Consider the following 61,482-nt stretch of genomic DNA (forward strand, 5'->3'; position numbering starts at 1 on the left):
CAAGAAACAGGGTAACTATGTGCGAATGCTGTTTGTTGATTACAGTTCAGCGTTTAACACAATAGTGCCCTGCAGACTGTTCACAAAGCTCAGGGATCTGGGACTTAACAGCCGTCTGTGTGCATGGGTGTTGGACTTCCTCACTGGCAGAACTCAGGTAGTGAGGGTGGGCAGGTGCTTCTCCAACAGCATCACCATCAACACAGGAGCACCTCAGGGATGTGTCCTCTCGCCACTGCTCTACTCCCTCTACACTTCAGACTGTGTGGCCACCCATGGCTCCAACACCATTGTGAAGTTTGCTGACGACACAGTGGTGTTGGGTGCCATCTCCAACAACAATGAGGCGGCCTACATGGATGAAGTGAAGAATCTGGCATCATGGTGCCAGGACAACCACCTCCAGCTGAACGTCGGCAAGACCAAGGAGCTGGTGGTGGACTTCAGAAGGGGTCAGCACAGAGACTACAAGCCCATTATCATCAATGGAGCTCCAGTGGAGAGGGTGCAGTCCTTCAAGTATCTTGGTGTTCACATCTCCTCAGACCTGACATGGGCTGCCCACATTCAGGTCCAGACCAAAAAGGCTAGGCAGCGCCTGTATCACCTACGACAACTGAGGAAGTTCAGGGTCTCTCCAAAGATCCTCAGGATTTTCTATACAGGCGCTGTGGAGAGCATCCTCACACAGAACATGACATCGTGGTTTGGGAACAGCTGTGTGAAGGACCAAAAAGCTCTCCAGAGAGTGATCCGTACAGCAGAACGCTGCTGCAGGATTGCTCTCCCCCCGCTTCAGGACACCTACACCAGGAGATGCCGGACTAGAGCAGCGCAGATACTGAAGGACCCGTCCCATCCTGGCAACAAACTGTTCCAACTTCTGCAATCTGCTAGAAGGTTCCGCATCTTCCGGGCAAGGACAGAGAGACTCAAGAGGAGCTTCTATCCCCAAGCCATCCGTGCCCTAAACACACACACCCGCCCGCTCACATCATCTCACATCATCTATAATTGACTGAGACAGGACTCTCTTCCAGACACTAAACCAAGGAACAATGTACATTTCAAATTCCTTTAATTTTAAACATGTTTATAATGTCTATCCTGTAAAATAGTCAGATGTCTATTCATATTAATGTACAGAATTCACCTGCTTGCTGCTACTGCTACTATTGCACATTCACCCAATGTATATACTATATGTGTATATATATATAGATATGTATAATGTTCTTCCTCTACAGCCCCCCCCCCCCCAATTTTTGCACATGTCGAGGAGTGTGTCAGGCTACATTTCACTGTGTGTTATACTTGTATAACTATGCATGTGACAAATAAAGAACCTTGAACCTTGAACTCTCAGTCAACATGGTATTGCAAGGTTTGTAGTTGGTTAAGTGCTGAACTCCCTGCCATACCTGTCGTGAGTTGTTGGTGGTGAAGTGGTCTTCGATCCTTCTCTTGTACGCTGCCTTGGCCTCTCTGATGCCTCTTTTCAACTCAGATCTGGCTGCACTGTAATGCATACCATCACCGGATCTAAAAGCGGCGTCACGTTGCTTCAGCAGGACCTGGACCTCTTTAGTCATCCAGGGTTTGTGGTTGGAATACACCCGGAGACGTTTGTCCACAGTGACACTGTTGACACAGAAGTTAATATATGAGAGCACTGATGTTGTGTGCTCTTCAAGGTCCTGATGTTCGAACATGCTCCAGTCCGTGTTTTCAAAACAGTCCTGCAGCTGATGTGATGCACCTTCTGGCCAGGTTTTCTCAGTTTTTGTGAGTGGGGGGGCTCTTCTCCTAATGGGAGTGTATGCAGGGATCAACAGCATGGACATGTGGTCTGACAAACCTAGATGTGGTAGAGGGGTTGCTCTGTAGCCTTTTTGGATGTTGCTGTAGGCTTTATCCAATGTGTTTTCCCCCTCGTTGCACATTTAATATGCTGTTCAAATCTGGGGAATACTGACCTTAAATCAGCGTGGTTGAAGGCCCCAGCTATAATGTGCACTGCATTTGGATGAGAGTTCTGCTGGTTGCTTATTGTCTTGTGCAGCTCCTCCATGGCCAAGTTCGCATTAGCATCGGGTAGTACATACACGGCCATTACCATGACAACAGTAAACTCGCGAGGTATGTAGACAGGTCTGCACTTCACAGTCAAATATTCCAAATCCGGGGAACAATGGCTGTCTACAGTCTTTGTGTTTTTGCACCAGCTGTCATTGGTCTAGATGCATAAACCCCCTCCTTTGATCTTACCGGAGTGGCCGTTCCTGTCGTGACGGTGGACCGTGCGGCCTGCTAGCTCAATAGCCGAGTCCGGAATTGATGGCTGCAGCCAAGTCTCTGTGAGTAATATTATGCTGCTGTCCCGTACACACTTGTTGACTGCGATTTGTAATCTCAGTTCGTCGATTTTGTTGGTTATGGACCTGACTTTGGAGAGGAAAATACTCGGAAGCGGTGGCTTAAATGGCTGTTTCTTTAGCCGAGCTAGTGGGCCCGCCCTGCAGCCATGCTTTTGCCTCCTTTGTTTACGTTTCCTCTTTGTCTTGCCGCTGGGAAGAACCAAACACGGAGACCCTGGAGCTCTTATTATGTCCTCTGGAATGCCGTGAAAGTGGTGGTAGTCCGATGTAATGCTCCTTGCACAGCGTAATCCCAAACTCAGAAGGTCCTGACGACTGTAGGTGGACTCGATGTATAATAATAAAAAACACACACATCCACACAGATACACGTAGAAAAAGTAAAAAACAAAACACCGAATGTGAGGAGCAGTGAGCCACTGCGTCTGTGCGCGCCGCCATCTTGTGACTATAAGTCTGGATTATAGGCGAGCTGACAAAAAACTACTGTGTGCGCTCCAAGCTCTTATTCCTCCCTACAGGGAGATTGGGTCCAAACCAAGATTAGTGTTGTTGGGTTGATGGTTGGAAAGATTGTTCTGTCATAAGAGGACAGAAGGATGGACCAACAGTCTGAGCCCTGGAACGGTTTAACATATTTATTTACAAGTTTGTGAGTTTAAAACCCATTAGCACAGTTGGTGATATTTCCAGGCAAACTGTCAAGGTAACACTCCTTGATGTGCTGCACAGCATACACCATGTTTTTTAGTTTGTGTCTGTGAGTTTTGGGAAAGTGTAGCTGAGTGCACTGGTATGTCATGCTTGGAGAAAATTCTCCGGAGTTTCTTTGACAAACATGAGACATAATGAATAACAATGTTCTGTTTGTCCTTCTGTTTCTCTCTAGTTGGTGTTTGACCTTCTTTCCTGTGCATCTTTGCTGATTTGATGAAGGCCCGGATGGATAACCACAGGTTTTAAGTTTTCTTTAAATGTTTGTATTCCTTTCCTCCCTCTGCTTTAGAGGAAACAGTAGGTTCTAGTCTGCGTGTGTGAGTTTCCAGTAAACCTAAATCTTGAGGTTTCAACCTTTCCACCTTTTGTTTTTAGACCTAAAGAAGCCTCTAAGATTTAAGATTTAAAGAACTCAAGGCGTCTTTTTTTTTTAAGCTCTTAAGAGTACCTGCATCAATTTGCTCAGCATCAAACTGAAGACCAGTTGCACCCTCATCCAAAATCTCTGGCTCTTCTATCTATAACCTATAGTTCTTCTAAAGGAGATCCTCCAAATTTTCCTTCCACCACCTGACTATTTCTGCATTCCAGTTACCTTGGAACTCAGATGTCAGAGCACAAAATTGACATCGCCCCCAAGTTAGTGTGTTCTAATAGTAAAGTTGGAAAAGCACTGAAAAAGGATTTGTTTCGCTTCTTAGCAAGGTAGAGACATTCGTGAATGACTAGCTATACGGAAAGTTGAGAAAAATTTCAGATCTAGTCTAATGCCTGATACCAGACATTATTCACCCATTGTTGCTTGAAGTTGTGAAATGTGATTCACTTTTTACTGTTTGTGGTTGCTGCATCACTTTCAGTGTGACTGGAGCTGGAGAGTCCGCGCCCAGTGACACAAGCTGTTACCTGTCAGACAGGAATATAGTGATCCAGGTCCAGATGGGAACAGACACTCAGCTGGGAGAGCTTGTTTTGAAGCATTGCTGGAATGCTGGTAATGAAAGTAGAACTAAAGTCGATAAAAAGTAACTTGGCATAACTTCCTTAGGAGTCTAGGTACTGGAGGATCGAGGATGAAACGTAGTACTATGTCAACTGGATCACTGACCACGGCATCATCTCATTGGAGATTTCAGAGGGTCCAGGAGATGTCAGCAATGGATTAGAGATGGGACAGTGCAAAGTGCTCATATGATAGGTCAGGAAAAATAGTTGCTGTGACCTTTGAACAGAGAGGGTTGCGTACGACACCGACTGTCTGCCGCCTACAATACAGTTTTGAGATTCCTTCCCAGGCGCCTCAACCCCCACTCACATCTTGTGTTAGTTGACCTCAGTAGGTTACGTGATTGCATGAGGCAATGTCTCATAATGGTTTCACCAAAAACCTCTGGTGATAATGACCTAAACCTTGTTTCACACTTCCTGTGATGAGGCACATGATCAACATTGGGTCAGTGAAACTCTTAAAGGATAACCCCACTGGCGTTTAAATACCTGGGACTCTTTACGATTTGGTTTTAGACTCGAAGAAGCTCTCAAATAAGGGGTGAAACGTCTTCACAAAACCTACACAAGTCAAGTCACTTTATTTCAAGCTCATTACAATAGAACGAGGGGGAAAATTCAGGCTTAGGACTTCTTTAAATGCAGAGTTTTAGACAGCTTCATCTACACTTGGCTCTGTTATATAGAATCACAGGTGACCGAGCTCAAGAGTTTCACCAACCTGCTATTTAAATCTTCTGCTGATTAGGGTCAACCAATCAGAAGAATGTTGGCTTAAGACAGTGGTTCTTAAAATTTTTCTGCCATGGCTCACTTTAGAAGCTACAGAAAATAAAAATGTCCGGCAAACCCCATAATAAAATAATCTTCATTTTAATAAAACAAACAAGGCACAATAGCATGAGCTATAACCCGATTTCAAGAAAAGTTGGGTCGTTCTTTCAAATTACACAAGTCAATATTTTATTCACAACAGAACATAAATAACATAACATGTTTAAACTGAGAAATTGTACACCTTATCCACTAAATGAGCTAATTTAAAATTTCAAGCCTGCTACAGGTCCCAAAAAAAGTTGGCATGGGGACAAAAAAGGGCTGAAAGGGCAAGAAAGTTCAAAAATACTTACCTGGGATAACATCTAACAAGTAATTCATTTAACTGATCTCAGTATTCGGTCTGTAACATGATTAACAATATAAGGGATGTATTAGAAGGTCTCCTCTGTTCCTCAATGTCACATTGCAAAGGCTTTGCAACTCTCATTATCTACAGTGCATATCATCATCAAAAAATTCAGAGAAACTGGAGCTATCTCTGTGCATAAGGCACAAGGCCAAGGATTATTATTGGATGCCCATGGTCTTCGGGCCCTCAGACAACACTGCATCTCTCATCAACATGATTGTGTCACTGACATTACTAAATGGGCTCAGGAATACTTCCAGAAACCACTGTTGTTTAACACAGCGGTCCCCAACCCCTGGGCCTCGGACCGGTACCGGTCCGTGAGTCGTTTGTTACCGGGCCGCGAGAGTTGAGGCTCAGGTGTGAAATGTATGGTTTTCAGGGGTTTTATCGGTTTTCAGCGTTATTTTGTTATCATTTTTATTGTTAACTCAGTTTTCCTGGGTCTTTTCATGTGTGTTATGAATAAATCTTCTTTTTTTCATTACCGGTACTAGTTTTATTTTGTTGTATTTATCCGCGACACCTTAAAGGCCGGTCCGTGAAAATATTGTCGGGCATAAACCGGTCTGTGGCGCAAAAAAGGTTGGAGAACGCTGGTTTAACACATTCCACTATGTCTTGTTGAGATCTAGCAAGAGTAGATAGTTGCTTGGACAAAATTCACAAGATCACACAAGATTTCAAAGTGCAGGAAAATCTCTGGGGTTATAAGAGGAGTAAAGCATACACACACAACGTGTATGCTATTGCTATTTATTGTGGTTTAACATGTCAAGGACAAACATATAATATTGTCTGTCTCTCTGTGTTAGCCCTGTGATAGACCGGTGACCCGTCCAGGGTGTACCCTGTTCCTCGACTCCAACCTTTTTTTTAAGCTTCAGTTATACGAAACATACTAAATAACTGACAAATAACTAACCACATCTGCTTAATCATCTCCAACACCCTGAAGGACAGCGGGGAGGACAGCATAATTTGCAGTCCACAAATATAATTAAAGAGGACATGAGCGATTTTGGATTTTGCAAAGCATGGCGTTCCCTTCAACTCAACCGTAAGGAATATACTTTTTTTCCCTCACATGTCCATCACTCATACTCTTGTCTGGATTATTTCCTAGTCAACAGCACACTGACACTGAAATACACCCTATAGTTGTCAGCAATCATGCTTCTGTATCTTTAATTTTAATACATAAGAAGATCATTCCGCCAAGTAAAAACTGGAGATTTGATACATCATTGCTTACAGATGAAGATTTTATTAAATATTTTAAAAAACAGTGGGCTTTATATTTAGATTACAATGATCTCTCTGCAACATCCACATCTGTTCTATCTTTTTGTCCCACCTTCGTTATTATACTTGATGTGGGGGGTGGGTAAAGGCGTAGAGTGTCTGGGGATTGCCTAGCGACAAGTTTTTTGGGTGGGTTCAACCCGGGGGCTGTGGTCATGACCTGGATGGGGCTCTGGTCGCTCTTGGGTGGTATTTTTCTGGCGGCTGGGGGAGGGTCTGTGTCGGCGGACGTAGGTTACCGGCCGTGGGTCTGGGACGGGTTTGGTGACTTGGGGTTCTGGGGATGCTCCGCCTCCGGGCTGGGGTTCTGGCTGGGCCTTGGTGGCTTGGGTCCTGGTTGGTGTGTCGCCAGGGTTGTGGGTAGGTGCATGCCTGGGGGCCCACCCCTAGCGCATGGGGGCCTCTGGTGCGTCATGGTTGGAAAACTGTAATTCATTATTATCAGGATGTCCTATTACTCCCTGAAAAGCCTTCAGTTGATCTAAAATACTGCAACCAGAGTAATGACCAGGACTAGAAAGAGAGCGCACATCTCACCCCGTATTCGCTGCCCTTCATTGGCTCCCTATTAAATCCAAAATCGATTTTAAAATCCTGCTCCTCATATATGAGGTCTTGAATAATAAGGCCCCTGCTTTTAAGGTCCAACCCTACTTCCCTACTTTTAAGATCAGGCTTAAATGTTTGTTTTTGACAAAGCATATACTTAGGGTTGGATCAGGTGACCTTTAATCCTCCCTTATGCTGCACTGACTGTTTCTTCTTCAGTCACCTTTTTCACTCACAATGTGTTTATACCTCTCTGCATTTAATCATTAGTTGTTATTAATCTCTGGCTCTCATCCACATCACGTGTTTGTCCTTTCTTCCTCCCCTCACCCCAAACCAGTCATGGGAGATGGGTGCCCCTCCCTGAACCTGGTTCTGCTGGAGGTTTCTTTCTGTTAAAAGGGAGTTTTTCCTTTGCATGGTACCAAAGCACTTGCTCATAGGGTTGTTTATATGATTGCTGTGGTCTTTCCTGTTCTCTTTGTATTATTGTAAAGCACCTGGAGGCAACCACTGTTGCACGATATATTAAAAAAAAAAAAAAGAAAAAAAAGAATTTGAACTAAGTAGAAAATTAAATTAATCACCAACACAGTGTCCTCTGGGTTAAAGAGGGAGACCTTCCAGCATGTTACCAGCATTCAGTTCAAAAGGTAGATTCTCTGATGATATTGGGGTACATAAGTGCATACAGTATGGGCAGCTTGCATTTTTTGGAAGGAACTATGAATGCTGAAAAGTATATAAAGGTTTCCCTATAGAGAAAATATGGCACATCATTAAACGAAAAATACGTTAAAGACAACCACAAACTCTTCAGCAGCTGGAAACCTATATCAGGCAAGAATGGGAATTCCAACACCAAATCTCCAGACTTATAACCTCTATGCCCAGACGTCTTCAAGAAGTTTTGAATAGAAGAGGAGATGCTACACCATGGTAAACATGCCCCTGCCCCAATTTTGAGACCAGTAGCAAGCATCAAATTTGAAATGAGGTAATTCTGTGCATAAGATTGTAAAACTTCTCAGTTTAAACATTTGTTATAGAATTTATGTTCTGTTGTGGATAAAATATTGGCTTGTGTCATTTTAAACTCTTTTACGTGTCATTTTGTTCAAATTCAAAGTTTAGACCCCCCCCCCCAAAAAAAAAAAAAAAAACACCCCTAAAACCCAATTCTGACCAATTTTAATAACACAAAACTAACCTTTTTTTAAAAAATTTTTTTTATTTGTAGTGAACAATGACTGGCAGACAACCAATTTTCGACCCCACTGACGTGCCAAAACTGTATCCAACACTCACAATGTACTGAAAGGTATGATGAAGCATTCAAGGTATTTGATAACTGAACACCTGCATTTAAAACCATGAATATTAAAATCAATCAACTATAATCATTTTCAATCTGTTGGTTTACTCCAGATTAGTGAAGTCCAACACTGAGGAAGTGACGTGATAAGCAGACATTCATAGATCCAGCTCATCTCAAAAGGTGCTTGAGGGTCAAACACAGACAGATTCCACATGCTTGAAGTCTGTCTGTAAACATTTGTCCATTGGGTGTTTGTTTTAAAGCAGTAGTAGTATTTGTTGAAGTTCTCATGATGTCAGTGGCCTCACTTTGTACTTTAACTTTGAGTGGATTAACTCAAAAACACAAAACATACAATGTTTTCACAAAACAACAAACACAAAGAAGTTTCTGTCAGTGCCTAATGGCACATTAAATATCTGTAATGTAAATCAATTCTTTGTTTCATCCATCACTCATCGACTTTGCGAGCTCGGCGGCAGAATGTCCAGTGATGTTCCACTGTGTTCTCATTAGCCCGTTCGCTCATGTGATGAACACGTGTGTTGCGTATCGTAAACCCCTGAAACATGAAGATGGACACAAAGTCATAGCACCACATTAAATCCAATTATATTATTGACTATATTTGGTTTTTAAGATAATTTATTTCTACACACAATGCTAGCGGTGAGCTAAAATAAAATGGACTCACAGATTTGGAGATGAAGTCGAGGAGGTGGACACGCAGGCTGACCTCCTGTTGGTGGTCACATGGCCCGAAGGTGAAGGACACCTGGTAATCTCTGGTGTCCATCATGTGTTTGTTCCATTTTGTGAAACTGCAGGAGATTGACTCCAGCATTGCATGGATCTGGAGAAAGAGAGAACTGTGTGAGTGGTTAAACTTTAACACCATCTCCACCAATTATGAGATTTTCTGGAGCAAATATGAAGATATTGACTCATCAATAGCGATAAAGCTTTCACCAAGGTAGGAGAAGGTGTTGAGGTTGTTACATATGTACAAAAGTACAGCTGTGCATCGTCAGCATAGCAATAGGAGAAGCCCTTGAAGCAGTTTAGTAGATGATCCAGGGTAATATGTATAAAGAAAACAGAACTGGATCAAGAATTGAGCCCTGAGGTACCCCTCACATGGGGGGCACAGATGAGGACAATGTAGTTATTAATAAGAATTCTGATGGATCTTTTAACTGAGTATGATCAGAGCGATCATAGTGGGGATCAGTGGGGACCCAGAATGCGGGCTCGACATGTTGTTCATATAGACTTCAAAGTAAAAATGTATACATAATATAATTATACAAAGTGGTAACAGAAAACCTTACAGTGCCTGCCTTCGTGACATACGTAGTTATTATTCATCTCCAATTCTCTTCTACAATTTGTCTTTTGTCCTTCTTTCTTTGTTAGGTAGATAAAATAGAAGAATAGGATTTAAAATTCAAAATAATTATCACGATAATTCAAAATACTGTTTGGGCTTCTTTTGTAGGTATACAGTGGAAGTAACACAAATTATGTCGCTTTTATCGGCACCTAGTAATTAAAACCTTAAAGAACACACCTAAAGGCTGTCAGCCTCTGTAACCATTTGCTTCCAAGTGACTAAATTTATACCCACATTCCAGAAGTGTGTGATTTACCATCAGGTACTGTATTTAAGTTTGTGTATCACAGTCAAAGCTGCTGTTGTTAATTTTTCAACATTGTATGCTAACCAACCCCAGTCGCAACTTAGTATTTTTTGTTATTACTAATGGAATATAGATTTTTAAATTATTATAATTTTTGTTTATCTGTCAGATTTTCTTCATTGTGTTGTCAGTAATTCCACAATAACTCAGACTGAAAATAATCTTAATGACAAATGAATTTAAGACTTTCAAAAGAAAGGATGCGATTGTCATGTGACTCTCGGTACTGTTAGCTGACATCAGAATGATTCGGTGGACCAGCATGAGGTTTGTTTAGAAAACACATTTCTCACTTAACAGTTTAAACATGAAATATTCACACACACACACAAAAAAAAACCACAAGTTACAAAAATTCACAAATATGCTCTTTGAATCTTAATCACAAAAACAGCTAGCCATTTACCTTATTGTTGTGCACTTATCATTTTATTACAGCAGTGGATAAATATGTTTAAACGGGCCACAAAGCTACAGGTCATAATGTTATATTTCATTCAACCAGCAAAAGTTGCTTTTCTAATTTCATAACATTAGGATAAAATTATACATTTTTTTTGTTCCTGGTTAATATTATGTGTTTGATGCCTTATTGTCAACTGGTCATATGTCCAAAATCTACAAATTAATTCATCTTCAAATTCATGTTTTTATAGAGTGATCATCTGTGGGAGCAGCCGATCACATAACCACGGTATGAATTTCCTTCGGGATTAATAACACTCTATGAAAAAAAAATCAACTAACAGCTGACTTACTCCACAGCTGAAAGTGATTGCTGCATGGTAATACCTTACTGTCTAGTTTTTTAACTTCTTACTTTCTTAAAAGTGCATCCCCAGCTAGTGTATGTTGCTAACTTTCAGGAACAATTGCGAGACACTATGATACACCATTGCCCTTAAAAAGATTTTTTTTAAAAAAATTGGTCCATTTTTATGAACGGAGAAGATGCGACTCTCTATTCAACATCTCTGAGTATAAACCCATTTGAGAGCAGTTCCAGAGATACCAAACCCGCTGTTAATCTGTCTAGATCTGTCAGTGGTGTCTAAAACTGAAGATAAGTCCTAGAGGACTAAAATGGAATATTCACACTTATCTGGGTTCAAAAGAATATCATTAGCAATTTTTTAATAATACTGTTTCAGTGCTGTGGTTTCATTAGTAACCAGACTTGAATTTATCAAAGATATTGTTTCCCTGACAGGTCTATCAAGAATTTTTTAATTGAATGCAAGTTTAGAAATGGTTCTGTAATTGGGATCTAGAGAGTGTTTTTAAGCTGAGGGAAGACAATGTTTTGCAGTAATATAGAATGCAGCCAGATGAAAGGAAATGATTTATTTTAGACGAGGAAAGATGACTGGCAGAACATCATTAATAAATTTAGGAGGGACGTCAGCTTGGAAGGAAGAAGTACCTATGTGGGAGACTATATTTTAAGGAGATCTTGGAAATCAGATAAAACTTGGAAAATAAAACTTGATGAGACAGTTGATCAGATGAAAAGGATCAAGACTTTTCCATTGTCTTCTACGGCAATGAATCTAATCTGTTGGGCTTTTATCAGAACTATGCTATTGAGAAATGATGAACATACACTAACAAACCAATGAACTAAATCACTAAATTAAAAAAATAAAATAAAATTAGGTGTTGATATGGGCAGATTGGAAAGAAGAGCTGAAAACCTAGCTGCCGAATTCTCATTAATGATACAAGACTGAGGAGTTTGCTTCTGGGAAGACTGGGAAGAACACTGGCTCTGAAAAAAAAATTATGCAGTCATGTGAAATACAATAAAATTATGGAGTCAAATGAAATATTCTTAACTGTGATAGGATTAAGAATATATATATATATATAAAAAGCTTTAGACTTCAAACTACAATCTCCTGCTCTGAAGTCCATTTCTCATCTTAAACACGGAACAACATAACAGGTTTTTAATGATCAGATTTATGAGCAGAGAAGCAATGCAACAAATACGAAAGGATTAACATGAAGCTAGACATAGCTTCAATGTCTGATCATAGCCATTTAATATTCAAATAACTTGTCAATCAAATATCATATTGAAACAAAAAGAAAAGAAAGGCATGCATTTAATTTCTCCACTTCATTAATCCAACAGATAGTTTTCTCTTTGAGGAGCCAGTCTGACTGAAGCTTTGTGCAGCCATCTGTCCTACTACAGAGCACTTTCTGCTGTCACACCACACCCACTGGGGAGATAATGTCGATGTTTCACCCATGTTTGCTGAGAGAGTGAAGATTTATTGCTGTGGAAGCCTTGAAGGAAAAATGTAATCCTCAAAATAACAATGATGCTTTTTTGAGGAGTTGAGCAACAAAACTTGTCACACAAGTACATTTTAGTCCCCTGAAGGTTCTAATCTATATCAGATATTATGTCATCGTATTGCCTAGCAACAATCTAGCAATGGATTAAAATGACCTGTGTTTACCTTTTATACATCTATAATGCCTTATAAAGAAAGTTTATCTTATGACAATAACACCCTCCATCCATCTAAATCTACAGCTTCACTTGTCCTCAGCTGTCCCCTCCTGGTGACACTCCTGAAACATCAATCTGTCTGTAAAGCTCCAGTTTCCCTCTCCCCTCTTGAACAAGACCCTTAGATATTTAAACTCCTTTGCTTGGGGGAGCAGCTCATCCCTGACCTGGAGTGGACACCTATCCATTTCCTGCTGAGGAAACCTAATTTTTAATTAACAAAAGCTGAATTATGCATGGTATATTATGATGCAATCACATTGCCTGGTAATCACCCAGCAACTGCCTTCTTATTGCCTTTATGCATCTACAACAGCTCACAAAAACATTTTGTTTTTTCCTTTTTTTTGTATAATTTCAACAACATCTCATTTATATCTACAAAATTTGAATTATAGACTTTTAGCAGGCTATAATGTACATGTTTGATAAAACAGCTTGGACACTCGAGTTAAAACTCCCTCTCTTGACATTGATTAATCTCTTAAAACTAATTTCTGTTCATCAGAATTACATATTTAGAGTTTTTGTCCTCATTTACACAAGTAACTCAACACTTCTGGCTCTTTTAGTATTCATGAATCTATGAATATAACATCAGCCACCGACTCCTTTGCGTCCTTCCCCACCTCCAGAGCTTTCCTCTGCTTCTGTGAGCCCCTCTCACAAGTTTCAAGCCACATGAAGGGAGACCCAGTGCCAGTCTACACTGCTGAAGTGTGCCTTTCATTATGCAGGCAAGGAAAAACCTGAAGCAAGGTGTGAAAATCAGGAGGTCACAAATAGAAGAAAGAGTGCTGTTCTAGGAGTCAGGGTAAAGAAGTTTAACACTTCTTGGAAAGCTTTTACTGCACACTTAAGGTATCGTCAGTTCACCCATCTGTAAGGTGCTTTCACATGGGCTGTGATTTGAAACATGTTATTTTCAGTGGTTTCCACCTTGCAACGATGGTCTGGTGCTGTGCTGAGTAAAGTGCAACTGCAGCACAGCTTGGGAGATCCTGTGGATTTGAAGTTTGCCATCAGTATCATGGCATACAAAAAGGCACCTAGCCAAGCTAATTTTATAAGTCTGAATTACCAAAATTACACAACACATGTTGAGTTTGTATTGAGACCACAGGAGGAAAACCCTTCCTTGAAAGGGTTTGCATTAAAATAAAATATACACAACAAATGTGCTAACAGTCCTTGAGAAATGTACATAAACAAAGCGTAGATGTGTTATGAACACTGTGTGGATCCCAATATAGAGGTTTCAAACCTTTGCAGTTCAGGTTTCAGCACTCTCTCACCTCTTATTCACTTTGAACATGATGGTGCAATTTGTTGCCAAACTGAATTGTGGATTGTGGAGTTGGGAAATGATTAACTTTTCTAACAGGATCCAATCAAATGAAGTTATGAAAATCCCTCACAGAATAGAGAAGATGTTGCTTGTGCAGCCTGTTAGCCGTCCAGCTTCTGGGCTACAACCCGCTACAGATCACAGAAAATTAGGATTAATGTATAAATTTAAAACATGTATTTAAAATTTTGTAGGAAAAAGCAAAAAATACTGGTAGCTGCTTCTCCTCAGTCTCCTAGTAGATGTACCTCAGCTTTATATTTGAAAGTCCTAGGTCAGCGGTCCCCAACCCCCGGGCCTCGGACCGGTACCGGTCCGTGAGTCGTTTGGTACCGGGCTGCGAGAGTTGAGGCTCAGGTGTGAAATGTATGGTTTTCAGGGTTTTTATCGGTTTTCAGCGTTATTTTGTTATCATTTTTATCGTGAACTTGGTTTTCCTGGGTCTTTTCACGTGTGTTATGAATAAATTTTCTTTTTTTCGGTACCGGTACTAGTTTTATTTTGTTGTATTTATCCGCGACACCTTAAAGGCCGGTCCGTGAAAATATTGTCGGGCATAAACCGGTCCGTGGCGCAAAAAAGGTTGGGGACCGCTGTCCTAGGTCATTTGCAGAAAAGTTGACCTCTGACTTTGAACTTACCGTAATTGTCGGGCTATAAGCCGCTACTTTTTGCACAAGCTTTGAACCCTGCGGCTTTTAGTCAGGTGCGGCTTTTCTATGGATTGTCCATGATTTTTGTCATATCGTAAGACGATTTGTTTTGTTTGTTCCGCTGCTGTACGGCACTACGTTGCCTGGCGGAAGGGAATGTGATCAGACACACAGTATCGGGGTTCAAGGGTGGTATGTTGGTCACATGTCCATCCGCCAGGCAACATAGTGCCATACAAGAAGCGCGAAAAACAAACTTCAAAGTAGCGCTACGCGTTCAGCGGGAGGCGTGGATGATGTGCGGCGATAAACTTGCGAAAAGCAAGTTATGCCCAACTCCACCGGTGGAATCTGACAGCGTGGAAAAGTGTGAAAATATCCATGATCACCAACGGATTTCGAAGGGCTGGACTGCTGCATGATGGAGAGGAGGACACCGCCACGGCCCTTCAGAGGGTGTTCGACTCTGACACTGACAACGAAGTAAAGAAGCTGAGAGTGGATGACGAAGCCACCCTGAGCCTGTTCGTTTCCGACACTGGAGAAGAGGACTTTGGTGGTTTTAGTGCGCAGGAAGATGGTGGTGAATGACTGACTTTTCTTCTTGTTAAAGCCGTGTCACAGCACCTGAGCCTAAAAGGTAGTCCAATCTATTTTTCTGGTGTGCTGTAGGTTATTGTTATGTACTACATTTGTTACTCATTTATGAAGCGCAGTTAATGTGCAAATATGTACCCATAACTTGTTTTTCAAAAATATTAATAAAAGGGATGTGTCTCCAAACAGCCATCTCTTTCCTGACATTTCGCTTTGTGCATATTCTCTTACATATGATAAGTCAACATTGAAACACCTGCGGCTTTTAGTCAGGTGCGGCTAATGTATGTACAAAACAGGATTTTCCCCTGAATTTAGCTTGTGCGGCTAATATTCAGGTGTGCTTTGTAGTCCGGGAAATACGGTAAGTAAAAGTAAGTAAAATTTATTTATATAGCACATTTCACAGATAAAAATCACAAAGTGCTTTACAATAAGATCAGACATACAAGTTAAAATTAATTAAAAGCCCGTTTGTATAAAAATGTCTTCACCTGCTTTTTAAAGGAGTCAGTAGAGTCTAGACAGCGTAAAGACAACGGCAGAGAGTTCCACAGCCTAGGTGCCAGCGCCTGAAAAGCCCGATCCCCACGTGTTTTAAACCTAGTACGTGGGACCACCAGTAGCCTCTGACTTGAAGACCTAAGTGCTCGGGATGAAGCATGAGGTTTCAGCAGGTCAGAGATATACTGGGGAGCTTCACCGTGCAGAGCTCTAAAAGTTACAACTAAAATTTTAAAATGAACCCTAAAATTTACAGGCAACCAATGAAGAGAAGCCAAAACTGGAGTAATGTGTGACCTCTTGTTTGTACCAGTTAAAAGTCTTGCCGCTGCATTCTGTACAGACTGAAGGCGATCCAGAGCTGATTTGTTGAGACACGTAAAAAGACCGTTACAATAATCCAAACGAGAAGAGATAAATGCATGAATAATCATCTCAAGTTCTGCCTTTGACACCAGTAGCCTGAGTTTAGAAATGTTTCTTAGATGATAAAAACAGTTCCGGACAAGTTGTTTAGAGTGTTTAGATTGTTTAGAACTTGAGGTCAAGGTCATTGAGATTCAAACTCATCCAAGGTTTTTAGTAGTTGTGTCTATGGTATGAATTTCAAAATCCTATGTCATCTCACTCTCAAGTTATTGCATTCACAACCTTGGGTGTCCACGCTGTCTACCTGCCCAGTTGGGTCATGAAAATACGCCATCAATTCACTTATGATTATGGGTCAGGCTTCTTCATCAGATGTGGCCTCCAGCTTGCACTGGAACAGTTTGCAGCTGAGTGTGAAGCAGCAGGAATGAGAATCAGCACTGAAGTCTGAAGCCATGATCCTCAGCTGGAAAAGGTTGGAGTACCCATGCCAGGCCAGGAACGAATTACTACCCCAAGTGGTCGACTACTGGTGATGGCCAGAGGGGCTGATGGCGCGATATGGCAGCCTCGCTTCTGTCAGTCTGCCCCAGGGTAGCTGTGGCTACAACTGTAGCTTGCCTCCACCAGTGTGAATGTGAGAGTGAATGAATAGTGGAATTGTAAAGCGCTTTGAGGGTCCCAAAAAGCGCTATATAAATGCAATCCATTATTGTTATTATTATAAGTGAAAGAGTTTAAGTATCTCAGACTCCTGTGAGGGGAGAGGGCATGTCCCACCGAGAGGAGGCCCCGGGTAGACCCAGGACAGGCTGGAAAGATTATATCTCTTGGCTGGCCTGGGAACACCTTGGTGTTTCCCCAGATAAGCTGGAGGAGGTGGCTGGGAAAAGGGAGGCCTGGGTTTCCCTGTTTAGGCTGCGCGTCCACATTGAAATGGCCGAAAACACTTACGTTCCAGTACTGCGCGTGCGTGAAACGCAAGAAGATTTGACCTGCCTCATTTCTGTCTGCTGCTTATTTACTTTCCGGCTCTTTGAAACGTCGTGGCAAAATGTTGAGGAAAAGCACCGAGTTTTTTAAATGGACTAACTATGAGGTGGAGTTTTTGCTGCCAGTAACACAAAAGAACAAAGTTGCAAAAGATAGTTAAAGAATTTGAAGAAAAGCTATCTGGAGCATGTACAGACTGATATTAATCTTTAATAAGGCTGTTAAAATTGAGAGCAAACAAAACAACTGCTGTCTTACTTTAATTGGTCACATGACTGCATCATATGACTAACATGCGTCATCATTTTAGAAAGTTTGCATTTTCGCTGTCCACACTGCGACGCAAGAGCAGTTTTGCACGTTTTCAAATGTATGCGTTTTCGAGAGTGAAAACGCCATCTCGGTGTGGACGGGAGGCCAAAATGAAGAGAAAACAACGCACCCAAAGCTACTGTTTTTATTGTTTCTTCACCACTTCCAGGTGTGAGGACAGTGAAGAGAGAAAAAAACAAATACTGCAGAGTCATCACACTCTTCAGAGTCTGTTTTAAACTTCAGTGAACGTAGAAAGATATTCAACAATTTAAGATTCCGGAATTAATAATATATAAGGGGAACAATTGCAATACTGTAAATGTTAACTTCACACAGTGTACTTTTTCCAAAAAGCACGTCACATCACTTATTTTGTAGTGGTTAAACTAGTTAAAAGAAATAACCTATTATAGGAGTCCCAAATTAGTTATGGTAAAACTGTAATAATTAATATTATTTTTTAAAAAGTAATATTTCCAGTCAGCATGTATAGACACTCAATGGAAAATGCAAAAGCAGTAGCAGAACTTAAAATTTATGAATCAGGCATTAAGCATAAAAAAACGAATCAATTTTATTTAAAATTGTTTGTTTTTTTCTAGAAGCAGACTCAGAAGCAGTCTAAAGGAAAAATAAATAAATAGATATACTGTAAAATCTGCTGTGATAGATCAATACAGCCTGACCAGGCCTTTTCCCACTGACCTTGGTGGTGATGGTGAGCTGGGTGATGATGACTGCAACAGGATTGGAGTACTTGGAGAGCTTTCTGGTGCTGGACAACTCAACCACCTCTTCGTAGCTGTCTGTGGGGTAGGGCAGATGCGGCTTGGGGTCTCCCAGGCACTGGATAAGGGGCTCAATCTGATAGAAGTCAGCCTCCTTTCTTAGCAGCTCCGTCTCCTTGAAGTCACATGGCAATGTGAGCTCTGACGTCCGCAGGAAGTTGAGGATGTAGCTGAAATAGCAGAACCAGAGACAGGATTAGTCAAGACTGCTGAGCCAACAATTCTGAGCTGTCAGTTAAAGTTGGGGCAGGAGAGCTGCTAAATGATGTGCAAGTAAGCTAAATAATCATGTTTCATACATTTTTTTTCCTAATGTTCACTCTATATGACATTAAAGAGATGTTATATAGATTGGGGTGGCTGTGGCTCAGGTGGTAAAGCATATCAGCTACTGATTGGAAGGTAGGTGGTTCAATCCTTGGCTTCCCCATGCCAAGTATCCTTGGCCTAGTTGCTCTCCGATGCGCTCATCGGAATGTGAATGTTGGTTAGACTGAACTTGAGTTTAGAAGCGCTTGTATGAATGGGGTGAATGAAACATGTTGTATACAGTGCTTTGAGTACTCCAGGAGAGCAGAAAAGCGCTATATAAGAATCAGTCCATTAAAGAGAGCATATTCCTAATCATTGTCCAACAAAAGGTTTTCCCCACTGACTTTGATTTATTTATATACTACAGTGGAGTCTAATATGTGAAAAAGCACCATTTAGTAGATTTATATGTTATTTTAATAATCTGTCCATCCAGTGCATCCATCGTCTACCACTGGTCCAGGTCCTGGAGGATGCTATCTAAGCAGAGATGCCCAGATCTTCCTCTCCCAAGCTAACTTGTCTAGCTCTTCAGCGAGGCATTCCCAAGTCAGCCAAAAAAGCACAGAGGGAGATGTACTAAGCGGGACAAATTAGTCTAAGGTTGCAAATGAACCAATGGGAATGGAAAGTTTTCCAGGTGATCTGCCAACAATTTGCTTGTTTATATAGAAGGACATCCCCGAGTGGGACTCACCCAATTATTGGAGTTGATTCTAATTTGGTTGTATTCTAGTTTGTGTGAATGGGAGTATAAATGGTTGTCTGTTTCTCTGTGTATGTCCTAGAACACACTGGCAACCTGTCCCGGGTGTACCCCATTTCTTGTGCCATGGCAAGACAGGCTCCATTCCCCACAACCCTGAATTAGATAAGTGGGGGGAAAAAAACAGATGGATGGATAGCTATACCAAGACGCAGCCACTTTATTTCAGTAATGACTGGCATTCTGCCAAGAGCAGCACAAATTAGCAGGTCATAAACAAACAGAGCCAATGAGGAAACGAGTAAAATACTGATAAAAAAAATTACAGTGTAAATGCAGAGTTTATCAATTTGTTTCTTTCTTCAAAGAGCAAGGCAATTTAGATCAGTGAGAGGAAGCTAAAGGAAAAATCAATGGTTCTATCGTAAGGGCTAACTCATCTGTTAAAAAAAGAAATAGCTAGAGACTGTGTGTGGATAAAGGTGTGTAAATTCTGGATGAATCTGTATTCTTGTATCCCTCAGACACACCACATTAATTTCTGCTCTGTTTCACTGAAATTTTAGCATTACTGAGGACTAGACAGACAAACATTCAGGTTAAGGACGCAAAGCTTTAAGAGAGAGACAATGTTTTGCATTGTGCTGACAGCTTTGAGCCATCCACCTGTGCCAATTACACACTTATTCTGATAAACTCTCCCTCCATCATCACACATGAAAGAACACTCCTAGTGGCAACACATACATATCAGTCACAAACTACGATGCTTTTTCGGTATTAAATCGAGCACAGTCTAATGCCACATACCTATATCAGGTCTGTGTGATTTATTTAAATAATGTCCTCCTAAAATGTTGTGTTATGAAAGGAAAACTCATAAATTCTTATGAAAGAATTAACAGGCTGCAGAATTTCCCTTGGTCCCCCAGCAACCACCACATTCTTGTCAGATGCCCAAACCAGCTACTAGCAAATTATTCTTTTTATTTCAATGTGTTTCATTTTTGTTTTTGTTTTTGTTCTGGAGGTTTGCGAAGGCCTCAGCAACTCGAGTCCCCTGAGCCCAGCCTCTCTTTCATCATGAGATTTTTGGACTCATTTTTCATTCAGCCATGCTTCACAGAATCCCAGGAGGTTTTGAGAAGAACAGAATAACATAGTTCAGGGTCAGACTGAATAAAATGTTGATTCTTTTTTCCATTAGTTAACTGCAGGGGTCGGCAACCCTAGGCACGTGTGCCACAGTTGGTACGCGAAGGGTTAACTGATGGCACGGCCATAGCTGGACTGATCATCGGGCATACCGGGCATTTGCTCGGTGGCCCGATGATTTTTTTTTTATTATTATTTTTGTAACGGTATAAACAATGAAAGGTGTTGGATTGGCCAAATGCTGGCCGGTGTGTAAAAATAACTCAGCTGTTTGGTGGTGGCATTGCGGAGCTTCCACAGATTCAGTAACATTAACAAGTGGTGGAGGCCAGCATGTGGATGAGGGAGATCGGAGGCAGGACGAGGAGAGACCCGAGGCGGCCGCTGGTCCGAGCGTCAGGTGAACTGAACTTCAGGTAAGAAGTTATGACCTGCAGTCTATCTGGGTCAGATATAAACCAAGTTTAGGTGGAGTTTATTTTCGTTGTGCTGACTTTTTACAGTCAGTTACAATAACTCGTACTGCGTACTAGCTAGCATGACGGAGTTTCTATACAGCTGGGTGGGTGCTTTGATGTTACTGATGTTGAACTTTAATTCATAAGGTTAGTTAGTAGAGTTACCAACCGTCCCGTAAAAAGACGTAATCCTCCCGCATTCAGAGAAATTATTACGCGTTTTGTGTTGAGCTGAGAGGGGACGCAGTTTGTCCTGGGCTTCAGCTAGAATGAAAAAGGACACAAAGGTTGAGTTATTCTTTGTCTTTGCTGCACAGCTGCCTCTTCTTCTCTCATTCTCTCCCTTCCCTCTCCTGTTGTTACTTCAATCACGAAACTGATCAATGATCAGCTGATCGGCTTTTCTCTCGTTTGTTTATCGCCCACTTTGCGCCAGAAAGAAGAAACCGGCGGATGTCGCGCTAAACAACAGCAGCATGTTTAAGCTTGATCAGCTGTTGTTAGAATTTATTTAATATTAATTTCTAGTATCAGCTGAGGTTTGCTGGAGCCACAGCTGTAAAAGCTGCTGGTCATGATATCGGTTTGTATATCTGGTGAGAGGGAAACATGAAGATGAAACCAGGAGATGTCCTTACTGAATCATCACAGCTGAACAGGTGATGGAGAAACAGGTTTACCTTTTAGGTGACATGAATGAGTTGAAGGGAAGTTATGAACTGTTTCTGACAGACAAATAACACCAATATCATTTTCTAAGTAGCTGACAGCTGGTAACTGTCCTCTTCTTAATGACGGTATCTTAACTAACCACCCCAACTACCAGACTAAAAATAACTTAGCCTACTGGTAAGACGGACGTTGTTAGCTTTCCACATTCCGACACTTCAAAAGCTTCAGCAGCTTTCCGCTCAGCACAGCATCAGCACCACGGAAATACACGGATACATCTGTAGACTTGAGACACAATGCATTTTTGGGACTTTCAGGTGTATGGACCAATGTTTTATTTTCTGATCAAACCAGAAATCTTTAATGAGCTGCTAGATTTGTCTCGCATTAACTGGCTGAGTTAATGCCAGTTAATGCAACATCGAAGCAGCTGGAATCCACAGCTGTGCGTGTTCATGGAGCTGCATTTTCACCGGCTGGACATCACTACCTGACAAGTTTAACTGTCTTCAGAACATTGCAGAGGCCTTATTGACAGTATTTGGCTCTACATATCTGTGTGAGCAGATTTTCTCTCACATGAGTGTCCTCAGGTAGCCGTCTGAATGCTGGACACGCCGAGACCTGTGTCTCTGAGTGGGAGACCAGAGATCATATTAGCATGTGTGTCTCTGTATTAACAAACATGCCATATCGGCTTCGTTTATTTTTCTTATCATTGTTGTGAGGAGACCATAAATAGCATTTGTATTTTCCGTTGTACAGTTCATTTGCTGTTATGGAGTTCTTGTTATGGATAAAAAGTGTCTTTTTTTGTTTCAAAATAGCTGATAACTATTCGCTGATAGCTGCCAACATCTGCGAACAAATATTATTCTATAAAGTGGTTCTATATAGTGTGTAACTGTTAATATAGAGCGTTATTAAATTTATTGCTAATGCAGTCATGTGGCACACTGACCTCTGAGGAAATTTTAAATGGCACTCGCTATCAGAATGGTTGCCTACCCCTGGTTTACTGTATTTGCAGCTGTTGAAAAAAAAATTGATGATTACTGCCATTAGGTTCTGGATGTATTAAACAGACATACTATGTTTAATACAAAGGTTTCTTTAAAGTCCTTTAGTCAAAGGCTTTTGTTGGTTGGGCTAAACTGTGTATTAACGTTAACTGTTACATAGCAAAGAGAGCTTATGTTAACCAAAGAGTTTTCACAGGTATTCTTGTGGTTGGCCAGCAGGGGAGACTTTCGGCAGCGGATAATGAGCCTCTTTGTTTCAGCCATCTACAAAAAACATAGCAAAAAACCCCAAACAAACAAAAAACAAAACAAACAGGTACTAAGTTGAGTGTAGCCCAAATATAAATAGTAATTAGTTAAGATGTCTTATCATACTATTGTAATAATAAGTTTAAGCCAGAGTAAAATCTGTTTTACTAGATTTTAGTAATTTCCTAATTGCCTACTGGTGATGGCCAGAGGGGCCGATGGCGCGATATGGCAGCCTGCCATATTCTGTCAGTCTGCCCCAGGGCAGCTGTGGCTACAACTGTAGCTGCCTCCACCAGTGTATGAATGTGAGAGTGAATGAATAGTGGAATTGTAAAGCGCTTTGAGGGCCCCAAAAAGCGCAATCTATGACTTTGCTCAGCCAATCGGATGGCATGTAGGTCATAGTAAGCCTGTCCCAGCTTCCTCCCGTCAGATGTGTGGAGGCAAGCCAGGTGACAGAGCTGTTGCAGGTTTGTATTGGCAAACACTTGCTTTTCCCGTTTTTAATGCATTTTTTTAACACCAACTAACTTATGCGACTTAGATGCTGATTACTGTGAGCCAGAGCCGTAGTGTTGTTGTGCACTGAACGGAACGGAATTGGTGAGTTTGAACTTTTAATTGACTGTTTGTATTGCTACCAGCTGACGCTAATTGGCGGCTGCCGGTCCAAACATTTTGATTTTGATTTGACCGATATTTGTTGAATAACAAATGTTGTGAAGCTATATAATATTGTAGCGGGTCAGGGCTGTTCGAGGTTCTGTTTGTACAGTACCCACACGCCGAGCCGCCAACCGCGAGCAGTTATGCCTACCACGCCAGTTAAGGTATCGAAATACAATGGGCTAACCCCGCTAGAGCCCTACCTCTCACAAGTGCGGCTGGCCGCCAGACATAGTGGCTGGAGTGAAGAGGAGACTGCTACACACCTAGCGCTAGCATTAGAGGGAGATGCACTGCAGATACTCCTTGACCTAGCCCCGGCAGAGCAGCATGAGCTCCAGGCCCTCACCGCGGCACTCGAGAGGGGATTCGGGCAGCGGCACTCCACTGATCAGAGCAGAGAGCAGCTGACCAACCGGAGCCGTCGACCGGGGGAGAGCCTGGGCACCTTTGCAGCAGACGTGTTGCTGTATGCTCGTCGTGGCTACCCGGAGTTTCCAGCAGCAGCCTGTGAGGAGCTTAGCCTGCATGCTTTTCTGCAAGGACTTTTCCCAGAGCGACTACGTCAACACGTCCGCATGGCCATGCCTCAGACCCTCCGTGAGGCGCTCCTTGAGGCTGAAAGGGCCGAGCCGGTGCTCACCTCGCGACCTAACCAGCAGGTGCCCCCCCCAAACTACCCCCAAATCAGAGCCACAGACTGTGACGGGGAGGGGGAGGTCGCCGAGATGTCCCAGCTGCAACCCTCGGTGCCCCGGAGGCGTCCTTGTCGACCGACCGACCGCTGCTACCGGTGCGATGAGCCTGGCCACGTGGCGCGTGACTGCCCAGCACCAGCCCCGAAGACCAGAACTACGCAGCCTCAGGGAAACGAGGAGGGAGCGGTGTAGCGAGGGGACCACCGCTCCAGCTTCCTGCCCCCCTCCAAGGACGATGCACAGTGGTGGGCCGAGTTAGGTAGAGTCCCTTGAGGTGCCCGAGCTGCTGTGTTGAGGACCAGCCATGCCAGGCCCTGGTGGACACGGGGTCTACCATTTCCCTGATACGACCTGGCGTGCTCCCTGAAACATCCGGGCCACTGGTGAAGGGTTGGTTGCCCACAGACACCCAGCTAATGACCGTGATGGGGGAGAAAACTGTTATGCGGGGGAAGAAACCGTTGTGGATCCGAGTGAAGGATCTAGAGCTGGTGCACAACTTCTGGCTCGCCGACATTCAAGACCAGTGCATCATTGGCCTGGATCTGCTGAGCCGCTGGGGGGCCTGCGTCGACACCGTGAAGCTGGCTATCACTCTTGGCGCAGAGACTTTTGCCCTCCAGCGTGGCCAAAAGCAGGGAGCGGGGACCAGACGAGAGAGGCGTCGGGCAGCTGCCGCTCAGCAGATTTCGGATGCCGGTGGCTCCGGGTCATCTCCACTCGCCTCAGCCTCTCAGCCCGACAAACCTCCTTCAACTGAGACCATCGAGGCTGTTGATGACCTTTGGCAGCGCAGCAGCGTAGGCCTCAACGTCGACCAGCGCCAGCGGTTGAGGTGCCTCCTGGACGAGAATGTGGGCATCTTTGCCGCCAGTGACAAAGACTGTAGGCAGACGAGTCTGGTCCAGCACACCATCGACACCGGCTCTGCTCAACCCATCCGTCTGCGCCCACACCGGCTGCCGCTACTGCCGCTACTGCCTGCGACAGGAGGAGCGGGCCCAGGAGGTGCTGGGGGTGGCTACTGCTCAGGCCACAGCCAGCGGAGGGGGGTGGCTCCCATTGACAACGCAGCAGCTGAAGCGGGAACAGGAGGCCGACGCGACGTTGGTTCAGGTGGGGGCCTGGCTGGAGGCGGCGCAATGCCCCGCCTGGACGGTGGTGTCGGGACAGGAGCCCGAGGTGAAGGCCTACTACTCCCAGCACAACAATCTGGAGACCCACGACGGCCTCCTGTACCGGAGATGGCGGGCCCCCGGTCAGGGCAGAGATCTCCTGCAGCCGTTGGTGCCTCGGTCGCTGCGGTCGCAGGTGCTTGAGCTGGTCCATGGCTCGGTGGGGGCAGGGCACTATGGGGACGCCAAAACTCTCCGCCACCTCAGGGGACTGTTTTAATGGCCTGGCTGTCGACGGGATGTGGAACTGCCCCCCTTCAGCAGTACCTGGTGGGGGCCCCAATGGAAAGAGTGGGAGTGGACGTCCTAGGGCCTTTCCCCGTCACAGAGTCAGGGAACCGGTATGTGTTGGTGGCTATGGACTATTTCACGAAGTGGCCAGAGGCCTATGCGGTGCCAGACCAGAGCGCAACGACAACGGCCGAGAAGCTGGTGGAGGAGATGTTCCCCCATTTTGGGGTCCTGGCTGAGCTCCACAGTGACCAGGGGCGTAACTTCGAATCGAAGGTCTTCGGGGAGATCTGCCGGCGACTGGGGGTGGAGAAGACGAGAACCACACCGCTCCACCCACAAAGCGATGGCTTGGTTGAGCGCTTCAACCGCACGCTGGCCACCCAGCTCGCCATTCTCACCAGCCGCCACCAGCGGGATTGGGACCGACATCTGCCCCTGGTCCTTTGGTCGTATCGGATTGCGGTGCAGGAGTCCAGCCAGTGCACACCTGCTGCTCTGATGTTTGGACGGGAGCTCCGGACGCCTGTGGATCTGGTGTTCGGTCCCCCCCCCCCCGAGCCGGAGATTGATGGTGGGCCAGAGATGGACTACTACAGGAGGCTGAGGGAGCGGCTGCAGGTGGTTCATGACTACACCCGCCAGGCCCAGGCCAGCGCCGGAGTACGACAGAAAAGAGCCTACGACACCAAGTGCCGAGGGGGGGTTTTCACGCCTGGCGACAAGGTTTGGGTGTACTGCCCGGTTCGCAAGAGAGGAGTGTCCCCCAAACTCTGCAGTCACTGGCAAGGGCCGGCGGAGGTCGTGGAGCGGCTAACAGACGTGGTGTACCGTATCCGCATGCCGGGCCCGGGGCGCATGGTGGTGTTGCACCGGGACAGGCTCTCACCGTACCGACTGCTTGCTCTGGCAGATGCCGGGGCAGGGGATGATGGTGGCACCCCATGTTCTGACCCGAGGGACTTTTCCCCTGCCGGTCGTGACCGGCCGGTGCGCCAAAAGAAGGCACCTGGACATTTGCAGAACTTTGTGTGGGGTAATGGGGTCGTCGGGGACGACTGACCCCTTAGGTGGGGGCTATGTAGCGGGTCAGGGCTGTTCAGGGTTCTGTTTGTACAGTTATGTTTTGTTTATGTTGCCATAGTGACAGGTGACGCCCTCTCGCTGCGACGGTGTGTCCTTCCGGGGTCAGAGGGCGCCCTGTGTGTTGTTGTTGTTGTTGCTGTGCTGTTGCCGTGCTGAGCAGTTAGCTAGCGGCAGTGTTTTTCTGCAGATGTTAATAAATGGCTGTGCTCCCTGGCTAGCTCACGGGAAGCAAGACCAAACGATACCTCCGTCTCCTCCTTGTCTGAGCTCGCCACAATATGTATATAGCAGTTGGAATGTTTCAGTTAAATCCTGATTGGCTAAATATACTGTTTATTCATTTATAAATCGTGTACACAGGAACAAGAATAACTTAATGTATGTAGCTTATTTGGCTGACATTTTTGTATTATTCTTGTCATTTCTTATTGGCCTTGTTTATTTAGTGCAGGCCAGGTGAACCTTTTTGGGTATGAAAAAGGATGGCGAGCCAATGAACGGCTAGGAGCAGGAATCATTCTGCATTGAAGCTTCCACTGGACTGGTAGGAAGTTATCAAAGACGATGCTCTGTGCCCATTTTCTGAATACACTGATTTCCGCAATCATACACACCATTCCCCCGTTTATGGACAATAGCGCTTTGACATCTCTCATGGACATTCAGATAAAACTCATGGACTTCCTCCTCTTCAGTGTGGATCAGTGTTTTTGATGTTAACATGTGTTATTTATGGGGAACTTTTTTGAGAATCTATATTGCCTGGTATAAGAATAAGAATAAGAATTTGCTTGTCTTTGTGCACCCCCACTGGGTTTTTGATTAATTGAATAGCTGCAGCAGGAGTGATTATTTAAGTTTTCCTTTTCTTTTCTTGTTATTTTTCTTTGGTTTCGGTTAAATACATGGTACCTGCAAAAGCATTTTGTGTTGTGTGTATTTATTAATTACTGCCTATCAGCTCCAGTAGCATTCCTAAATCTTCTGATTAATAATAACCTGATATTTCACTCAATACCTAGCCTGTATTAATTCATTAGCGCTTCAGTGTCTTGAAATTTCCTGTACTTATAACAGGATAGCTTGGACATTCATTTGAATGGTGACTTTCCAGCAGACTACCACTTGCCATGTTATCCATTTAATCTCAGCTGACACAGCCTTAATGTCCCTTTTTCCACTCATATAGTGCTGCTGCCCAATCTAGAAGCAGTTTCCACCAAGGATACACTGGTGCCAGTGCCGAAAAGTATGACTTCACATAACTTCTGGGGCCAAAGTTCGAACCACAGATGCAAATAGCTATGGTAGAGAATACCACAGGAATTTAATGATTAACAGGCCACAGATTCTGTTAACAATGACTGCGTTCCCATGGAAATTACCTCAACTCCTGATAGTGATACTACTTGAGAATCAATAGACTATGTGCACGTTAGCATATGCTACTTCAGGTGCGGAAACTCCTGTGGGGAGCTTTGTTTCTGGTGTCCTATTCGTGCCTTGTTTACGGTCCAAAACAAGTTAAGCAAATGAATGAACCAAGCGGCGATTTACATTTCTATAGATGTCTTGGGCATTTACCCAATATATCTGTAAATGATGTTCATCGACTTGTCGATATTTTCCCCCCCGCGCCTCAGAGCAAAACAGAAAAGGGATTCAAATTTTATATTTCTCAGTATCTGTAAACAGCAGTCCCTCATTTATCACGGGTGTTATGTTCTAAAAGTAACCAGCGATAGGTGAAATCAAGTAGCCAATTTTATTTTTTTCATCAACATACAGTACTGCACTTCAGAGTCACACTGCTAGCGATCGATGCAGCGATTCTGTACTGTACAGGAGAGACGTCACGGAGGAGATCGTCTGCAGCGATCAGGATGCAGGACAATGTGATGTAAAAAAAACATGCAAACCTGCACTAAAAAATCTGCGAAACACCGAGGTGAAAGGTGAACCGCGTTATAGCGAGGGACCACTGTAATTTTGAAGGTAAGTCACAACATACCCTTCGTAAATACTAATGTATAGAAACCCTTACCAGCAATAATTCATTTTTTGTGTGGCTTTTTTTCACGGTTTGTTAACATGCTGTGTAGGTGTGTACTTGACTAGCTGATATCGACATAATGGGGAAACATCTGGTTTGACTATTGTTCACCTGTAGTTTGAATGCTGAACATTTGCCTGTTTAAATCATAAGACCAGTCACTATACAGATGTGCTTCTGAATGTGGACGATGTGTCTTCTGATTTTGTAATGCAGTTCTGCTTGTGTTGAGTGATGTAAACAACTGATCGATCTAAACTCTTTAAACGTCAAAATTGATCATTAGATTTTTTATGACACAACAGTGGTGAGTGTTCCCACCTTCTGCTCTTTGTAACTTAACGCGATCTTTCCGTTTTCGAGTTTTGGACATGATTTTGGAGTATATCTTCGCAGTAGCGATTGACCACAAAGTAAAGCTACCGGAAATGTACAACCCCACATCCGGTCTCAAACCAGGAAGTTAGCATTTTCTCATGCACAGGGTCTATTATCAAACCTCTTGAAACTTGGCCAGGTCCTCAACAGCACTGCATTGCATCTCATCAATCAACTGCAGAAGTTAAAATAAAAAACCCATCTCACTCACCGAAACAGTGGGCCGTCACGGTCAATGAAGTAGTTCCCGTGCGCATCCCTGACAGTGGGGAGGTCACCTCTGAACATGGCTCCCAGCATAGAGTCTGGGTAGCGCTGTAGCGTAGACAGGGATGTGCTATACACACAGCCGCCCACATTCAGAGTAACTGGCTCCCCCATCTGGACAAAGTAGGTAGGCAGAGATAACACTCAAGGCTTTTGTCAATGGCAGTTTTTTTCCACAGCAGACATTGTGACTTCTCACTAGGGTTGTACCTAGGGCTGTTCGATATAACGATATATATCGGATAACGATATAAAAACGTCTATCATTTCATTTTACGCTATCGTTTGTTTCGTGGTGTCGCAAAATAAACTCTTTACAGTAATATGTTTTCACCGTTTTGATGGTCACTGTAGTGGCTATACTAATTTCTTAAAGTTCTCTCTTTCTCTTATATTTAATATAACCACACTACGGACGGACAAGCGTTTTTATGCGTTGTCGTTAGCAACAACGACAGTAAAACCATCGCGTGTCCGCTTGTTTATCTTCCACATAAAACTTTTGGAATAAAGCTCAAGATCCTGTTGACTTTTCAAAATAAACTTAATCACATAAAAGAGTACGCAGAGTACTTACGGATAGGGATGGGTACCGGTATCCGGTGCCATCATGGCACCGGTTCTGACATAAACGGTAGTAACCAGACCGAAAAGCAGCGCACATTTCGGTGCTTTTTTCCCCTGAGATGTCATACACTTTGGATTCTAGCCAATCGTTTTACGTTTGCGAGCGTAGTAGGCGGGCCCAGGTACGTACGTTCTTTTAGAGCAGAGCTACAGATTAAAAATGCCCAAAGCGAAGCGGTCAAAGTCTGGCTGTACTTCACAGCAAAAGATGCAAACTCAACAGCCTGCAACAAGTGCTTTAAGGTGATACTGTGCAAAGGAGGTAACACCTCGAATCTGATGAAACAACTGGCGACGCATAGCGGGGGCTTTTAAAGCCGAGAAATGCGCCGTATTTGATAGCTTGCTGCAAGAGCTCACACCGAGCACATCTACTGCGGGTGTGGTGCCTGTTATTGGACCCGGAGTTAGCAACATCCCCCAAAAACCCGAAGAGTAGAGTCCTGGCTCCTAGCCCTGCCAGTGTAGCAGAAATGATGACGGATGATGATGGCAGCAGCAGCCGTTCTTCTCTGCGTGAGTAGCTTTATGTTGTTGGTGTGTAATTTACGTTGAGTAGGCTAACCACGTTATTACATTAATGCAGGTAAGGTGAACTAGCAAACACGTCATAGTTACATGTGGCTGTCTTCTTGTTTGATGGCAGATGCTCCCTTCACCCTGGCCAAAAAGGCTAAAATGACCAAAGAAAAAGAGGGAAACAGCTAAACATGAGAGGTTTTTGGATAAAGTGTGTGTTCTCCATTCTTTAAGTACCGGTTCGAGCACCGTTTAAGCACCGGCACCGTTTCAAAAGTACCGGTTTGGTACCGGTATCGGATAAACGATACCCATCCCTACTTATGGATGAGAAGCAAAAAAGAGCCGCCAGGTGCTAAAAAAATAAACCTTAGACTAAAATGTTAGAACAGGCTTTTCCCCGCAGCACGCCGTGTAATAAATACTCACAAAGAAAACGGCGGCTGTTACAACTTATGTCTAAAAATGTATAGTTTCATGCTTCGGTTAAAACACTCGACTCCAGGTACACGACGCCCAGCTGGAAACACTTTACGCAAGTCGAGCTGCCCGCGATTCTCAGAATGTACATAAAATGTAAAATTTTTGTGATTTATATCGTTATCGGGATGATAGATGTTTTGTATCGGGATATGAGATTTTGGTCATATCGCACAGCCCTAATTGTACCTAGATTTTCAGTCCCATGCAGACTCAAGGGGTTAAACAGTGAAAACAGGCCTAATATGCATGAAAATCAGGAGAACATGAGCATGAGACTGAACATGATGACCTAGGCTACCACACAGCTGCGAGCTGTTTCAGCCTGGGCAAAGTGCTATAAAGAGTATGAGACAAAACAGAAGACAGACACGGACATTGCTCAACTCTCAGATGCAGACTTGAAGACTGGTCTCACATTTGCTGGTGATGTGTCTATCCTTTATATTTTGACATCAAATATTGAACCTGGCTTATATCTACTTGTTCAAGCCCAAAACAGACTAGATTTCTTTCACTGAACAAGAACAAAAAAAAAAAGAAGAAAAAAAAATCAAAAACAAAACAAAACTTCAGCGCAATTTATTCACAGCTCTTTTTTAGAATGTTGATCACATTTTTAATCACCTAATTGTAATGTCTGATTTTATATACCTTTATTAATCCCACAAGGGGAAGTTTCATAAGGCTGCCAACCTATTGCACGCAATGGCGGCGCCATCTTACCCTCCGACCATACATACATTACACAAAACATCACATGGGGAAGACAGGTCAGAGAGGTATAACAATGAAAAATGCACCACATGAGGAAAGATAAGGAGGAAAAAATAACTCCCCCCAGACTGAGCTCGAACAGGGAGATCAGTTTGAGAACAGAAAAAAAAAAAAAAAAACACCTCTGCACATAGCACATGAAAAAAAACCTTAATACACCAAAGAAACACATGACAAGCAACAGGGGTGGGTAAAGGGTGAGAGACAGCCGAGTTAGACAGTACATCCGGGCCTGCGTGCTCTGGTCTCCTTGATCCACCGTCAGCATTGGAAAGGAATCCGGTTGTTCAGTCTGACGTCACTAGCCGTGTCTGGGTCTAAACTCCGCTGCAGGTCCATATATCAAACGATCACTATGGCATTACTGAGAGTTGAAAAACTGTCTAAAGTCTTTCATCTTTAATAAAATGATCAGCGTTCTGCTCTACCAGGTGTAACAATTGAGTTTAACATCCAGGCATCCATGAAAACGGAATTTATGACATTTAACGGAGTTAGAAGTTAGCAGGGAGTTAGCTCGCTAGCTTCTATCTAAATACAATATAGCATGTCCTGACTGCAGGGTTTTGGAAACAAATTAAAACGTACAGCTCTGCTATCACTTCCAGCATAAATGAAGACAGAAAACTAAACAGCAGTGACGTTTGTAGGGTTACTGAAGTTGGGCTAGCTGGTATATAATGATTTGCTACGTGACCGCTAGCGACACAGCTATGTTAGCATAATATAAACAAGCTAACTTTTTTTCCACTCCATAAAAGTTAACGTGAGTGTTCTCGGTGGTCAGGAACAAATGTAATCGCATGGCAGGATGCTGTAAAAGGACCAAACTTCAGCCAGGAGAACAACAGATAATCCATCCACAACACGAGGTTAGTCATTCATATACTGCTGCATGGGATGGGCTGTAGTTACATCCTAAGGTTTTAAAAACTGAGCTTAAATAAATGATTAGCGGTAATAAAAGCCGAGGGAGGTCAACAGTGGTCGCACCATCCGCTCCGAGCTCCCTGACCTGCACTCAATCTACAGCAGGCGGTGCTGGACTAAGGCCAGGAAGATCGTGAAGGACCTCAGCCATCCCAACAACAGACTGTTCTCTCTGTTGAGGTCAGGAAAGCGATTCCGCTCCCTGAAGACCAACACAGAGAGACTGAGGAGGAGCTTCTTCCCGCAGGCGATACGGTCTCTCAATCACACCACCACACAGTACTGACCCACACATATGGTTCTTACACACACACTGGACTTTCTGGACATTGTTTTTGCACAACACTGGTCACTATATTCTTCATTTCCAGTTAATACTTGTACAGCTGCTGTTATTGTGTATATATTTATTTATATTTAGATTTCTTCATACATTCTTATATAGTTCTATATTGTGTATTTTGTTGTACAGTTATTTTATTTTCAACTTTAATTTATATATTTTATCTTATTCTTCCCAGTTAAATTTACCCTTCATTCTAATTTGTGTTGTACAGTTATTTCATTTTTAACCTTAATTTATATTTTATTCCTTCCTAGTTAAATTTACCCTTTTTAATTTTTCATATTTATTTCCTATCTTATTCATAGCCTTTCCTTTTTTGTTTTCTTTAGGTCACGAGCAGTTGTCCAAGCATTTCACTACATATCGTACTGTGTATGACTGTGTACGTGACAAATAAAATTTGAATTTGAATTTGACTGTTTTAGGAGCTTTTTGAGATCAAATAGAAGAAAATACATAACATTAAACATGTTAACAACACAAAAGCCATATTAAACGCAGACTACTTTAGACCCGGAAGTAGGATTCGTCGCGTGCTCTGGTCTCCTTGATCCACCGTCAGCATCGGAAAGGAATAAGCGTCGAAGGCGTTTGGAAAGGGAGGGGGGATGAGTGTGTGCATATCAGTGTATATGTATGTGTGTCCGTGTCCAGAGTTCAGCTGAGACAGTGTCCTTCGCCCTGCTAGGCTAAGTAAACAGTCTTCCAGCCAACCCAGGTGGCTTTGCATGGAATGGGAAGGAACAATCTAAACACAGTCGTTATCAGGGTGTTGTTGTTCAGCTCCAGCCTTGCGACCGCAGCTGGCGCCGAGAGGGTATCCGCATGAAGTGATGGTGCCTTTTACTTTAGTGCGAACAGCTCATATGAATTTCAAAGCAGTTCTACAGTCCAACACTGGTCCCTCAATCTCCCGTTGGAGAGCCGCGAGCTTCGCCATACTTGCGTTCTGTGATGTTGTCATTTCTTGTGCTCAAGGAGCCGATTCTGAGAACTCACGACAGTGTGCCTCCCCGAGATGTCATCCAATTTGCGCTCAGAGATGTTATTCCGAGCTAGCCCTTCCGAGATGTATCCAGTCTGCAGTCAGAGATCTTATTCTGAGTATTCACAGCAGCCGTAGCCTTTCCAAGATCTTATACGTGCTGCACTCAATGAGCCCATTTTGAGAAACTCGCGCCTCTTCCCATCGTTTCAATCCCAGCAGGCAGCCTTGTGGGGGTTTGAACAGCCGGTTCCGCTTTCTTAATTCTTTGATAAGTCAGGGCCAAGCCAGCTCTACACCTATCAGTAGTAGTTTATAAAGAGATAAAACTGTATTTGAGCAGAACTGAGTTTAACTTATTGATGAGGCCTTTCCCAAGAGTACCAGTTTATCATGTGACCCACCCCTGAACTAGAATGATATAACCTGCGGTTGAGCATTACATAATTATAACTTTGACCTTTGACCCTTCTACTAAAGAAAAGTACTGGAAAAGTAGGAAACACTGTTTAACAAGTTTGAGGTTGAGATCAACATTAAACAATGAAGCGTCACATGGATTGGCACTACTCAACACTTTATTATAGTCCTCATGTATTGCCTTACAAATTGTGGGAGTGTTGCATTTTATCTCACAACACACGTGGTTTTCTGAGCACAGGTAATCAGTATTTTAAGTTTTGGAGGTCTACCAAAGTCGAATTTTATGTGTGTATTTTGTGTACTTTATCTGGATTTTCCTTTATGCCATTTAATTGGCTTTGAACATAGTGGAGGATGGAGAGCACATGTGCTGCTTTGATAGGTGATAGTTCGGCAGGGGAGTGAGGTACTGGAGTGTTTCAGGTCGTTGTGACCCGCTAATGGTGGTAAACACAGAACTGGAAAATACTGGATTTTCTGAGCTGAACACATGCCAGAGATGACATCAGGACTGGAATTTTAAGGGGGAGTGGAAAAGGTTAAGCCTAATAAACCATTCTCTGAATTGAAGCGAAAGCCCCTGTGGGTCTGGAGGGGTCCATGTGTCTACAGTTTAATACCCCAGGGGACCTTTTTGACAATTTCTGTCTATATTCTCAGAGTTTTTTTTGAAAGTGATTTTCAATAAACTGGAATTTGAAGCTACAACTCCAATGTTTTTCAAATATATTAGCACCAGCTTGAGAGTTTGGATTGACTAAATTTGGTCTTTGATTTTAGTTTTTTGACACAACACTACAATAATCTGTAATATTAAATCATTTCTAAAACACTAAAGTGTCTGAATTTTGCAGTAAAAGGTTTGAAAGCACCAATTTTCATCAGCTTAACATATCTCCCTTGTTCTTATCCTCGGATAGTTTTCTGAAGGTCATGACCAGAGTGAGGAAACCCCAAAATATCTACACAAAAAAAGACAAGAAAAAGATCACACAAAGAGAAAAGGACAGAGGTGCCATCATTCAAATGCCAGACATGTTTGGCTGGTGAAAGGCTAGCAGAGAGAAGGACAGGTTGGACAGCAAAATGGCTGCATACCAAAAAAAAAAAAAAGACAGACAAACAGATCTGATTTACAATAATTTCCTTATGAGGACTTGTTGCTTGTCCAGAAAAACTGGTCAAGTCCAGACCATGTGCTACACAAACAGCTCCCTCGGGAGGAAATATAAGCACAGTGGTAGGTTCAAATGCACTGATCATCTACAACTGAGCAAACAAATGTGAAACTGAATAAACTGAATACGGAATCATATAAAATCATGTCTATGCTTCATCTCAGTCTCTGCCCATTTAGTACTGGATGGTATACTTAATATAGCTGTATACTGGCCTCAATTTCACACATGATAGGACTTCTTTAAATCCTACTAGATCAATGAACAAAGACACAGCCACTGGGGGGTTTTATTATGATGTATTTATAGTAGCCACTAGTAGTAGAAACCACACACTGACACATAGCTTGAACACAGCCTGGATAATCCTCCTTTCTGAAACTTTGAATGACCAAAATTTACAAAATGGACTCATTGTTCAATCAGACCTGAAATGAGTCAGGGCATGATGAGTCAGGGCATGGTGGCCATTATAAACAATAGATATTTCCCTGTTGGCTTCACTTTTCAGACCCAGAAACGGTCATTTTTTAAAATACTATAAGATATTATATAAAAAAAACAATTAGTTGATAACTAGAAGAAGAAGCTCCGCTGACACACAGAGACAGGGAACCAGGTATAGAAGAAGTAGAAGTGGAAACAGGAAGCAAAGAAATCTATGTTGATTTTTTTTTTTAATTTTGCTTTCTCTTTCTTGGGGTGTCCACTTCCTGACACTTTTTCTATCCTCCTGATGTGCTGTTCATTTACATTCATATCTTATGCACATAATATTAAAAATTCATTGTGTGCATACTGTGAGTACAAGATAACTATTATTAGAATATAATGTGTTAAATTTGCTTAGATGAGAGGGTCCAGCAGTAGATCAGAGAAATAGGGAAGTGTGTTTCAGTTTGATTTAGCTATAGGCCTGAATGTGTGTAATTGTGTAGAGGGAGAGGAATTTATTGACACTGGGGGTCTGCCTGCCATAAAAGGAAACAGGAAACTACAGTTGGGGGATGCTAGGACTGTATGGAACAGATAGTATAGAGAGGAGAAGTCTGTTACCCATTGTCCCTGAATGTAATAAAAGCTTATAATTGTCACAACTTAGAAGTAGGTTTGCAGGAGACCCTTCACATGCTTAGCTGTAAAAGTAAGACAACAAGAGGCCAATGGCCCAGTGGATGTAGAGTGGGGGTCTCAGTGCTTGTAATCTGTCAGCTATGCTTTGTATGTTTTGTAGAGGAATTTGGTGTAGTTTGGGTGAGGGGAGATGGACTTTTATGACCTACAGGACGTCACATATACAGAGACGCACAGTCTCTCACGTGCACTCACATACACACACAGGTATGCGCATACACAGGCACTCACGTGCTCGCGCATACATACACAAACAAAGAGTTTACAACACATGATAGGGTCGCTTCTATAAAACTGGTTGTAACAAACAAAGAAGTGATGATCTGCAGAGGGACACCGGCCTTGCACATCTCCCCTTCTAGAAGATGCGTGCGTAACTGAAGATGAATAAAGGTTTTGTGAAATGACTACTGAGTCCGGTGTAGTCTCTGGAGGCCCAAGGAATAAAAAAAGAACTGGGGTGAAACTGCTTTACGTAACAATACCCACACACAAATAATAAACTATTTGTGAAACACTGTTCTGTGACTTTATATTTTCAAAACATCACCGCTCCTCTTCTTAAAATGAGTCTGTTCCTCCAAAATGATGACTTTATTCTAAGCTTCTCAAAATACTTCAGCTTCACTCTTGAAATATGCCTCATCAGATATTTTCTCATTGATTTTTGATCGTTTTCTCCATTTGAAAACTTGCGTTTTAGAATCAGAATCAGAATCAGAAAGGGTTTTATTGCCAAAATGTTGAGCAGGTTTACAACATTAGGAAATTGCTGCGGTGCTTCAGTGCAAACATACTGTCATAAATTACGCTTAAATAGACATGAAAAAATAAATAAATAAAAAAAAATAAGAATAAGAATTAAAAGTGCTAAGTAGATAGATATATACATGAGTGCAGGTGGTGATCAGTGCCAAACATGGAATGATTTTGTGTGCTTCCTGAAGTCCACAATAATCTCCACTGTCTTCTGGGCATTCAGCACCAGGTTGTTTTACAACTTGTCAAAACAAATCTCTCACCACTCCAGCGGTACAGAGGATGATCTGATCTTCATGTGTAACTGATGAACAAAAGGTTTTTTGTACTTTGTTTAGTTTTTGGGGTTTTTTTAGAAAGAGAGATGAAAACAGATATTTTCTTCGCCTCTCATCAAGGGAACTGTTGTGATTTGGCCCTATATAAAACAAAAATGAATTGAATTTTCTCCAGAGTGTCATCATTCTAAACTGCTGATTAGCGAGTCTTCCTATAGTCTAGGAACCTCTTAGCTGCTGCACTGATTTGTCATTAAAATAACAGTAAGTAATGACAAGCCTGTGCACAGCAAGCCAAAGTGCCTCTTAACTGGTGTTTTTCCTTCATGACAGAATAATTTGCACTACAAAGTTTGAAAGACAAAGTCTAAATGGAGTTTGTGTGGATTAACTTATTATTTTCATGATCTTACTTTATTGTAGTTTTAGTTATTTATTTATTCAGATAACAGTTAACAGTTTCATATTCTATATAGTCCTGACAGAAAAATGAGCCACAATAAACCAGTAAACGCCTTCTTATGAAAAATACTAATAAAAATAATATCCTGAGCTTTTGGTCATGCACCTCATCACTGACAGCATTACTTTTCTCTTATGGTAATTTTTGGCTAATGTGATGGCAATGCTTTTAAATACTGGATATTATAAAATAAATCATATTGTGTTATAAAATTAAAACCGGTTACTACCCACCATGTGACCCAGGTCTCCATTCTCCATCTGCAGTCAATGTTTCTTCTTAGTTCAGGTGGTCGAGAAGATCATTTCTCAGTTTCCACAAACACCTGCAACAAGAGGGCGAACAGCTTGTGAGATGGTTGCCATGGAGACGAGCAACAAGCTGATGCAGCGGCCGTCACGATCAGGAAGACTAATCGAGGCTGATTAGTCTCGAGTTTGCCGACATGTCCTATGCACACGGCCAGCCGGTAAGAAAGGGGAAGAGATGCGTTTCTTAAATCAGATGAATGAAGCTCACACGGCGACTGATTAATGGAACTCAAACAGCATCTTAATGAGCCGTGATTACGTTTTAAAATCACAAATCAGACCCAGCTGTGGCTGAAAGGCTGAAAATCTCCAAACACTGCTTCTCCTATGTTTAATTTTAATTTGGTTCAAAATGACTGCAGCAGCACTGCAGAGGTTTTCTTAGTCCACTCATTCTTCCTTCCTGTCATCTTCAGGCACCCACATTACCTACAATGCTACTCAACAGCTGATAGTTTGCTTGACGTGGTAGTGGCTAATGTAGCCTTGATGAGCAAACAGAGGTGGCATAAACTCAGTCATTTAAAATCATCTTCTTCTTGTTCTTCTTCTTTCGGCAGCTCCCTTTAGGCGTCGCCACGGGGGATCTGCCTACATTTCACACCATCTCTAGCATCCTCCTCTTCTCTCACACCAACCTTCTATATGTCCTAACTACGCCCATGAGTCTTTTCTCTGGTCTTCTACTTTTTCTCCTGCTTGGCAGCTCCATAATCACCATCCTTTGTGCAGTATATCCAGTATCTCTCCTCTGCACATGTCCAAACCATCTCAGCCTTGCTGCTCTAATTTGTCACCAAATTGCTCCAACCTCAGCTGTCCCTATTATGTACTTATTTCTAATCTTGTTCATCCACACCACTCTCAACAAATAGCATTGTAACTCTGCCCCTTCCAAACCATACATCATTGCAGGTCTCACTACCAACTTGTAAACTTTCCTTTTACCCTTGCTGCTATCCTAATGTGAAAAATCCCCCCTGACACTCACTGTCCTCTCCACCCTGACAGCACTCTCGTCTTCACCTCTTGTGCACTCTTTGTTGCTTTGGATGGTAAACTCATCCACCTTTTTATCTCTACTCATTGCAGCTTCAATGTTACACTTGTCTCCTCCTTAAAATGAAATTTTCATAGAGGGGCTCATAATTCTGTACTTGTCTGTACTTCCATCACTCCAGGTTCTCTTGCTACCCTACTCTCAGAAAAGATCCCAATGTCCCTGCAAACATCGCAGTCCACAGATTTCCCTGATGTAATCCAACCCCAACCTTGAACCCATCTGTCACTCCTACTACACACCTCACCACTGTATCGCTGTCCACATACATGTGTTGCACAACCCTCACACTCTTCATTGCCACTCCTGGCTTCCTTGTGCAGTACCGCAATTCCTCTCTTTGCATCCTATCGTATTCCTTTTCTATATTCAAAATGACACAGTGCAACTCCTTCTGACCGCCTCTACACTTCTTCATCATCACTCTCAAAGCAAGCATTGCTTCTGTAGCGCTCTCTCTCAGCATAAAGCTGTACTGCAGCTCACTGATCATCACCTAGCTTCTTGGTATGGCTCATCAACTTAATCCCTCTGTAGTTATTACAGCTCTGTATATCACCCTTATTCTCGAAAATATGCACCAGTAGGCTTCTTCTCTATTCCACAGACACCCACTCACTCTCCAGGATTCTGTTAAACACTCTGGTAAAAAGTACACGGCCATCTCCCCTAGATGTCTCCAAACCTCTTCCGGTATGTTATCAGACCAACTGCCTTTCCACTCATTCATTTAACAATATTAATAATAAAACAACTCCATAGACTCCCAAATGCTTGGGTTATTAAAACTGGCAGTCTTCAGTCTCATAAGTCTCTGCTACACTTTGTACATCTTCTTTTCATATGTACATATTCATGATTGACAAACAGATTTTTATGTATGCAAATCACAATAGTTACCACAAACTACAGCTTGCAGGTTCAAAAACGTTATTATATTTCATGAAGCCATGCAAAATTTGATCCTTGTACCACAAACCAAGTTAAAACATTTCGAACTGAGTAAAATTTGGTTTTTAAATTCACCAAAGCTCAAATTTGAGCCCTAATAACGTCTTAAGTACAGACGACAGAAACGTGAATTTCTCACATTTACTCTAATAAAGGAAAATATAAAAATATACTTAAATACTATTAACTGTATTAGCACAGGAATAAAAGTTACTAACTGCATATCTCCATTTCATATCAATGTGAAAAAACGATTTGTAAATGTCACTTTAGTCTTTGTGCTTGGCAGATAAACACACAGGCAATTCCACTGACTAATTTCCTATTCTGGGTCTGTTTTTAATAATTACTACTTAATTTATTTAGATTTTTGAAGAATTTCTGAATTACTTAGAGAGGTAAAGTTTAGATATTCCCCAGACCAAATATTCCTCGAAAATCTAACCTAAATGTAACCTTGTTGAGATATGAAAACAATCAGGTAAAGGCCTGATGAGTGATCATAGTTCAGTTGAAGGCTGGTATCTATCTCACTGAAGCTGACCAGTGTGCTGCGGCTAACGCCTGCTAGCTCGTTAGCATCATAGCTGTAAGGGGAAAAAAGCATCACACCGATACTTTCATAAAAACATATATTTAAAAAGTCAGTCGGGTCTTACCTATAACGGCTTCATCACTACCAACCACCGCTTCAACCACAAACACAGATGGAGGTTAGAGCTATTGCTAGCTAACCTGTATGTCCGTCATAATTAATACTAAAGACTTCCGGTAAGATCTGCCAAAATAAAAGTGGAGAATGTAAATAAACCAATAAACCTACAGTGTGCAGCTCGAATGAATCAGGAAATAAAAAAAGGAACTTGATAGATATGAAAACAAATGAGCTATCAAAGTCTAAATATGAATTACACAAGATATGTGAAAGCCAGTCAAGAAAATAATCAAATAAGTATATTTAAATGAAAGAAAGAAAGAAAGAAAGAAAGAAAGAAAGAAAGAAAGAAAGAAAGAAAGCCCAGAATCCCTCTGTCTCTATAATCAATGGAAAGAGGGAGGGCAAGGATTCGTGAATTTTGGAACCACAATCTAGAATTAAACACAGTGTGTCCACAAATACATCAGGAAGCTACATCCCGGAAAAGAGCTGCTCAAAAATGCCTTAGGCAGCAGAAGACAAAGGCATGAAGACAAAGGTATGAGGACACATAAAGGAAGTGGGTGATATCAAGAAATCCTATCAGTGGCTAGAAAAGGCCAGCTTAAAAAGACAGCACATAGCAGATCTGCCTTAAATAGCAGATCCACAGAGGCAGGAGTCTACCATGGCCAATAGGATTCACATTGCAGACTGTGCAAAAGTGCCCTGGAGACTTTCCAGGATGTAAGATGAAAGCTGGGACAGTACACTGAGAGCCACACCCAAGTGGCTGGGTGGGTTAGGAGGTGTGACCCCTAAACTGGAAGCGTGGCTGATTTATTTTTTCAGTTCTGATTATAATGAGCTTGGGAGTGTAGCAATTACCTCCCACCACAGGGGGCGCACAGAACAACCGGTCACCCAATAGGGACACGATCTGTTTTATTTATCAGAGACTACATCCTGTAGCTCTCAGCTCGTCTGTTTTCCATTTGTTGCCGAGTTTTTGCAGCTGGAAGTCTGCCTTTATTTTCACTGCACTGCACCGAATATCAACCAGATTTTCTCTCGCACATATCTGTGAAGGCCCCTAGAGGAGTTCCGCCGGGCAGCGATTCCAGGATAACGCTGGCGGGATTTGACGTTAGCTCACACCGTTAGCCCTCTGCTGTGAACCGGATCCGGACAGAGTTTTTCTCTCTGCGTATCTCACCACAAACAGAAGACTGAAGTTATGATGGCGAGTGAAAATGCTGACGCCAACGCGGGGAACGATGAGGAAACGGGTCCCTCAGCCGAATCTAACGAGCACGACTATGCCCACACTGCAGACACAAACTTGGCGAGCTCTTCCACCAATCCTCCGGGAGAGCCCGTGCAGAGCGTCCTGGTGCAGCCCTCTGAGTCCCTGCAAATGGAGCTTCCAGAACCCACTGTGGGTGCAGAGGTAGACTGCCCTGTTGGGAATGAAGTGGAGGCACAGACCGGAGTACACCCCCAAAAGACTGAAGACTCTCAGTTGGCTGCTCAGGCGGTCCATCGCGGAGGTCCGCGGCGAGTGAGGCGGCCGGAGGACAAAAACTGCTCCTGCTGCAGGCTCGAGTTCGAGCGGCACGGTCGGTCCTTCAACCGGAGGGCGGTGTACACGTTCACCTCCCCGGAAACTGTGCAGTGGGCCTTCCCGGGCTGCGTGGTCCACGAAAAGTCCTTCCTGTGCGAGACGTGCGCGCAGGTGATCCGGAGCAAATGCAAACGCAAACAGAGCGGGAAACGGAATCTGTGGCTGAAGCCGCCTCCGACTAAACCGGTGTGTGTGTGACAGATGGTATAAGTTCAGCTTCTCTATTGTGTATATAAGCACGTGTAGGGCAGCAGGTATTTCCCCTTTGGTTACAGGTATCGCTTACAATTACCCCCCCCTCCCACCAGGGGGCAGCATTTCACAGTGAAATCTGCTGATGTTTTTGAACATGAGCTCCTGAGTTTGTAGTTGTTTCCTTTTAGTCTCACCCCCCATCTTCTGAAGGAGCTCTACTTTTTCCTTAGGTTATCATTACCATTGTGTCCCAAACGACTTACCTGGTTGACCCAATGTACTGTGTTGCGGTATAAATTCATAAAACAAAAAGTATGGCCTAACCTTAGTTGAGCTGCAGCTAATAGTGCTTCAAAGCAAAACACTTGCATTTTTGGACATAGCAGTTGTTTCTTTATATTCTTTTCATAGCTACTTTTCTGTCCCATAGACTAGAGTCCTGGCTCAGAGTACTGTTTTGGTAGTTTATCAAAAGTGGTTTGAATCCTTTGTACAGACAGAAGTCAGCTTCGGTTTATTTTTAGACATATGAAGCATATGTTCATCTGTTGGAAGGGCCTTAGATAAAAAGGTAAAGCTGCAAGTAGAGGGATGCAACTTCCGGGTATGCGGTCCAAGAAAACATTGTTTTTCTTGGACCACATGGGGCACCTCCTCTGATTTTAAAAAAATAAATGAATAAATAAAAAATTTAAAGTGTATGGAAAACAAGGGGAAAATGACTCTTTGTTTTATGTAATGTTTGATCTCAATAAAAACTTCACAGAAGTTTTTGCTTTTTCAGTTAGTTTCAATTCTTACTTAATTCATCATGATATTTATTTATAAATTGGAGTCTTCTCATCATTGTGAGGAAAAAGGACAATAAGATTATGGTTTATGGTGGCTTTGCTCTCTAATTGGTAACTTGTTACCATATGTGCAGGTTTCATAACCTTCACTGACCAGTTGGTGACATCATGTCTTCTGTTCTTTATATACAGTCTCTGTCTGCCATCAAAATATGCAATTTCATCTTATTTTTTCTGCATTTCTGCCATCTGCAGTTTTTCTCTGTCAGTTACTTCCTTGATAAATGTTGTCTGTTAAAACTGTGGAAAAAATCCACTTCAGATTTTCCAAGCCGAATCACAAATCTTGTACTGAAATGCTTTTGTAAGCACATTTTTTTTGAAGTTGTCATTGGTGTGTTGGTGTTTTAAAAACACTCTTAGTGTGTGTGTGTGTGTGTGTGTGTGTGTGTAGTCGCAGGTGAATGATAAGAAGGCAGCAGGTTGCAGGATGGGGAAAAAGAGCAAAGCAGCGCTGCTTGTGAGCAAGTCCAGCTACAAAGCTGCTTTCCAAATGCTCTGGTCCTCTAAAGGTGCCCGGAAACCCATGATGGAGTTCTGGAGCAAACAGCTGAAAAATGAGGTGAGGAAAGAAGCTTCCTGACATCTCGTATTTGATGTCTTCTTAACTGGTAGCTGTTTTTGTTATGTAATCGTGACTGCCTGCATTCTTGTGTTTCCTGGTGATGTTTTAGATGAAGACGCTGTCGCGACTGTCAGACAGTCCCTTCCATCAGAAGGTATCTGGGAAAAAACCGCTGTCGTCCTTCCCCTGGCGGCGATGTCTGAACTGGGTTCAGGAAAAGGCTCCGCTTGTCACCACGTGCCTCCGCTCACTGTTCCCAGACATCAATGCCCTCTACAAGAGCAACAGGTAAGTCTGACTCGGAATGTTTTTACATCAGTACTAAGACTTCATCTCATCCAAGCAAACATGGGTCAACAGTTTGAATTTTCTTTATTTGTTCGGCAGCCAGCTGACAGAGGAGCAGGCTTTCATGCTGCTGGAGCGACGGACTGTGGTGGCGCTCTCCATCCCTCTCTTCACCAGGAACATCTGGAAGAACAACTTCCTGCAGGCCGCTCTGGGGGCTGAGCTCCGCCTGCAGGGCTGCTCCGGGTCCGCCCTTGAAATCCTCAACACTATGGGCCTGTGCCAGAACAAAGACACCGTCAGGTTGCTGCTGCACAGACTGCGAAATGGCAAAGACATGGTGAGTGTCACCACCGGTAGGGCTGGACTGAAAACAAGATAAATATGCAATCTGTGTCGATGTGGCTGAGATTGAACTAATGTGTGAACTATAGAATCAAGCAAGTTTTAAAAATGAAACTCTTCATGCCACCAAAATACTTCAAGACAGTGATTATGTGACCCCTGCAGGTGCTCTGTGGGGTCGGGTACTGTGAGGACGTCGGGGATGTTTGAAGTCCTCTGGGCTGTGCTTTATTTTTTTTAACCAGACATGTGTTTAACTCATTCACTGCCATTGACGTCTATAGACGTCAATTGAAAAACTTACGTTGACTGCCATTGACGTCTATAGACGTCAATGGCAGTCAACATAAGTTCAACTGAAGCCCACCAGCAGTAAAAGTAGACCTGCAAGGAGGTGCAGGGTTTGCGCACGTAAGGGATTGCGCAGTGAGACAAAAATGTGGTGCAAGTCTTGTTGTTCCATTTGAATGGCTGGCAGTGAATGAGTTAGTTCACATGCGTTAATGAATCTGTAAAATAAACATGTCCTTGATTATAAAGGCCTGGACTAATCTACATCCTTGTATAAAATCATCCATCCATTCTTGCATTTAAAAAAACAATTATTATTTTTTTTGTCATTTAGTTGGTCCAGCTCTTGGGGGCTAGACTTCTCACTCCCCAGCCACCACAACCATTGAGGCATTCCCAAGCCAATGTGTCGTGGCTCAGCCTCAGGGTCTCCTCCCAGTATAACATAACCTCTGAACCAGGAGGCATCCTGGTCAGATGCTGAACACCTTCAGCTGGCTCTACTTTGAGCCCCTCCCACATCTCTAAGGGAAAGCGCAGACACGTCTGCTGCATGTATGTGGGATCTCACCCTTTTGGTTAGTACCCACAGCTTGTAGACGTAAGTGAGGGTAGGAATGTGGCTCCACCAGAAAATTTACAGCTTGGTTTTTAAACTTGTCACAAAAACAAACCCGTGCACAAATCCCCTGCTCCCCTCATTCATGAGACACATCCTGAGATACTTGAACTCCACCACTTGGCGTAGCAACTTTTCACCCTTTTCTGCTCCGACACTTGGAGGTGCTAATGCTCGTCTCAACTTCTATACAATATAGTTTCATTTTGTTTTTCCCTTTTTATTTTAAGACCACGATTCTTGCCATGACTATTCAGTGGCTGTGGGGAAGATTAAACAAAACAGTCAAAGATCTTTGCTCAGCACAAATGAATGGACTTCATGATGATTGCTGTGTGGGGGCGAGGGAATCCAAGCTTTATATGTGATTTGTTTACATTTAGAAAAATGTTAGATTGGTCATTTAACATGAAATTCAACCAGCTAGCTGTAAACATACTTTAAACTCTTAAAGTGATATTTTTGACCACACGGGCGCTGTTTTTGACTGTTTCTATCGATCGACACAGGATGGAGACGCCGGGATGAACGCTAAAGAAGAGCAACTGAAAGAACAGATGGGAGAAGTGATGACAGATGAAGAGGAAGATGAAGAAGAGAAAGATGAGGAGGAGGAAGATGATGACAATGAAGAGGAGGAGGAAGAGGAGGAAATGGTGATGGCAGTAGAAGAGGAGGTAGTTGAAGAGGAAGTGCAGGACGGGATGCAAGAGGAGGAAGAGGTTGAGGAGGATCGTGCAGAGGAGGAAAAAGAAGAAAAGAAGAGAAAGAAGAGGGCGAAAAAGCAGAGGAAGGAGGAGAAGAGGAAGGAGAGAGTGAAACGAAAGGCGAAGGAGCAGCAGGAGGAGGATGACGACGACGATGATGATGATGAGGACTCGGAGCAGAAAAAGAAGAGGGTGGTGGTTGTGAGGCTCGGATTGCTGAAGGGACACTCGGAGGTCGGACGATCAGATCTGTCAGCTCCTTAAGACTGCAGGCCCCTCCTCCAATCAGAGAGCAGCACAGAGTCCCCGCCCTCTTCCCTGGCATGGTTAGTAACTGTAGAGGGAAAGTAATAAGAGCTTTACTATAAATGTTATGTTTCAGTTTGAGCCCAAGAACACAAAAACTGCTCCAATGTGACTAACAGCAAAACACCCACAGCTGATTAATTATGACTGAAAATCAACAAATTCTTCCTTTCATTGTAACTCATAGCAAATTAAAGAAAATTCAGATTTAAAAAGGAAAATGACAAATTTGGCTCAAATCACAAGAACAGCAACAGGATGAAGTACAATGACCTAGAGAATAAAAAAGTAAAAACACTGGGCCTTTTGCTCTTTTAGTTTGAAGATTAAAGTAATTATTTCACATGATATTGAAATATTATGTTAGTAAAGTCAAATATAGCAACAGAAAATAAACGTTATGAGAATAAAGTTATTTTGTTTTGATTATTTGTTAGTTGATCGTGCGTTAAGGTTTTGCACTCGGTCACAAGTTTTCACATTAAAACCAAAATATTCTCTTTATAGTATTTTGAACTTTTAGTAGCAGAAGATGAGATGCTGCTAAACATTGAACAGCGCTCTCTGTCAGGAAACTCTGTTAAGCTAGTTCATTGATTTACTGCCAAACTCCATTCACCAAAACTTTAATGTTAGTCATCCAAAAGCTGTATATAGAGCGGCTAGGGCCACTTCAGAGTCTCAGATTAGCACAAGTGAGGCCTAGCAGGCAGCGATTGGTTACACCTGGCTTTGTTTCCGTACCTTCCCACTCTAACTGTATGCCTAACAATCTCCAAAACTATCAGTTCTATCAAAACCCACTGCTTATAAAGTCGATACAAAGTGGAAAACTATCCATTACAGACCAAAACATGTTTTTATTTGTTGTAAAGTCATCCATTTAACCATATGACTCTATGGGGATTGGCTCGTGTTTGGAGACAGCCTCAAGTGGCCAGCACATTTCTATTCTCATTACATTATGGCTTGATTCTCATAACACTGAATCTTTTTCTGCTCATAAGATTTACACTTAAACACACCCTAACTTTCAGTAAAGTCCGAGCAGTTCCCTCCATGGAGTTTTTCTTAAATTCTGGATATCGATTGAATCTCAAAGCACTTCCCTGTAATTACACAGTTACTCTTACAAAAAAAATTAAACTGCTTGTGATGCCATGTAAAATGCATGAGAGGGGGGTACAAGCTGCACTTTTAGCTTCAGAGAGACTGGATATCCTCAAACACTTTGACTAAAGCCATCAGTGACCGTCGTGGACTCCGTGTTCATTGGACTGTCAGAGCTATCAGGAGGTGAAAATTTTCTAATCCTGCTGCTGTTACGCCATCTTTATTTTTACAAACTGGCAGGAGAAGATTGTGCGAGTTTGATTCTGAACACTGTGACGTCTCAAAGGACTGAGGCTGGGAGCTGAGTAGATCCACACCCGAGAAAAGGACCTGGACTTTTTGTTAGCTTTGATGAACCAAACTGAAGCGATCGAAGGCTTTGGTGTGCTTGTTTGATGCACAGCGAAGCTTTTATGCATCGTTTCTTCGTGTCATGCTGGACCGATGGCAGGATTGCAGATTCGGGCGCCTGCAGACATCATAGCCACTGAGTAACCATTAAAACAGACTTTCAGTGGTAGTTAGTGTTCTTATGTTTGGTTTTCAGGAGATTGTTTAATGTATCAGAGCTTTTAGAGGAACTTTTTTGGCATGACACGAACACAGTGGGAAATGTGTAAAAAGCCTTTAAAGATGTGATAAATACCAAAAAAAGTTCCTTAGACTGTAATTTCAGTGAAGTTTACTAATAAGTTTCAGAAAAGATAATTTTTTGCACTTCGGTCCTGATTACAGTGGAAATGAATGTTAGATAGGTTTGGGGGGGGGGGTTTGTAACTGTAATTTGAACCAGAGTGTGATGTTCTTTTCATGGGATTATTACAAAGTCAAAGACCTGTAACATTTAAGAGTTTAAAAATGATGATCTGTTTGCTCAGTTCAGTCTGAGAGCTTCCTGAAGCAGGACACTCTGTAACTCGCTCTGATTTGTAACGAGGTTTGGTCCGTTGGGGTTTCTCAGAGTCTCAGAGATGGTTTTTATTTTTATGTTTAAGTTGTAGATCGCTGTGTTTTCTGACTGATCTCAGATCTGACGCTCAGACAGGGGAAGCACAGCGAGTCTGAAACTGAGATTCTTACTGCAAAAAGTTAACCAATAAAAATGTTTAAGGCTACATTGACTCTTGTTTATTGCTGCTCTTAAAGGGTATCCGTGATGTTTTTCCCTATTTTCTGTCACATATGAACACAATATACCAGTGTATATGTTTAAACAATTTATAAATAATGAAGTCTGTATATAAAGAGGCATAGCTAATAGGCACCAAATTCTCTTTGTGGGAGCCAGATGAGGGACAGCCAATGAGGAAACTGTTTAGACAGGATGTACTGAGGTGCTGATAAAGGCTCAAAAGTACAGACCTGGAAATTAGCACTATGCATCTTTTTAATCCACATCACATAAACAGTCGCTGGGTTGTGACAGCACATCATCTGCCTCCATCCAGGACTTTGACCAGAATTATTTTAATCTGCATAAAGATCATGAATCATGCACCAAATGCCCTTCCCAACACAACTCTCCTCTTTTTATCTGAACTGGGCACCAGTATAAGGTGCACCCTGGGCCTGTGGGTTCTCCTGCTGACTGAGTGTCCTCAAAACCAAAATGTACAAATTCACTGAGGCTCTGTTTCTCAGGTGTGGATGAAACCTAACCCTAGAATAAAAAAAAAATCTTAATCTTCTAAATTTGCTTTTAGTCCAGGACAAGGATTAGTCGGGAAAACTGGCTGACACTGTGTGACTGATTCTATTGCATGAACCAGTTTTAATCTCAACCAGTAAAACCACTGGATAACAAACAGTTGAAAGTATTCTTCTTTCAGAGCTGTTGAACTCCATCAATTTAAACTAACAACACACTTTGTTGTCATAATACAATGAGTAACTGCACTTCATTAACCTTGTAAGGTCCCAGTCATGACTCTGAGCCCAAGGTGGCGCTTCCTTAGGAGACAGATCATGTGCTCATTGGAAGGTCAGTGGTGTGATCCCCGGCGGCTGCTGTCTGCATGCCAACGTGTCTTTGGGCAAGATACTGAACTCTAAGCTCCCCCTGATGTGTGAATGTTAGAGCACGTCACTTCAGGCCTCACGGGGTTAATAAAATCTGAAGTTAGACCTTTATGGAGTTTGGTCCAGGCGTCTGCAACAAATTATTACTCTGGAAATCCAAATGTTTCAGTTTTCATTTGACCTACTGGAATGTGAGCTGTTTTATCCTCTGGATAAAACAGCTCACATTCTGGGTTGGGAAGAGTTTTCTTCAAGTCTTTTCCCATCACTCAGACCTCTTTCCAACAATTTTAATCTGTCACAGTAGCAGTCCACCTGCAGTTTCTCAGCCAGCATATTTCAATCGTTTAGTTCAGATTAGTCTAGTGTCTTCAGAAACTTCAGTTTCCATGGGTTTCTCTCAAGATGAGGTCTTTAGTGCAAATCTGGTCAAACAATTCAACTGTGGGCAGGATGGTGTAGATGTAGTAAATCAAACAAAACTGAGGATCAAAGTTTATTTCTGCAACAGTCAACAGAAATGAGCCGCTACATTAAATGTTTCCAGCTCACAGCGGTGCCATTTTCCCCATTTTTAAAGACAAACCCCAAGTCTGAGTTAAGTGAAGTGTGCGTTTTAAAGGCAGCAGCAGGATGACTTTCATCCCAGTTCAGATGAATAAAGAGTGGAAAAATAAAAATGATTATCCAAATCTGAAAAACCTCTTGAGAAGGGTAATTGAAAGCAAATAGCCGAGAACAGTTAACAGATACTTTAGAGTCCAGACTAATTGGTAAACTTTGGGAAGAGTCAAAAATTTAATTTGACAATAAATTACAGCCAACAGATTGTACGATACATTTTTTTCCTCTTCTCTTTTTAAAATTGGGAAAAGTGCAAGAGAGCAGCCAGAGCCACAGACAGTTAAGTCAAGTTAGTAACAGAGTTAACACATAGGTGCTGGGATGACTGAAACAGTGTCCACTGCTCTGAGCTACACAGCTGTGTGCATTGTTCAACATCTGGAGCGCTTGGCGATATTTACACATTAGATATTTTGCCACCATCTGTAAACAAGAACTCCGGTGGATGAGGGTCTCAGATGTTGAGGGTCTTTTTCACAGAGAAAATGATGTCTTTGACTTGCGGCAGACTGTGGTCCTCCAAGATTTTAGCGTATGGCATGGGGATGTCCACGCCAGTTACTCTGGTAACAGGAGAATCCAGGTAGTTGAAGGCAGGACCTGAGAAATTAAAGGCATGTTAGTCTCGAGGCCTGAAATAATTAGAGGTTGTGACTTCAGACTGAACAGCTATTAGTAAATACACGAGCAATCATTACAGTGTCAATCCCAATATGTGTCATCTATGCTTTGGCTCCTGAAGATCCAGATCTAAGAGTTTAAGGGAACCAGTTATGCATGCAAATTTTACTTTTTTAAATTAGTTTGAGCTTAGATTACCTTCCATGATCCTGGCACAGATCTCTGCTCCAACCCCAAACTGAGGCCAGCCACCCTCAACAGTCACCAGGTGATTGGTCTTCATCACACTGGTCTCAATAGACTCCACATCCATGGGTCGGATGGTCCGAAGGTTGATCACCTGACAGACAAGAAATGGTTAAGACGCTTCTGAGCAGTCTAGCTCAGCCAGTCAATAGGTGTTGCATTACCTCACACTCTATTCCCTCTTTGGCAAGGACAGCTGCGGCATCCAGGCAGTGACCAACATACCGAGAGTGAGCAACGAGGGTGATGCTATTGCCTGAAAAGGACATGTTCAGAAATGACTTTTTAAGCCTCAGTGTTAAAAACTTGGGATCCAGATCCTGGTGTTCTGTCACTCACCTTGTCTCTCAATCTTTGCTTTTCCAATGGGAATGGTGAAGTCTTTGGACTGCGCTTCCTCTGACATCTCAAAGGGAACGCCATACAGCAGCTCGTTCTCCAGGACCACCACTGCAGACAGATTCAGTTCACATGTCTGTTTGAACAGCCAGGCTGCTACAAACTCACTCAAGCTGCATTTTCAGCTGATGTTTATGCCATTTTAAATACTTTCAAACTATTAGGGGAATAATTTCTGCTTCTCCTGGTAGCACCTCATCCTGTGAATGAGGGACAAGTGCCTTGATTGGTAGCTGGGAGAAGTGTTTGTTGCGTTAAAGTTACCCTCCAGAGCAGAACAAGGACTAGTCCGTTGCAGTCCAACAATGCTTGAGTTACTGTTTGACTTTTGGCTGAGACAAATAGGGACCAGCTGGCTTGTTTAATTAAAAACTTTGTAATCAACTGAGCTAGCAGTGCCTGAACATTGATATGCAGGGTGACTGTCCAAGTTTTAAGCGTTTCAGTGTGGCATCTCACCAGGATTTTCATCTCTGATGGCTGATTTCAAGAGGCCTTTAGCATCTTCTGAGTTCCATGGACTTACAACCTTCAGTCCTGGACAGTGACCATACCTGGAGACAAATGACAACACTGATGTCAGAGCTGCCAAACATCAGCTAGAGTTACTGCAAACAGTAAAGTGACGTCTTGAACGCACCATGCAGCAAAGCACTGTGAATGCTGTGCAGCGACACCTGCTGATGCTCCATTAGGGCCTCTGAAAACAATTGGGACTGACTGTAGCCCAGCTGACATGTAGTAGGTCTTTGCTGCAGAATTTATGATCTGGTCAATGGCTTGCATGGAGAAGTTAAAGGTCATGAATTCACAGATGGGCCTCAGACCAGCCTGCAAGAGGACATTGATCTTGTTAGGGAATTTGTCACTTGCAAGTTTTAAGTATCAGGTAGTTTGTGAATCTGAAGAGCTTTCATAATCTGTACTTTGAAGCATTCTAGTCTAAAGGAACTCTTATTTTGGCATTTATGGCTTCAAGGTAGGAAAAGTGCTTTATTATACAAGTCAAGGTGGCTTGGGAGTTGACTGTGTACTGCTTTATTGAGGTGTAAAGCTAATTTGGGGGGGCAATTGAGCCATAATTCAGGTCTGTAGAGAGCAAAGTGTGCACAGAACTGAATTACTGCTTAGAATTCAAGTGTAATTATGAAGATGTTGAACTTACGCCCATTATCTCAGGTAATTCTTGACTAAAAGAATTACCTTCAGTGTTTAGAATGACGTTTTAAACAAACGCAAGTGAAAATGTTACAAAAGTCAGTGTTTAGTATATCCCATCAGGAACATGTCAGACTTACCATAGCAGCTCCAACTGCAATACCAGTAAACCCCATCTGCACCAAAAACAAAAAGTTGCTAAAATGAGTCCAACACCACCAGTGGGGATACTTAGATTTGTGGAAAACATCTGTTGGGCAGGCAGTTTGTATCTCACCTCTGAGATTGGAGTGTCAATAATTCGTTTGTCTCCATACTTCTTCCACAGTCCTCTGCTCACCTGCACCAGTAACCACCATTAGTCTGACTGCCCTCATTGGGACAGAACACAAACTGCCTCCAGGAACTTCACTTGCAGTCTAAGCTTTAAACTTACCTTGTAGGCACCGTCATACTGGGCGACTTCCTCACCCAGCAGGAACACTCGCTCGTCCCTCTCCAACTCCTCATCCATTGCCTGGTTCAGGGCATCACGGACTGTCATCTAACAGTGGCAACAAAACCATCAGTACAGGTCAGAACGCTGCTTTCCACAAACTGAAGTTAAAATGTAACTAATGGACGCCACAATAGCAATTCTCCATCCAAAACCTGTTTCACATAAGGCTGTAAACATTCAGGAGACTTTAGTCTCAAGTGGCAATCAGAAGACTGGAGGCTTTAGTTCAGAACCCAAAAGCTGAAAGTCACTCTTGGTAGTTATTTGTATCCAACACAAGTAGAAATTGTTTAAATCTGCTTAATTTTGTCACTGATTTAATGACCACTTAAAATCACAGCTCTGACCTTAAACTTGTCCGTTACTCTGCCCTAGAGTGCACAGTCTGATGTCAATGTTACAGCCAATGGTCCCTCTAATTTGTCATGTGTCTGAGCGAACACAAACTCCCTGAGCGATCCCTTGGACCTCCCGCCAATTATGAAGGAACTGCTTGAAAGACAGACCTGATACACGAGCAAGCCCAGATACAGCTACAATATTTAAAGACACTGACATGAGCATTTCAGCAGCACTTCTCGTTTTGCAGTTTAAAATACCTCAAATTTCAGGATTTTTCTTGCGGTTCTACTTAAGTGTGCATTTTGTTGTCTGCACTGTTTCAGAGCTTAAGCTTTGTTTCAATAGTTTTCCCCTTAAACTTCTGACAGTGACTTATGTTAATGTGAGACAGCTGTCAGCGCGATGAGGGCTGATGTGATGTAAACCCGCATCCCTCTGCTCAGTGACCGCACAACAGCACGACCCCTAAACCCTTAACACACGTATTTAAAACAGGCAGCTACTGACTAAAACAAGTCTCCACCCAGTTTTCAGCCTGTTATTGTTGTCTGTGCAATTAAAACTACACATACCGACATCATTCGCTGTAGAAACAGCTAGCCTGCTAGTTGCTAACACTGACCTGTACTGCGGCCGGAACGCTCCTGTGAAATTCCCGCCGCTGCAGAGCTGACACGGTATTCTGCAGGAGAAAAGAAAGGACGCACGAACATTACACTCCCAGAAAGACCAAACAGTGCTTCAAAAACATCGATTTAATCCATACCTTTCCGGAGCGGAGAAAGCACCTCAGGGACGCTGCCATCTTGAACCTGTCCTCTGTCGAACTGGAGTGACGTAATAGTGGAAGCTGGTGGATTTTAACCAATCAAGACGGCACCTCATAGTGTGTCATTTCGAACAGCCAATCACAGTGGTCAAACAAATAAGGAGGCGGGAGAGTAGAAAATGGGGGTAGAAATATCCAAGGACACGGAGCCGCGCAGGCGTCTATATGGAAGACCAATACGGCAAAACATACATAGATAAATAAATACATAAATAGTGTGACTCACTACTTTTTCATTCATTTTTTTTATTTAATCTGTGCACTTTGACATTATTTCATATGCAACACATATTCAAGTTGGCAATGGAAAATGGCACTTTGTGTGTGTGTGTGTGTGTGTGTGGGGGGGGGGGGGGGGGGGTATTTTTCTAGTATGCCACAATAGAATTTTTGTTTTTGTATTATGTTTGACTGCAAGTTTAATTTCCAAACTTTTTCATATCCATTAAGAAATATGTTTCCAATCCTCATTCTGATCAAGCTCTAACGGTACTGTCAGTTTACCAGATATCATCATAGAAAATGAGTGAAAACATGAGTTGAACATTTATAACACACACACACATTATGTATGATTGTACGATTATGTATGACATATATGATTATATATTGAAGGTTAACTTTACTGGTATTTATCAAATTAGTGCTTGTTTTAAGATTCAAGATCCGTTTATTTGTCACACACATATCACGTAATAGCAAATAGAAGTCATATATACGTGCATATTTATTTGATGTTGCCGGTCCTCAAACATCAAAATCAGTCTCAGTGCTAATTTCTGTGCTGAGAGGAGACAGGAGGCTTTAACTAAGAGATGCAAAGGTGTATGCTTTGCACAAGTCTTTTTAGCTTCATATATAGAAGAGGTGTGGCCAAACCTGGGATATACAAATAAAGGTAGGAGGAAGATGCTTTAAACAACTTTTAATTCAAACATTAAAATAATCCAACCTTGAGTTCATTTCACCTTGAACATTGTGTCACGATGTGAATTAAATTAAAAGTGACCATAAATATAAAAGATGCAATTAACACTGTTACACCTGAGACCACAAAATAGAGTTCAATCAATCAATCAATCAATCTTTATTTATAAAGCACTTTTCATACAAAAAATGTAGCACAAAGTGCTTTACATAGTTAAAAGCAGCCCACCCCACCCTCCAACTCACTCCCCACACTCTCATTAACATAAATGATGTGAATACACACATATCTCTCCCCCCCCCCCACACACACAGACACGCACACTTAAAGAGTAAAAATTGGGCTGGGTTCACATGAGCCAAGTGAGGAAACACTATAAAAGGGAGCCGTCTGCACCGGGAGCCGGTCACTAGTGATGGGATTTCCGGCTCTTTTTAGAGATCCGGCTCTTTCGGTTCGGCTCACTAAAAAGAGCCGACTCTTTCGGCTCCGAACCGGCTCTTCAGGTTGTTTTGTTGCTTTAATTAATTTATTATTAACAATATTATAAAATTATGCACAAAAGGAATTACTAACGTAAAAAAACGTGGTTTTATATATATATATATATGTTTATATATAAATATATGCGGTGGTCCCTAGAGACAAAACACGTACAAACTCCAAGACACATTTCTAGCATGAACTGAACTTCCAAAGCAGAGCTACTAGATCACTTAAATTACACAATTGAAAGCATATGTGTATTCTTTGTGTATTTATAATACAGGCACTCATATATATTCAAATAATTTAAAAAAAAATGTTCATTTACCGGTTATTACCACACACCAGATCCGGTCGTTGGTACTTGCCGGCTTGTGTAGCCACTCGGTAACAAAAGTTCAACACTGCCCCCAGCATCCTGGAGCACTTCTGTTGTCTTTTGTACGTGTTTTGAGTTTTTATGTGCTTCTGAGTTTTTACGTACGTCTTTTTACGTGTTTTGGAGTTTTTACGTGTTTTGAAGTTTGTACATTCTTCAGAGTTCGTATGTGATTTGAAGTTTGTATGTGCTTTGTCTCTAGGGGCCACTGTAAATATACTTTTATTTATTCACTCCATATAAAATATAATAAATAAATCATATAATACAAAAATCAACTATTCACATTTCAACTTTTAACTATTTAAATTTTCAGCTTTTTCCTTTTACAAATTTAAAGTGAAACAACACAAAACACTGCAAACCACAACACAATTAAATATAAATTAAAATATGAAAACAAAAAGAAACATGCACATTATCTGTCATATGGGCCTGCATGAATAAACTTAATGAATCCTTTATCATCTGCAACCGAAAATAGTTGTGGATGATTACTATACCTTTTTAATGTGACGTTGTTGTCCCTGGCTCTCTTTCTCTCTCCCCCCCTCTGGCTCTGTTCCTGTGTTACTGAGTGTAATTACTGCCCCTCCCCCCTCTGCCCAGCGTAAAGCACAAGGCTCGCTTGCTGAGTGAAGCAGAAAAAAGTGCGAGAGAGAGAGAGGGTGAGAGAAAGGAGAAAAAAAAAAACCACGTGACGGCTCGCGATAAGGAGCCGGCTCGCGTCGTTCACGTCAAAGACCCGGCTCTAAGAGCCATTTCGTTCGCGAACGACCCATCACTACCGGTCACAGACCGCAGCCTCCAGGCTGGGCACACAGCAGGAGGGAGGCAAAGGAGCCCCCCAGCCAGGCTGAGAGGACCCCCAGAGACCCAGCAGCCACGGTCGATCACAGCCCCGGTGCAGAGAGCCCCCTCCGAGGAAACACTGGAGATATGCCACAATAGGCTATATACAGGGTAAAATGATAAAATAAATAAGAACGGGATACAATATAAATATACATATAAAGAGTAAGAAGATTAAAAAATGAATAAGAATAAAATCAATAAATATTAGGTAAAGCCTAAATTAATAATAAAATAACAGGATAGAATAAATAAGCATAAAATAAATAAACGCTAAGTAAAAGCTAAATTAAAAAGGTGAGTTAATAGTTATAACATAGCTATAACAAAACAGTTGATGATGTAGCTGTGTCAGTGTCACGGAGGGATGGATGCCTGTTGGTCTATGCCTGTTGCCAAGACTTCTTTATTCTTCTTGTCTCGCTCTTGCCACTTTTCATGATGTGGGCAGAGCCCCTGAGTAAAGGCTCTGGACACTAAAGAGGGAGTCATATTACTTTCCTGGACTCAAACAAGAAAAATATTAAATATTCATACGTTTTATATGCAGGGCCAATATTGGGTTTTTAGCAATGTTATGGTCTGCTTACCTACCTCATCAGTTTATTTCCAAACAGAAGCAGATGGGAAGGGCCAAACATTCAGGTCAGTTGGAGACACGTGCGCTCAGTTGATCCTCTATAAAACCTACCCTTCCTCTGTGTTCAGGGAACTCTTCTTTGTCAGGCAGCTCTGGCTACATCACTACTCTTTATGCTTCCACCTTTGCAACCTCATCACTTATCTTTTAGTTTCCTGTAAGAATCCCTCCCTGAGCAAACCTTTCAACTTGTTGATAAGCTTCCATATAAGATGTCACATCATGCCTTTTCCATCTTCAACTGTTCATCACAACTGTAACAAACATGTGGAAATAAACAGGAAACAGTTTTTTTCCCCCAAATGTTTATTCATTTGATACAAGTATTATTTATCACAGCAGGGATGCCAAATCCATTTCATGTTTGCTGATGATGAGGGGGTCCTCTTGCAGCTGCATTAATACACTCCTCAGGAGATTAGAGAGAATTCGCTGCCTTGGATTATTTTTTATTAACAAACATCCCTATGGACCGGGCTTCCACCCCTCTAAAGTGCTGCAGAGACACATTCTGGTTAAACATAATGAGCATTCACACTGGGCTGATTGCACTGAATGATGAAAGTAAATTATTTGAGCATTGAGCTGTCATCGAAGGGCTAAAAACTTGGTTTTTAAAGAGTCCTTAGGTTACAGGATTCACCTGAGCTCCAGATTCAGCCACCAACGCTTCAGCACACAAGTTGGGTGATCAGGAATAAATCACCACAGGTGGCCACAGTTTGTCGCACACAGTGGGTCCTGTCTGCCCTGTGGTGACAGCTGTAAACGTTGCACGTAATTTAAAGGCATAATTATTCACCTGTTGTGTTTTCTGTTGCAGATTTATAAGGTTTTACCACAAATCTGTCCAGTAAATTGAAATCAGGTTGTAGCCCTGTTAGTTTAACTCAGCACAGGGCCAGTCAGTCTGCCTCTTTTGAATCAAATATGCAAAATTTTTTGTTTTGTATCATCAGCAGACTTAGACTTAAAAAAAGCTGATGACCTTCATGATGATTGGACAGAAATGGATCTAAAGCACAGAACTTATCGGCCAAGAATTTTGAAAAGTAGTGAGTCAGCATTATCTGCTCTGAAATGCTTTCTTTCACTGCAGACTGAATATTTTTGGGTTTTCTGCTGTCAGAAAGAACAAATAATCTGATAACATCATGACTCAGTAATGCTTAATAATTATACAGACACGTGGACTATTGTTAATTGCTAACCAGTCTAAGCCACATGCTGAAGCGTTGGCATACTACCATCCACAAACCGATGAGATCCATGTGACATACTGTCATGTACAATAACAAAAAAACATTCAGATTTCTTTAGGCACTATCACCCAAATGGGTATGGCACAATAAAAACAAACAAAAGTCTGGACACAAACATTAAAACAGAGGAAAAAAACAAATGTTAAAGAATCAAAATCAGATATCAGGGTCTGAAGTTAATCCTGAAGGCGAGCTGAGCTCTATGGGGCTGCACTTCATCCACAAAACTTTAGTGCTGAATGTTATTTGTGTTTAATGTTACACAGCACTGCATGCTTGGAAAGAAACAGTTATATGAGCAAGAATAATCTTCCCAAATACACTCAGGTCAATAATGAACCGGTTACACATCTAAAGCCTTGGTTCAAACTTCCATAGTTTGTGGCATTAGGTTAACTATTCCCAGAAGTACATGTAATGTTGTAATGTTGATGTCAACGCATTATCTGTAGTTTACTTGTGAATGGAAGGATGATTAGAAATGATCTGGACTCTGGTCAGTGACGTGAAGAGACTGATGGACCAAAATAAAATTAGGTAAAAAAAAAAAAAATTGAGGATTTACTTTAGGTCAGGAGAAAATGTGATGTGAGATTAATTTAAGACCCTGCACACAATCAGAAGCCGAGCTGCTCGTCGCTGTGCATCCAAGTTGCTCTGATGCGGGGCAGTACAGACGCAATGATGTACGATAAACCTCAACAGCAGGCGGCTAATTTTAAATTCATGCTGCACTAAAATGAGAGACTGTGAGGATACCAGGTGAGAGCATTAATGTTATTGTTCATTTCCCTTTAATCCAACTGTAGCGCAGAGCTAAGGAGAATTCTGGGAAACGGTTTTCATCAACTGTGAGTGAAAGGAGCTGGGATGCACACAATCACACCTTATTTCCTCACACAGATGTTACTTGCTTCACGCACAGCGCCTAAATTTATTAGTCCACCTCCCAGCATAAGGTTTATGCCCCAGCTGCATAAGTAATCAGTATTGGTAATTAACAAATTTGTTCTTTTATTCATTTCTGTAGCAGAATGTGCAAGTTTTTGAATCAAAATATTTCTAATAATAAAAAAAAAAAATACTTGTTTTTGTTATCCATGAATTTGGAAATTTACTGTTTTACAAGAACAAAATTAAAGCATGATATATTTTGATTAAGATGCCAAATTAGAGTCATTTACATGTATTTCTGAACAGAAAAGCTTGTGGTTGAATGTTGATTGATTTATTTCTGACTTCCACTCACAGCACTCCAGAGTGCCGGCTCACATTTGGCTGTAAAAAGATGAATTCAGTTTGCCTCATAAATAATGATATAGCTCTGATCTAATGGTTTTTCTTTTATAACAGGTGGTCTAATAAATTTATTAAACACTGTACATCACATCTCCCTCCATTATACTTTTCCCACCTCTTATTTCTGGGGGGGTTATTTCTCCTAAACCTCCCATTGCCCCCTCATACCATCATCAAATAAGTGTGCACAAACAAACAGCTGGATGAAAACACACGTAGTGTAGTTTGTAGCTTCCTATTCATTTAGCTGCTCTTCGTTTTGTGCTCTGCCTCGTGCAAAATATTGCGCCAGTTTGGTCCAAAAGAAGGGGAAAAAAAAGGAGATAAAGATGTTCAGAATCAATCTAAACTGGGATTGTTTCATGCTTAAAGAGCTCGTGAGAGAGAGGGTACAGTCTGAAGAACTGTGGAGACAACTGGGGGAAATGCAATGCAGAGAAACAGACCAATGAGCAGAGCGCCGGTTAAACCTCCACTGTTTTGTGCTGCAACAAACACTTTTGCTCTCCAGTCATTTCTGTCTGTAATTTCAATGTGATGTTTGATACTCAACTGAAAAATATCTGCAGATCAATAAGAAGCAAATAAACTTTTTTTCTGCTTTCAAACTCTCAAACCAGGAAGTTGACTTTTTCTTGAACAATGCACTGCATTGGTATTTTGTTTTAATTCAATACACGGCATGACGATGAGTTAATTACAGACAGAGACGACCTGTAGGTGTGTTTTGCAGCTCAGTTGTGAGGAAACT

The 61,482-nt window shown here is 42.3% G+C and overlaps 3 protein-coding genes across 3 annotated transcripts; 1 reads left to right on the top strand and 2 right to left on the bottom strand.

The window, feature by feature from the left end:
• Window positions 1-8,357: 8,357 nt before the first annotated feature.
• Window positions 8,358-41,397, bottom strand: kctd6a (potassium channel tetramerization domain containing 6a). Its single transcript, XM_080301190.1, has 6 exons — window positions 41,267-41,397; window positions 38,519-38,610; window positions 29,331-29,500; window positions 18,173-18,425; window positions 9,159-9,317; window positions 8,358-9,026 (listed from the first exon to the last, which is right to left on the bottom strand). Exons 2-6 carry the CDS (start codon window positions 38,543-38,545, stop codon window positions 8,916-8,918), a joined length of 720 nt encoding a protein of 239 aa, XP_080157316.1. The 5' UTR covers window positions 38,546-38,610; window positions 41,267-41,397; the 3' UTR covers window positions 8,358-8,915.
• Window positions 41,398-42,176: 779 nt separating this feature from the next.
• On the top strand, window positions 42,177-47,450 carry LOC145428670 (uncharacterized). Its single transcript, XM_080301184.1, has 5 exons — window positions 42,177-43,054; window positions 44,309-44,476; window positions 44,589-44,767; window positions 44,867-45,107; window positions 46,532-47,450. The coding sequence occupies exons 1-5, from the start codon at window positions 42,482-42,484 to the stop codon at window positions 46,991-46,993; spliced, it is 1,623 nt and encodes a 540-aa protein (XP_080157310.1). The 5' UTR covers window positions 42,177-42,481; the 3' UTR covers window positions 46,994-47,450.
• A 3,200-nt stretch (window positions 47,451-50,650) lies between these two features.
• Window positions 50,651-54,921, bottom strand: pdhb (pyruvate dehydrogenase E1 subunit beta). Its single transcript, XM_026167251.2, has 11 exons — window positions 54,823-54,921; window positions 54,679-54,738; window positions 53,652-53,759; window positions 53,493-53,555; window positions 53,356-53,391; window positions 52,698-52,888; window positions 52,517-52,611; window positions 51,998-52,108; window positions 51,823-51,914; window positions 51,611-51,752; window positions 50,651-51,391 (listed from the first exon to the last, which is right to left on the bottom strand). The coding sequence occupies exons 1-11, from the start codon at window positions 54,859-54,861 to the stop codon at window positions 51,246-51,248; spliced, it is 1,083 nt and encodes a 360-aa protein (XP_026023036.2). The 5' UTR covers window positions 54,862-54,921; the 3' UTR covers window positions 50,651-51,245.
• Window positions 54,922-61,482: the final 6,561 nt, after the last annotated feature.

Source organism: Astatotilapia calliptera, chromosome 5 (assembly GCF_964374335.1).
Source record: "Astatotilapia calliptera chromosome 5, fAstCal68.1, whole genome shotgun sequence".
Lineage (NCBI taxonomy): Eukaryota > Metazoa > Chordata > Actinopteri > Cichliformes > Cichlidae > Astatotilapia > Astatotilapia calliptera.

Excerpts from the sequence above, each read along its gene's own strand:
- kctd6a (XM_080301190.1), bottom strand. The coding sequence starts at position 38,545 with ATGGAGAATGGAGACCTGGGTCACATG. Across the intron at positions 29,501-38,518 it reads ATGGAGACCTGGGTCACATG|ATGGGGGAGCCAGTTACTCT; the intron begins GTGGGTAGTAAC and ends TACTTTGTCCAG. Across the intron at positions 9,027-9,158 it reads TCGACTTCATCTCCAAATCT|GGGTTTACGATACGCAACAC; the intron begins GTGAGTCCATTT and ends TTCATGTTTCAG.
- LOC145428670 (XM_080301184.1), top strand. The coding sequence starts at position 42,482 with ATGATGGCGAGTGAAAATGCTGACGCCAACGCGGGGAACGATGAGGAA. Across the intron at positions 43,055-44,308 it reads AGCCGCCTCCGACTAAACCG|TCGCAGGTGAATGATAAGAA; the intron begins GTGTGTGTGTGA and ends GTGTGTGTGTAG. Across the intron at positions 45,108-46,531 it reads TGCGAAATGGCAAAGACATG|GATGGAGACGCCGGGATGAA; the intron begins GTGAGTGTCACC and ends CGATCGACACAG.
- pdhb (XM_026167251.2), bottom strand. The coding sequence starts at position 54,861 with ATGGCAGCGTCCCTGAGGTGCTTTCTCCGCTCCGGAAAG. Across the intron at positions 53,556-53,651 it reads AGTATGACGGTGCCTACAAG|GTGAGCAGAGGACTGTGGAA; the intron begins GTAAGTTTAAAG and ends TTACTGGTGCAG. Across the intron at positions 52,612-52,697 it reads TCACAGTGCTTTGCTGCATG|GTATGGTCACTGTCCAGGAC; the intron begins GTGCGTTCAAGA and ends ATTTGTCTCCAG.